Consider the following 72,089-nt stretch of genomic DNA (forward strand, 5'->3'; position numbering starts at 1 on the left):
TTAATATCGTTCGAATAATACCCCGTTTTGTGTATAAATACGTATACTTTGTGCATAGATGTATCTTCATATAGTTTTATACTTTTTGATAGTTTTCTATTCATTTTGTAGGTATTGAGGCGTATTTGGAGCATGAGCAATAATGTGGCAAAGACACGGCTTCAAACGCGCGATTTTGAGCGGCGGAATCAATTCATTCGGCGAATAAAGCTCAAAACCAAATAATAATAAATCACCAATTTGGTTGATATGTTGTCATTGTTAGATAAAGCATGAAATAAGCTTTCCAACGCTTCGAACCGGGCGCAAATCGGAGTTACGGTTCTCAAGATATGGCCAAAACAAGATTTCAATTTTCTGTTGAGCGGGCTAAGCGGGCTTGACCGCGCTAAGCGCGATCTGGGCGGTTTGGAAAGTCATTAAATAGGGAAAAATCACATTTTTTAGGGTTATGCTTTGGGGTATTGTTCCCAAAGTCATCACAACCATTTTTGAGTAGGGAGAGCTTGAAAACAACAATGGAGCTTGCAATCGGATGATCCGGAGTCGAAGCTTCTTTGCTCGTGATTGACACCGCGAAAGATTTGGTTTTCTTCTCCTTCTCTTCTCTTTGTATTTCTCTTTTGTTGAGTTTGTATGTAAATACTCTAAACCCATGGATGTTTGTTACTCTTTTTACTAGTTGTATAAAGTTTGCTTTACAAATCTTAATCGGTGTTTCCTTGATCTTTTTGCTTAAATGTTTTGGATTTGTGTTGTTGTAGAAATAGACATCACAAATCTTGATTAGGGGGGTATCTATTAGCTTTTGATTCTAGACATAGGATTGGGGTTACCATCCACATAATATCTGAGTTTAATGTCTCTGTGTTGTTCGATCGGTTGAGACATCGTCGAAAGAGCAATATAGTTGAATTCCCGTCGGTGTTGCAGACATGGACATTGATGTGAGGGATATGTGGTGATTCTGATGAGTATTGTAGATTGAGTACAGCGGAGTGATAAATCTAAGTTTGTGAGGAGTAATTTAGATTCAAACCAGATAAGCTATACTCTATCAAGAATGAATTTATTTTATGTTCATATGTTATGTTTTCCTTGTTTACTTAAAACCCATTTTAACCCGAACTCAAGAACTAAGAATCCGTCGAACGGCAGTTCAGTAGCACTAATCTCTGTGGACACGATAAATTCCCGGATAAATATTTCCAAATCTTTTGTTGCTTGCCGCTTTACCGCTTCAACAAAATGGCGCCGTTGCCGGGGATTGGTGTTTTTATTGAATTCGCATTGCGATAGTTTCTTTGTTTTTGAGTTTTGTAAATATCGTATATTTTGTGCATATTCTCATACTTGTATATTTTCTTATATTGATACATGTTTATATTTTCATACTTATACATGTTTTTGTGTTTGATTTTGTTCCTCTTTACTTTTGCTATTTAGCAAGGTGAAGTTGGCTAAACAAATTGAACTCGGATAGTTCGTAAATTATAAATCTTCACTTTTCAATTTGTTTAGCCAAATAAGGATTTTGTAGATATTGTGTTTTATGTATATTATGTTTTTACACATACTTGTATATACTTTTGCTTTTGATTCGTTTGTTAAGTGTTTGGGCAGGACGTTTCCTTTAGGTTGCGTTTGAGGCGAAAGCATTGGCGTACCGCGAGGAAGTTTCTTACCATTCGCGAAACAATAAAAGGCGTCGAGCTAACGACGTAAAACGAGCGCTTGTTGGGAGGCACCCTAACGGTTTTATTTTTCTGTTTTTCTGTAAATGAGATGTAAATGTGTTAAGTGGAGGCACACTGGAATTTCTGTTTTGTTGCACTGGTTTTTGTCTTTCTGGTGTAGCGCGCTTAGCGCGGTCTGTAGCTTTTGGCTAATGAATTCTTTTTAATGATTCATTTGACTCGCCTTTTTCCCACTTACACCAAGGCTTTATAGTTTTGTATTTTATAGTTATAATTTTAATTCTTTTGTTGTTGTTTAGACTCAAATTTTGGCTCGATTACTTGAAGTCGCATTTGGTAATTCTTCAATTTTGATTGATTCAACATGCCAATTGTGCGGTAATGATTGTTCGAATTTGTACTTAGCAAGGTACTCGTTTATCGCTTTCTATAGCATAACATGTTTAAGAGACTTTTCATTTGTACAATTTTTATATCATTCATTCTTTTTGCATAACTTGCTCATGACTTGAATCACATTAGTTTCCCCTTTTTACCATAAATGTGAGGTGGCTTTCCATTGTGTATATATGCGAGTGACCGACATTTCTTGTTTTAACTGGATATTATTATGTTTAATCTTTCGTTTGTATTGAATTTGTGAATGCGCGAAAGTGATCAAGGCACTTGTTTGATTTTGAGCACAACTACCATAGCCAAATATCAATTCACCTTGTGAGTGTGTGAGCATTAGTAACCCCCTTTGAGCCTTTTTGTCAATATCCATATTGTTTTTTCTTAATGCTTGTCTATGAGCGTTTGGTTTTCAATTGTGTATGGATGTTGATTCTTTGTTTTCTTGAACCCTCAACTATGATTTATAGTTTGAATTTTTACCTTGCCTTAGAAAGTAGGGAGTATTCTTATTATGATGATAGTTGTATTCAATTTGGGGAGAGGATGTTTGCTTACTTATATTGTGGTTGGTGTGAGGTTGTGAAAAGAAAAAAGAAAAAAAAATTGTGAAAAAGAAAGAAAAGAAAAAGAAAGAAAAAAGGGAAAAAAATTGGAAAAAGAAAAGAACAAAAAGAGTTTGGAATAAGATTTGTGTTAATAAGTATTGTGTTTGGTGTGAAACATGTGAGGAAGAAGAAGTTTGATTGAAATTATATTGTTTGAAACTTTGTGGAAGTAATTACTCCCTTAGGTTTAGGCAAGTTTTTGTTTCGATTAGCTTTAGGACTTATCACTTGTTTGTTAACCAAGTCACATTACAACCTTTAAAGCCCTTGTGATTCGTGCCGTTGCGTTTTCGATACTATTTTTGGATGAATGCATAATTTTGTCTATTGTTTGCAAGTTTGTCGGGTGTGTGTCAAAGTCCTCACCTTTCGGTGTTTTTCATCTACCGATGAATTTTTGCTAGGCATGATTTTTAATTGAGCTTGTTTTGTTTTAGAATGTTTTGTATGATTTTTGTACTTAGGATCCGTTTCATTTTCATGTTGTCGTTGTAGGATTGTGGTAAGTATTTACTTTGTTGGTACGTTTTTGTTTGAACCGTGCAATTGTTTCGTTTTTCTAAATCGTGTTGATTCTTGATTCTTTGGATTTTAACTTTTGCGATTTGAGTGTTTGGCCTTGTTTGAGGATAAACAAATTCAAGTTGGGGAGAGTTGTTAAGTGTCAAAATGTAGTTATTTTGTGTTTGTAAATAGTGGCACTTATCGATACTTTTTGTTAATATCGTTCGAATAATACCCCGTTTTGTGTATAAATACGTATACTTTGTGCATAGATGTATCTTCATATACTTTTATACTTTTTGATAGTTTTCTATTCATTTTGTAGGTATTGAGGCGTATTTGGAGCATGAGCAATAATGTGGCAAAGACACGGCTTCAAACGCGCGATTTTGAGCGGCGGAATCAATTCATTCGGCGAATAAAGCTCAAAACCAAATAATAATAAATCACCAATTTGGTTGATATGTTGTCATTGTTAGATAGAGCATGAAATAAGCTTTCCAACGCTTCGAACCGGTCGCAAATCGGAGTTACGGTTCTCAAGATATGGCCAAAACAAGATTTCAATTTTCTGTTGAGCGGGCTTGACCGCGCTAAGCGCGATCTGGGCGGTTTGGAAAGTCATTAAATAGGGAAAAATCACATTTTTTAGGGTTATGCTTTGGGGTATTTGTTCCCAAAGTCATCACAACCATTTTTGAGTAGGGAGAGCTTGAAAACAACAATGGAGCTTGCAATCGGATGATCCGGAGTCGAAGCTTCTTTGCTCGTGATTGACACCGCGAAAGATTTGGTTTTCTTCTCCTTCTCTTCTCTTTGTATTTCTCTTTTGTTGAGTTTGTATGTAAATACTCTAAACCCATGGATGTTTGTTACTCTTTTTACTAGTTGTATAAAGTTTGCTTTACAAATCTTAATCGGTGTTTCCTTGATCTTTTTGCTTAAATGTTTTGGATTTGTGTTGTTGTAGAAATAGACATCACAAATCTTGATTAGGGGGATATCTATTAGCTTTTGATTCTAGACATAGGATTGGGGTCAACATCCACATAATATCTGAGTTTAATGTCTCTGTGTTGTTCGATCGGTTGAGACATCGTCGAAAGAGCAATATAGTTGAATTCCCGTCGGTGTTGCAGACATGGACATTGATGTGAGGGATATGTGGTGATTCTGATGAGTATTGTAGATTGAGTACGGCGGAGTGATAAATCTAAGTTTGTGAGGAGTAGTTTAGATTCAAACCAGATAAGCTATACTCTATCAAGAATGAATTTATTTTATGTTCATATGTTATGTTTTCCTTGTTTACTTAAAACCCATTTTAACCCGAACTCAAGAACTAAGAATCCGTCGAACGGCAGTTCAGTAGCACTAATCTCTGTGGACACGATAAATTCCCGGATAAATATTTCCAAATCTTTTGTTGCTTGCCGCTTTACCGCTTCAACAGCCTCAAATACAAACAAAGCCATAAAGGCCCAAATAGTATAAAGGCCAATATACATAATTAAAGTAGTGACGCAAATAGGAAGGTAGTTATTCTGTTAATACCCCCCCCATAAGTTGGAAGGTATACTAAGTGAAGGCCAAGCTTAGAAATGTTGGAGAGAAATTGTTGAAGATCCAAAGGTTTGGTAAAGATGTCGACTAGCTGTTGTGTTGAAAAGACTAGGAAAAGATGAAACAGGCCAAGGCGAAGCTTTTCACGGACAAGGTGACAGTCGAGGCTGTAGATGCTTTTAAATGGGCTGCATTTTATGGTAAAACATTCATGTGTGTGTTGTCTTGACTAATGTCATGACACACTATGTGTGGATTTGTGCAGGATTGTATGGTTAAGCTAATACAAGTTTTTGTTGGATGTCATGCTCGATGTCATGACATCAGTATCTGACAGCAGTAGCTGTTACTTTATATGGTTGAGCTACTATTTAGGAAACTTTATATTTTGTGCTGTATGATTTGCGCTAAAATAGGTTAACTTTATCTTATACTACAACACATGTGAACACCCTGATGATGTGGAAATTAGTTTAACTTGGTTAACCATAATTTATGTTTGGAAAGCCCAAGTGTTGTTGCCTATAAGAATATTGCAAATCCTACTTTCAGAAGAAGAGATTATTGTCTTTATTGTGTAGTCACGCGTGTCTTAGTGTTTTCTTGTCATCCAAGCAATTATCACGCAATATCTTAATCTATGTATTGTGTATTCTATGTATTCACGCGTGTCTTAGTGTTTTCTTGTGATCCAAGCAATTATCACGCTGATGATTGCATTGGAGTAGGGTGTTTTTGAGTTGTAATTATTTTGTCACTTTAAGCTTTTAAGCATGAGTGTTGTGTCACTTGGTTGAAGCTTGTAACCAAGCTCAAGATTTGTTCAAAGTGTGTCTTCATCTCTTTTTTATTTGTCATTGTTGTTATCACTATTATGATTAAGTGGGTGAGTAGGAACTCAGGTCTAGCACTAAATTGAAATTGCATTGGGTAGGTCATAAGTGAAGAGTTGTAAACGGGGGATTTTAACTTTGAATTAATAATGCTTATAGTGGATTTTCTCCCTGGCTTGGAAGCCCTCAGAGTAGGTATTGTTATACACCGAAATGGGTAAACAATCATTTGTGTTATTTACTGTTTTTGTTTACTTTCTGCATAAATTTTATATCATGTCTGAAGTGGATGTCATAACATCTGACACGACATCGATCGTGTGGTGCTAGAATTTTCAGAGGTCAATATGTTTGGTTCGTTCGTGGAAAGATAAATTCCTGGCAATGTCGTGCGAAGCGTTGCCGCAATAGAATAGAGCCGGTTTTGTTGTGGTGATGGGAAGTTGATTCAGGATGTTTGTAAGCCACTGAAGTTCACATACTGTGGAACTACGAGAGACGGTGGGTTGCTTCTTCGATTTCCATGAAATTAAGGAATCTCCAAGATAGATGCAGTAGCCCGTGACAGATTTGCATGTTTCTGGGCATGTCGCCCAATCTCAATCTGAGAATGTTTTGAGTTGTAGGGGAATTATTCACAAAGTATACGTATTTATACACAAAACGGGGAATTATTCAAACGGTATTAACAAAAGTATCGATAAGTGACACTATTTACCTACACAAAATAAGTATATTTTGGCACTTATCAGTATGCCCGATGATTCAGGCCCATTTTACCATCCTTACTAGTAATGAGTATGGGTGGCAATGAAAAGAGTTTGAGTAGGGTACTATAGTATCACTCGCCATACCCGTAATTTAAAAAAAAGTCGTCGTACCTGAGCTCATACCTCTGTGGGCAAAATCATTTGCACCCGTACCTATATCATATGGGTAGCTAAATACTCGTACTCATACTGATTTACTCCATTTTTAATACAAATTATTGATAATTATAATTTATCATTCTATTTTAAGATTTTCATAACATTATGCTTTTTTTTCAAAGAAGTCATTGGTGAGATAAAAAATAAACACACATTTTTTTGAAAATGCGTCTAAATTTAATAGTGATATATTTAATAAAATTGATAAAATAGATATGTATATATAATAATAATAATAAAATACATAAATATGTATAGTATCGATATGTACTATGTAGCAAGGAACCATTATTTTTTCTCTCGTAAGTGTAATTGGATAGTAATTTTTCTTTTTGTCGAGATTTTCTATTTCTTTGTGTAATTGCGTTGGAGAACCCTTAGTTCTCTTTTATATATAATTTCTTAATTTAAAAAAAAATTACAATGTGGCAAAGTAGGTATTAAGGTAAGAGATGTGCTATCCCTACACATATGTAGATAATTATCTGTACTTATATTGTATTTATATTAAAGATTTTTCTCTCACCTAAAATTTTGAAACCAATATACATTTAGATCTCAAATTTTCAAAGACATGAAGTTTGAACCTCACACTTGTTTAATTCAATAATTTAATCGACTTTTAAAATCCAGCAGTCACACCATGTTTCCCTATCTCATAATTAGTATATAATACAAACATGTGCCTCTCCTGCATTAAACCCCACATATCTAACTAATTGATGAGATAATATCTAATAGGGCTGGCTTTGTTTGATCTTGTTTGGACCTTTAAAGATGAAATACTTAATTTGAAGAATAATAATTAATGGACAAAGAAAACCAAAAACATTGACATAAAATGACAATGACACTATTGTTGCTAGCTGTTTTGGCTTCATTCTTCCAATTGATTTGGATGAGTGGTAATGCATTAATTGATTCTTGTTTTGATTACATCCTTCCACAAAGTAGGGAGACTCAATCGCAGTAGCTTTTAAGTCACTATATGAATTTTGTCATTTTCGTTTCTTTTAAGAGGGAACAAAAATGTTCAATATAGAAACTCATTTGCCATAAATATTTATACAAAATAATATATTAAGATAAACAAAAATTTATGAATTTGTTATCATATATATACGTTCAAAATGTGTCTTGGGCTTTTAGGTCAGTGATTAAATTGGCCCCCATGATAGGTATTTATTAGGTATTTATTTTGGCGTTACTAATTACACCTCTCCATCTCTCTCACACACTCTGCCGAAATCTCAAAATTATATTCATAATTTATTTCAAAATTACACTCAGAATTCAAATGTATAACAAACACAACCCTGAAACAAATCAAAAGTAAAATAATGTGGATTTTAAAATTTGGATGCACCTCAAACCATCTCAGAACCAAGAAAAAAACAAAATTTTAAAAATAGTTGGGAATTCAAAATCCAACCTTACAAAGATTGAAATTCGGATGCATTATTTGTGCTCTGTCTTTCACTCTTCTTTTCCATCATTTTATCAAATACAAACCAGTTGAAACAAAGCTTACTTCCAAGACTTTTCAATCTTTTTCACAACTTCTACTCTAGTACATTAAAAAACTTAGCACATCTCTGAACTTCTACTCCACTACTGTCAAATCAAAATCAAACATCTTTCACATTTGGTAAGTTTTTCATTTGTGATGCATGCATTTTCTAGAATCGTTATAGTGATGGTACATTTAGGTTAGATGCAATGGAGTTGTTATATTTGTTTTGTCCTAATAAAGTTTGATAGGAATTTTGAACATTTTAGGCATAAGGTTCGTAATGCTCTATTTCTATTTTTGTTTTCTAGTTTTGTGTAGTCCGAATTTCAAAACCCAGAACCTTAGTTGTGATAACAAAATCTGGATTTCTCTATTTTATATATTATTTTAATTTTTGGGTTTCTAAGACTTTGTTTCTGCTTCGTTGCTTATGATATGTATTTTTTTGTTTGATTATAGGGAAAATGGTTGACAATCAAGACAGATTAAGACATGGTAGAGTGGCTCAGCATGCCTTAGTGTGCATGAAGAAAGCTAAGCCCTCAGGACCTAGGGTTGAAGAACCTTCCTTTATTGCTGAAGGGTCGTATTCTTGGCGTTATGTATCTTCTCCTCATTACAGAGCCCTTGTTACTCCAATACATGCTAATGTACCCAATGTTGGACATGATGTTGTCGTGTCAAATATTTCCTGGGAGTCCCCTCTGACCATTCATTACTATTTATATATCCTCATTATAGTTCTCTTGGCACACGTGGGAGGGAGAAATAACATATAATTGAATTGTTTGTGTTAAACATATATGTTATAACAATTTAATTATTTGATGATAATTATTTATTTTTGAAGTAACCAGGGACTTTGAAATGTATCAACCACAGGAGGAAGGTATCAGAGCTTCAGAAGCATAATGAACCATGGTTTCAAGTTGTCTTGAAGGTATATGGGCTGAATGATTCCTATAGTAATGAATATGGTTATGTTAACTATGATTTATTGTCTGCATTTGCTAATAGATGGCACATAGAGATATCATCATTTTATCTTCCAACCGGTGAGATGACCAACACACTTAATGATTTATCATGTGTCCTACATCTTTCGATCACATGAATATTATCATAGCATTCTAATATCAATAGGACTAAGACACTAAACCTGACAATACCCATTTAGGGGTTGATCTAGGTAAATCCCAAAAGGAGATAAATGATACCATAGGATATCATGCTAGATTTTCTTTCATGAAAAATTATGTGGACCTTATGAATGTAGTTGTAGATGGTGCGGATTATAACGCACGGGTTACATATCATAAAGTATGTGCATTGAGGTCATATTTCATGATCTTAGTTGGCACGACCATTTTTATGGACAAAAGTGTGACGTATGTTGACATTGTTTACATTAAATACTTAATTGACTTAGAGAGGATTCACGAGTACAAATGGGGGAAATTTTTTTTGGTGTACCTATACTCCAAGTTATGTGAAGGTAGTTAGTGGAAGACGAGACAATTGAAGGGAAATAATTGTCTATTTACGGTAAAAAATCACCTTAACTGATATTATTTTCATAATGCATTTGCTAGACAGTTACTAATATTTCATCTAAACCATTTTGAAGCATGGATCTGCCAGCATTTTACATGTCTCTATGATTGGGAAAATGTTGAATACTACTATGAGGAGTTGCCATTTGCTTGCCCCATTTTTTCACCCAGGCAGAATCACGTGACCGATCTGTTCTAAACTGCACTTGGCAACATCATATCAAATGACATCTATTTAACGTTGTACCCCCCATCAGACACGACCTTTGGAGACGATATCATGGTTCACTGGATGGCTGGATTGTGAGTCTTTACTTCTCTACCCACATCTACCTGAGCGAGTACTTTCGAGTATTTGAAGAGTATACCCAGGGATCCTATAGTTGATTCTCCTGCCACTATCCTTCGCAGATATGTTGATATGATATTTGCATACTACCATGAGAATATAGTGCCTGAGCATGCATGCAATGTGCTAACTCCTCGCCCATAGAATGTGGTATACAGTTACATCTAATGATTTTATAGAATATCACATGCTTACATGTTGCAGATGTATTGTCAATATGTCAATGTATAAATGCTATTGGAGAGGAGACCATAGCTAGGGGTGAGCTTCAGGAAGATACTCCTGAGAGGTTTACTCTATAGGAAATATTAGGATAAGCACAAGATGCGTTACATTATAGGATATAGAGGAAGAACATGGTTGTCACATATACCCAGTAGTAGGGGTGTGAGCGGATCCGAAAAACCAATTAAACCGACAGTCCAAACTAAACGAAATCTAAAAAACCGATTGCTTTTGGTCCAGCTCCAAAACCGAACTGAACCAATGAAACCGATGTGGTTTGGTTCAGTTCTTGATTTTAGTTTTTAGAAACCACTAAATCGATGAACCGAATCAATGGCTATAATCATGTTCTAAATCTTTTATTCCATACATTATTAAGCCTAAATTTTGTATCATTCAGAGAATTTTTCATCTTTGTTTACATTTCCATCCTTTCTGCAAAACACACGTCTAGATTCAAACTCTAAAACATAGAAAGTTGAAACTATAAGTCACAAAAACTTATTTTAACTAAACAACTACTCTCGTTTCCTGCCACCATTTTGCTCTCTTTGTCGTCGCTCTGATATGTTATAATTGCCTTCTTTATGTTCACGATCTCTTCGTTAGTTTTCATATACATTTTAAACTTTTTTCGATTCTTCTTCTCCAACAAAATTCCTTATAGTCTTGTTACAAAATAGTTTTGATGTGTGTTTGAGGTGTGAAACTTGTTAATTTATGTGTATTGAAAACTTTTTGTTGTTACTGTTGTGTTTTTTTTGTTAAGCTTTTAAATCTCTTCCTAACTTTCGGATGCTAAGTGCCAACTTTTACATTTGATAGTGAACTTACTTTATTATGCAGTGGAAATCATGTAATTATTTTGTATGGATTATAAACAACTTGTAATTTATTTGAAAATCTAGAGCATGAAATCAATTATATGAAACGTGTTATTTTAAAAAATAATAGCATAAAATACACAGAAAAACACGATAGTAGAGAATACACTGCTAAATATAATATTTGAAAAAACATTGTGAGTCGATCAACTGAACCAAACCAAACCGATGTAGATGTCATCGGTTTGGACATTTTTTTATACTAAAAACCGGTCTAAATCAAATTGATTACACCTCTATTGTACACTTATTAACTTTGTAGTTAATTTGCTTTGTAGTTATCTATTGTTAGCACTAATATATACATCATATTGAGGCTCTATTGTACACTTATTTGATAATTGTTGAGTTATTTCTTTGTTCTATATGACATGTGATTTTTCATTCCCACATTAAGGATTTCTCAGGTTAAAATATATGTGTTCTCTTATACTCTTATCTCTTCTATTTGTTGATATATATATATATATATATATATATATATATATATATATATATATATATATATATATATATATATATATATATATATATATATATATATATATATATATATATATATATATATATATATATATATATATATATATTATTGATTCTTATAAATTTAAAGAATTTTATTTCCACTCCATATTAATTTGTTATTTATTTGTGTTAGAATTTCTTATAAGAAATTGTCATCACTACAACAAAAACCTTATTACGTGATCATCAATAAATTATCATTAATATTAATTGTTAGTTGGTCTAGTGGTGATTGACATTGAATTTAGTAAACAAGACCACAATTCAATTTTCAAAATTGCGATTGGAAGCAAACTGAAACCACTTGAGATCAAAACTGATCTTTGAACTAGATTATATCAAAAACAAACAAATTATCATTCATTCTTAATACAAATTATTATTATCCAACCAAATTCATATGTTCAAAAGAATTTATCAAAAACAGCCATTTTTTTAGCACAATTCATCATGATTTATTCTAATTTGACAGATACTAAAAAATATTATTTTCTTAAAACAAAGAGATTAGAGATATCTCAAATAATTTATTGAGTGACCTTTTGGGATCTTCAACCTTCTAAATCATGAAAACGTGTAGCAATAATATATCTGATATATTTTACTAACCGACTAAAATCAATGAATCAGCCGCGAAACTGCCAAACAGTACATTACTATTATAACTTTAGTTCAAAAAAGATTTTTAATTACTTTTGCAGATTTGCTTCTAAAAGTCTAAATGTCAAATTATTAATTTCAAATGTTTAACTTTTTTTTTTTTTAAATAAGGTTATAAATATATATAAAAAAGAAAGGATACAGCAAAAGAGAGCTGGGGGACTAAGCCAAAAACCCACTCAATGCGACGAAAATCTAAAGAAAGACAAACCTAGTCTATTCTTAACAAAATCTGCTCTTAAGCACGAGGGCGGAGAATCAAAATAAATTAAATCAGTGGAATGCCTATGTTAACAAGGGAGTCTGCACATGTATTCCCTTCTCTGAAAATGTGAGAAACGACGAAAGACATTCTAGAAGTAATATTGACACAGTTAATCCATCTATTGCGAATCATCCAAGGAACTTTGAATGGTGGCTTGAAGGCTCTAACCACCGCAATCGAATCTGATTCTAACCAAAAAGAAAACACCTAAATGCTGAGAAAAAGCTCCAAGAAAACACCCGTTGTGGTCTCTAAAAATCCCACCGCAAGCCGAAGTGCCAGGGTTGTTTACCGAAAGCTCCATCACAATTAGCTTTAATCCATCCCCATGGTGGCGGTTTCCAAATGACTTCAACAATTTTGGGAGCATTAGGGGGCTGAATAGAGATCTTGAGACTTTTCAAAATTCTAAAATCGTGTATGCCAATACGAGAAGCCAACTTGTTGTTATTACTAGCAGTAGAGGCAGCCGCAAGAATACCATTTATGGAGGCAGAATAAGAGATGACCTTATCCTTGAATCTGGCGCTATTTCTTGCCTGCCAAACAGAATTGAGAATGAGAATTAGGACAACATGAACCACCGAAGCACATTGGACCGATCGAGACGTAAGAAAGCAATCCCAAACATCCGACCAGCACCGAATTCGACTGCGACTATGAAGGATATTGGAGAGCCAACTCCAAATATTTGAGACAAAAGGACAGTCGAAGAAAAGATGCTGGGAAGTTTCTTCCTCCAAGAAGCAAAGAGTGCAGACAGAGGGAAAGGAGAGACCCCTCCTCTTCAAAGACTCATCAGTAGGAACCTTGTTTAAAATAAGCCGCCAAACTAAAAAAGATTTCGAAGGTTCCAAATAAGACGCCCAAACAAAGTGACTCCATCGAAAAGCCGAACTCTTCACACGTTTGAAATCATAAGCTTGTTTTAAAGAGAGATCACCGGAGGAAGAGGGGATCCACCTAAGCTCATCCGGACGCAAGTCAAAAGGAACATGAATGTTGCAGATACGCTGGCTGACAGTATCAGGCAGAGGGGAGATTCCAACAAGATTCCAATTTCTACCAAGAAGAATATTGCTAACAGTAAGTTTCATGTCAAAAGAAAAGCTTCCCATAGCACTCTCCAAAGGAGGCCCACACCAAGAGTCTGACCAAAGATTAATAGATCTGCCGTTCCCGAGCAACCAAGAGGAATTGCATGTGATAACCGAAATTTCAGCCTTGACACTAGTCCAGATAGATGAAAAAATGTGGTGGTTGATAGGCTTGTGAGACCGAAAGGCACGACTTCTGAGACGAACTGCCCAAGATTCGTTAGAGTTAAAAAGATTCCAGCATAGCAACATATTCGAGGCCTCATTGAGGCTAACTAAGGAGCGGAGACCGAAACCACCTTCCTCCAAAGGCTTGCAACAATTTTTCCAAGCAACGGTGACCAACTTTCTCCTTGAAATCTGACCACTCCAAATGAAGTTACGAATGGCACGCTCCAAACCTCTTAACAGCTCCAAAGGCCATGAATAAATGGACATGGAGTGAGTAAGCTTACCTTGCAAAGCCGATCTAACCAGTTCAACCCTACCCGCAAGGGACAGCAGCGAACCTTTCCAAGAAGCAAGTTTACAAAGGAATTGATCCGCAATAGGTTGATGATCATTTATACTTCAGGTAGCAAAACGAGTTCGGTCTGTCCAACATACCTGTTAAATCAACAGTATTTTTTAAATAGACTAATGTTTTTAACCTTCGCCCTTTAATGTGTTCATTTTGATTTTTTATAAGTTTTTACGCGAGAAAATATTAATATAAAATTTTGTATATTTAGATTAAAAGATACAATATCCGTAAACATGCTTAGCTTTGTCTCACTTTTTTGCGGGACAGAAAAAATTTTAAATCCGCATCCTTAATTATGTTTGTCTATCCCATTTTTTTTATAGATTTTTATAAAATAGACCTAAACGGATTAAACATGTCTGTTTGCCACCCTATCAGAGACGGATCCACTCATAAATCATTGGGGGCTTAAGCCCCCATAAAAAGTTAAAATTTTGTTTTAATATAATTTAATATTTTTTCCAGCCCCATTAAATTTATAACTTAACACATATTCATTCACAATAAATACATATTAACTATCAAATCAATTCAAATTTTTCGTTTCTAGTTTTTCATTATTCCAATTTATCTTTTTAGATTATTTTAGTAATCTATTATCCAATTAGGTTGTCATAAACTATAATTTATCTCCTTTTCAATAAATTGTCATAAACTATAGTTTATCTCCTTTTCATTCTCTCTTTAATTCTTCTACATTCTCTAATTCTATTGTAATAACATAAATTATTTTTATCTCGTTCTTTTGCAACAATTCATGTTTAAGGGGTTAAAATTTAAAATTTGTATTTCAAATATCATTTCACTTTATTATTGACCCATTAACTTAACTGATATATAAAATAATATCTTTTATTTAAATAATTTATTTTTTTATTTCTCTTCAACAAGTGCAAGTTTATGAAATGATTTTATTGATTTATTTAATTTTTTTTATAAAAAAAATGTGATTCATAACAATTGTAATTGCAAAACTTTTTTGATTAAATAATTTAATTATTGAAATTTTAATAGGTGAACAATTTTTTATTTACATATATAAAAAGACACATTTTGATTGTGTTGCTAATAAAAAAATAATTTAACAATTTTAAAAAAAATATTTAAAACAAATAATTATAAATTATATAGTCTTTAATATATTTAAAGTTTATTATTTTATAATAGTATTTTTATCTATCCAAACTATGTGCAATATATTTGTGCCCCCTCAACCAATTTTTCTGATCCACTGCACCCTATTTACATTTATGTTATATATAAGTCATTTTGTGAACATTGACCCATTAGAAAAATAATAATAAAATATCTAGAGTTGTAAATTCAATTATATGTTTATATGAGTGATGACAAAATATGCATAATTTGATGCAGAGAAGATAACGTTGATTTCATGCTACGATATCATTTCTATTTAAATTCATTGCTACTTTAATTATTAAAGAACTATGATAGGGGATCAATAAAAATATACAAAAATAGAAATGAGAAAAACTCAAATCGAGGCATCGATTAAAAAAATTTGTAGAATGCTTAAAGTTCATGTATGAAAAAGAGCAACAATATTAGCTTGTGATATTTTATAATTTTATATGGTTGCTTTGGTCAATAATGGCTCTTAAAACTAGGCAAAAGACAACCATTACATTAACATGTAAGAAAATCACAATTTGATCATAGTATAGTAGTACCCAATGCATATACTAGTAAATCACAAGGATGGTAAGAAACGCAATAATATTAAATTTGTTAAAAAATATTTTTATTTTACATTTTAATTATAATAATATCACATGATTAATAAAAAATAATATATTAAAATTACCTTAATAAAAATAATTAATGCAGATAAAAATTTGTAATAATTTAAATATTAAAAAGAAAAAATCTCCACCTCACCCATAAAATCATGAATATCCTTTCAAATTTTTTTCTCTTATACTATCTCCAATTTTACTATTAAAAAATATTACTAAAACTACTAAAATTAGTTGTTGACTTGTTTGTATTTGAAAGTTTTATCAAACATATCTTTATAATAATTGCAAGACATTAAATTTACTTACAAATATTAAATGACAAATATTTTAAGGAAGAACAGAAATAGTCTCTTAAAGCAATAAAAGCAATGTTACATTTTCTTATAGACAATATAAATTTTCTTATAGACAATATAAGGTTCTACCAATCGTTAGTTGGTCTATTGGTGATTGGCGCTAGACTCGGTAGAGAGAACCACGATTCGATTCCCCGCAACAGTGATCGGGAGAGGGTTGGAACCACTTGATGCCAGAACTTTTTTAGAATAAATGCATAATATTTTTCTTTTTCAACTTAAAAAATAATTTACGATTGTCTTTGTGCCATTTGATAAGCTTATATTTGAATTATTTAGTTGATTTGAGTGAGGCAAATGTCATTCTCTCAAATCTTGAACGAATCAAAATCCACTTTTGGTAGTGGATATTTTTTTTTGACAAAAGCAAACTTAACTTCTTTCATTATTTAAATAAGAGGAAGTACAAGGAGGAATCTCATCAAATAACATGCGCCGAGTCCAAGAATTGGCCGCCTTAGCTAAAGTATGAGCAACCATATTCGCTTGACGCTTTAGAAACTTTACCTCAAAGTGGGGAAAATTTAGTAACAACAACTTAATAGAAGAAATAATACAATTAATTAAACTCTGAGTTGCCACATGCGTTTGATCTTAAACCATGAACAACCATCTGAGAATCACTTTCAAACAAAACATGGCCAAGGTGAAGGGTGCTAACACCATGGATAGCTTCCTTGAGGGCTAAGGCCTCCGCTTCTAGAATAGATAATGTACCACAATCCCATGTAGCTACAGCAACAACAAAGTCACCATGATCATCACGAAGGCACCACCCACGGTTTGTTGTACCTAACTGATGGTTAAAACCCGCATCCACATTACACTTAAAGGAACCATTCAGCGGCAGATTCCACTATAATAAATTCTCCTCAATACCTTCGGAGTGCCTAATTTGTTGAGTAGAAGACCATTCTTGCCACTTGTGCAAGGCTAGCCATAGTAGCCAACCAAGTTTAGTATGATCCAAATATTTAATCGATGATTGTTTTCGTATGATCCAAATATTTAATTGATGATTGTTTAAACTTTTCATTTATTTATTTAATGCACATCTTATATTAGAATAGTTTTTGAAAATATCTTTTTAATTTAAATAAATTCACTAAACTTTTTTCTCTAATTTTTTATATTGAAAAAAATCTAGATTCACATAAGAGAAAAAAAATAGAATAAAAGTCTTATGTAAAATGAGAATACAAACTAAAATTGAAGGAGATTTTTTGGCAGTGAATATTTTGGGTATGATGGAATGAGGTAGATTTGTATGGTTAATACATACTCTCTCTGTTTTTTTTTTGGTTTATCACCACCGGTTTAGTCCGGTTCGGGGGTCAGTTCTAGCATCAAGTGGTTCCAGCCCCCTCCTGATCGCAGTTGCGGGGGATCGAACCGTGGTTCTCCCTACCAAATCCAGCGCCAATCACCACTGAACCAACTAACGATTGGTTACTCTCTCTGTTTTAAAATGAATGTCGTTTAAAGTTTAAGTTGGAAGTAGTGTATTGAGTAATAATTGAAGGACATAATCGTAACAATTACAGACATTACTACATTGAAAAGTGAGAATAACATTCATTTTAAAACAAAATTTATTTCCCAAAACAACACTCATTTTAAAATGGAGGAACTAGTGTCCAAGTCAATGAAGTATTTAAAAATGATTTGTGGTGAAAGTGAAAGAGATAACTATTCATTAGGAGAGAATTTCAGGATAAGTCTCTCCGACCTTCCATCAAAGGTCGTACCTTCCCCATTTACTAACAGTCATCAACTCTACGTCAATTCTTTTCTTAATTATTCATTTAGACATATTCTTTAATTTGGGAAGACATATTGTGATGGATGTGATGTATTGATATTTTACCCGTTGGTTTTCCCTTCCTCCATCGTTGTTATATTTCTTTCCTTTGATTTTGTTTATCGTCTCAATGGTATTCTTGGGGGATTCTTATTCTTTGCGATGGGATCGTGTTATCCTTGGCAATCTATCACGTCTTTTATACTTTTTCTTTCACCCGTGGTCATCTTTTCGGTTGTCCTCCACGGTGTATTGGGTGAGTCTTTCTTTCTAGATTAATTCTTTGATTGTGTTCTTCAAGTGTATGCATTCGTCAGTGTTATGACCATGATTCTTGTGGAAACGACAACACGTTGTCATGTCTATCATAGCTGATTCCTTCACCGGATAAGATTTCTTATTTGAGTTTTCTTGAAGTCGGTATTCCTACATTGTTATTTTGTCATTATCTCTCAATGTGTCCAAGGGAGTGTAAAAGAGAACCTAACCAGAGGCACTCTGTCTCGGAGACTAATCGAGTAGATTTCGATGTTGCCATAACTTTTATGAGATCAATTGATTAATTGTTCAAACAGAAAGAAAATTAATTGATGTCGAATTGCGATAGAGAGATAGTGGTTTTTCGTGTAGATTCGTGAGAATTAGATGTTGAGTTCTACGTCAAATACCATTGTTCCGTAGTGGAATTAGAATATGAACGAGATATAAAGGAGATATTTTGATATGATCATGAATTCTTTTAATGGAGCGAAGTAGACGTGCAAGGTTAATAATCCATCATAATCATATATTTAAAAATGATTTAGAGTGAGATCGAAAGTGGTAACTAAAACTAATAGGTGTGAAACTTATATAGAGTGAAGAGTTAAAACCACAATTTTCGATCAACTTGACGATAGTGAAGATCACTGTTTGATTAGATTAGACAATATTGGTAGAAAGATTGAAGGCTCAACTTGCAAACTCGGGTTTGATTGAGATCCCACATGCCCTTTACTTGTCGTCTGCACCTTTCATATTAGATCTCGTAATTGGACCTTTGTCTCTTGGCCTTCCATGTTGGGGCATATAGTATTGTAGAAATTCAAGTCGGCAAAAACTTTCTATTTAAGGACATGGCTGTAGTAATAATTTGTTTCAATAGATGGCCCGGTAATGCACGTGGATGAAATGCAATTGAAAATTTTAGACCACACACTTTAGAAAATCTTTGGGTGTGGAGTGAATAACATTTGCCACACTCCAAGTAAAGCTGTCAAATTGCTTAAAAAAATAAAAAGTAAAAGTGTCAAATAGAATTGTTTTGAAAGTTTCATAGTATGGCATTTGAAAATGTAAGGAATTTATTGAAATGGTTTTTGGAATAGTTTATGTAAGAGAATCATTAGATAGTATATATACTTTTTCAATTTGAGCAAATTAGAAGATAGATGGAAAAATTCTTAATAGTTTTTAGCCTTTATTTTATATACAAAATAGATTTTTAATCACTTTATATTTAAATTTGAGTTTTTTTTTTTTGAAAATAATGAACTTTATTAATCAAAAACAGTTAATACATAAGCGATCACATGGATCCAGCAGCAAGATAGACAAGCTAACCAGGAGAAAACCTAACTAATCATAAGGCTAGCGATATGGGATTTTAATGTCTTACAGTTCCAACCCCTATACACAATCCTGTCAATAATTTCCTTTATAGTATGAATAGTATCGTTAGGAGTACCAAATGTCATTCTGTTTCTATGAATCCAAATGTCATACACTCCTTCAGCAACTGCCAGCTTAAGTAATTTGGCTCTCCATCCTTTGCCTTTTGTCCTGTTCAAGAGCCACACTAACTCTTCATCCCAATGCTTGGGACTATGGTCAAGTTGAAGCCATTGGAGAATACCAATCCATATCTTGTGAAACTCAACACATTCAAAGAATATGTGACTATCCGTTTCAATCATATCACAGTAGCTACAAATAGGGGAGTTGATGAATCCAAGATGACATAGTCTGCTTTTAGTGGCAAGTCTCCGATGACATAGAAGCCATAGGATTACTATAGCACACGGTCTCGCTGGATTTTGCAGACAAAGAATACTCCAAGGCACAATAGGACTCGTATTGAAACCACGATAAATTTCACCACAGCAGAATTTCCCCTTCTAATTCATCCCTTCCCATTGTGTTTGACAGGATTGGAGAAAAACTCTAGCATTCATAACTTCTTTAATGATCCATGTGCTAGCAGAAGTAGGATTAAATTCCAAAACAGTGTGCTTCTTCAGATAATAGGAGTGGACCCATTTAACCCATAAGCTATCCGGTTTATTACAAATGTTCCATAATAACTTCAACATCGTGCATTTGTTCCATGTGTGGATGTCGATCACTCCAAGACCACCTTTTGTCATAGGCTGACTCACAGTCTTCCATGCAACTAGACTCTTGTGACTAATATGGTCTTTACCTGTCCAGAGGAAGGAACGACATTTTGCATCAATTTTAGCAAGAACTGCTTTGGGCAAAGGAAAGCAAAGCATCCAATAATTGGCAAGGGCAAATGATATGCTTTTGATTAATTGCAATCTACCAGCATAGGTAAGCAATTTAGAAGTCCAGATACGCGTTCTGCTAACAATTTTATCAATTAGCCCCATATAGTGATGAATGGAGAGTTTCTTGCTTGTAATAGGCACTCCTAAGTACTTGAAAGGCATCACACCTTCTTGGAAACCAGAGAGATTAAGAAGGATATTCTTCATCTCTTGAGTAACAGAACCACAGAAAAGCTTACTTTTACCTTTATTAATCTGCATACCTGTGGAGTTAAGGAACTTATAGAAGGCAGTCAATAAAAGGTCAACAGAATTGCTATCCCCTCTAGCAAACAACAGAACATCATCTGCAAACATTAGATTAGTAAGCTGCAATTTTTTACACTTGGCATGATGTTTGAAGCTAGGATTCAATTGCATCTGATGTAAACTTCTCTGCAAATATTCCATTAGCATAGCAAAAAGGTAAGGGGAGATGGGATCCCCTTGCCTTATTCCTCTTCTAACAATAAGCATTTTAGAATGGACACCATTAATATTAAATCTATATGACACACTGGTCATACTCTGCATTATCCAATTGAGGAATTTAGGAGGGATACCTAGTTCAGCCATAATACATTCCAATGCTTGCCAATTTATCATGTCGTAAGATTTTTGGAGATCTACCTGAAACATGCATTTTGGAGGACCTTGTTTCCAATCATAGCCCTTAAGCAGTTCAAAAGCCAAAAGAATATGACTGTGGATCTATTGACCAGGTATAAATGCTGCTTGATTATTGCTCACAACACTGCCAATGACTTTACTAAGTCTTTTAGTCAAAATCCTGGATATGATTTTATAGAATATGGAGCAAACAGAAATAGGCCTAAATTCTCTAATAGACTTAGCAGAAGCACTTTTGGGAACAAGAGAAACCAAGGAACAGTTAAATGCTTTATACATTTTACCTTTATCAAAGTATTCATGTATGGCAGCAATCACCTCACCTTTGATTGTATTCCAGCAAGCTTTAAATTTTTTTGCAGTGTAGCCATCTAAACCCGGAGCTGAGTTATCATCTATCCCTTTGAGAGCAGTAAAAATCTCATCCTCATTGATAGCTCTGTCCAGTAAAAGTTTCTGATCTCTATATTAAATTTGAGTTTTTGATATTCCTATTTAATATAGTTTTGAATTTCTACCCTAGAGACTTTTAATTTATCTCAAAAACTTTATCATTTGTATATTTTTTTATAAATATATTACCTATTTATTTCTGTATAATTTTTATTATATAAATTTATTATATTAAGATTTTTTTTTTAATAAGCAATGAAATTATAGGGAGCAAAAGGGATGCTCCAGCCCAAAAACAAAGAGATTACAAGGCAAAACTCAAAAGAGGTTGAATATTCCAACCATAGTAATTACACAACGGCGCCTTCTTATAAAAAGAACCTATCCAATTCCACGAGATGAAAACTATCTCCGACATGCAGTCTATAAAACTGAAGGATTCACCTTTAAAGATCATAGCGTTACGCTTAATCCACAATATCCAAATCGCAGCAAGCCAAACGACCGACAAGATAACTCTCTTAGAAGGACAATTAATCTTTGCACAATTATAGAAGAATTCTATAAAGTCCTCTAAAGACAAAAAATCCCCCACTCCAAGCCACATATAAACACGACGCCAAACTCTAAGCGTCACTTCACAATCCGAAAAAATATGCACACGAGATTCTTCCTCCGCCGAACAAAGGACGCATTTAGAATCACTTCCTTCAATCAAAATACCCCGACTCACCAAATGATCTCTAGTAGCAAGACGATTGTGAATAAATCTCCAACAAAAGAAAAGGATTTTGGAGGGAACCTTGACTTTCCAAAGATTAGAGAGAGCCCGAACCTTATCTGCATTCAACGACGGACCCGACAGTTTAGCTTTGAAGAAATCATAACAAGACTTTACCGAGAATATCCCGTCCGAAGCCAATCTCCAAGAAAAAGAATCAGGTTCTTCCTTAAGCAAAGCGTGAAGGTCCAACAGCTCCCTGAAATCCGAAAAAACCTGCTGCATATCAGCACTGCCGGTAGAAGCCATTGAAACAGCCGCAGCAGGCGCCGCAACACTACTTCCCTGCACTGTCATCCTCCCCGACCCAGGCCTAGCTTCACCGGAAGCAGCTCCTGCCCCCCGTACGCATTCTCAGCCACCAAAAAAGCTGCACTGCTAGCCATAAATAAATTATGCAGAGACCAATTTCAATAACAATTCTCAAAAAAATCTGCAGAGTTAATATTTTGAATATGGATATGAGCCATAACAAACAGAGAAGGGTATCGTTCCATATAAGAACGCTGCCCAGTCCAATTCGCATACCACAAAGGAGTTGAAACCCCATTGCCCACACTAACAAGAACAACACTAGAAAAATTGTCCAAGAGGAGATTATCGTAATTGTCCGAAGTAATTAAATCCTCCACCAAATAGAATCTTTTTTATGCACCACCGATAAGTCTCCAACCAAAACCTTAAGCTTAATGTTACCATACCGCACTTCCAAAAGATCTCGCCAAACCGCATCTTTATCCGTTAGGATACGTCATTTCCATTTACTAAGCAAGGCCACATTCATGATCTCCATATTTTTAACACCCAAACCACCTTCTTCCCGAGACTTACAAACCGTATCCCAACTCACCCAATTAATAGAACGTTTAAGATCTCCACCCCCCAAAGGAATTTGCGTTGAATCGAACACACCTCATTCAAAACCTTCTTTGGGGCCTTATAAAAAGAAGCGCATAGATCGGTAAAGCATTGATAAGCGAATTAATAAGAACAACCCTCCCCGCCATGCTAAGATTAGTTCCTTTCCACACCGATAATTTCTTCTTGAATAACAAAATAAAATCACTCCACGTTGAAAGTTTCCTCGGATTGTCTCCCACCCTCACACCGAGAAATTTGAAAGGTAACATCCCTACCTTGCAAGAGAGGAAACTAGCCGCGACTTCCATGAACCAATCTCCGAAATTAACCCCATACAAATTACTGTTATGGAAGTTAATCCGCATTCCCGACATCATCTCAAAACCTCTAAAAATTGCTTTTAAGCTCCACAATTTAGCCAAATCACACTCGGCAAAAATCAAAGTATCGTCCGCAAATTGAAGCAAGTCCACGACGGCAAAAAGGTAACGACGGCAAAATTCTTAACCTCTAAAAACATAATAATAAAATATTTAGAGTTGTAAATTCACTTATATACATATATGAGTAACAAAATATGCATAATTTGAGGCAGATAAGATAATCTTGATTTCATGCTACGATAACATTACTATTTAAATCCATTGCTACTATAATTATTAAAGAATTATCTTAGGGTAACAATTCAAAAATAAATAAATAGACCTAAGAAACAACTCAAATCGAGACATTGAATAAAAAAATTGTGGAATGCTTCAACTTCAAGTATGAAAAAGAGCAACAAAATTGGCTTGTGACCTTTATAATTTTATATGGTATTTTTGGTCAACTTTGGCTCTTAAAACTAGACAAAAGACAAACATTATATTAACATGTAAGAAAATCACAATTTGTACTAAATGATCTGTACTGCTAATCATAGTACTCATTGCATAAACCACGAGAATAGTAAGAAAAGTAACAATATTAAATTTGTTATACTTTATTGCTTATGTTGAAAAGTACTAGTATGGGTGAGTTTAAGAAAGAGATAAATTAAATAAGAAATGATTTAATTGTTTTGTATTGATTAAAAAAATATATAGTTATTATAATGAAATATGTCACTATTAGAAATATTAGAAATATTCTGTTTTTTTGGAGAAATCTTTTATAGAACTAAATTTGCAGGTATTACTGTAGAACACGAATCCGCAGCAAATTTCATAGAAATACCTACTAATCTTGTACCACAAAAAATTACATTATAAGATAATTTTGCAGGAAAGTTTTCTACAAATTTATTTTGGTATACCTTTTAATTAATACTCATTGTATTTTTTTTAATTTAATATATTTGATTTTTCATTTATGACCGTTTTAAATCCATCAATATTTTATAAAGATATTTTTCTAAAAGTATTTTCATTTTTCATTCATTTATATAAATTTCTTACTCCGTTCGTCTCAAATTATAAGACGTTTAGGACATTTCTCACCAATTAAAAAAACACAATTAATATTATTTGAGAAAGAAAAATTATATTTAACTTTATAATATTGTCTTTCATTAAAAATTAAAAGAATCGAAAGAAAAAAAAGTAATAAATAATAAATAATATATTAGAAAAATGTCATTTATACTATATTGAGATTCTAAAGTGATTTATAATTTACAACAAATATTTTACAAAGTAATTTATAATTTGGATCATAGAAAATAATGTTTATGAAAATTTGAATTAATCATGCAATATAATAGGACAGAAGGAGAATATTGGCGAGGCAATAAAGTGTTTTTGAAAATTTGAATTAATCATGCAATGTTTATGAAAATTTGAATTTATATCATAAAGTGTTGTAGAAACTCAAGTCGGCAAGTTTCTATTTATGGGCATACATAGTAATAATTTGTATCAACTGGTGGACCACAGTGCTAAACAGGTCATGCACGTTGTTGAAATGTATTCGAGACCACACACTTAAAAAAAAATAATGGGGTGTGAAGTGAATAGTAGTATATAGCACAACCCAAGCAAAGGTGTCAAATTGCTTCAAAAGATAAAAAGTTAAAGTGTCAAATAGATTTGCTTTGAAAGTTTCTATATATGGCTTGAAAATGTGAGGAATTTGTCGGAATAATTTTTAGATAATATATGTCAAATTATATTTTTAAAAGAATTATTTGGACCATTCTATTTTTAGAATTTGAATTTTTGATCTTCTAATTTAATATATTTTAGAATATCTACTATGTCCATGTCCAATTTATCTCGAAAACTTCATCATTTCCATACTATTTTATAGAAGTATTTACAAGTCACTACGCCAAATTTGGCTTTTAGCAGCACCCCTACGAAAGCGCTTTTAGGAAAAGCGCTGGCATAGGCTTCGCTAAAGACAAAATTAAAAAACACGCTAAAAAAGCGCTCTAATAGTGGGGGGGTATGAAAGCGCTTTTAAGAAGCGCTCTGGTAGGGGGGGGTTATGAGAGCGCTTTTCAAAAGCGCTCTGGTAGGGGGGGGGTACGAAAGCGCTTTACAAAAGCGCTCTGGTAGGTGGGGGGAACGTGGGGGGAACGAAAGCGCTTTTCAAAAGCGCTCTGGTAGGGGTGTTTAATGAGAGCGCTTTTTGTCAAAAGCGCTGGTATAGCCCAGGCTATGAGAGCGCTTTCCAGAAGCGCTTTAGTAGCCTTATTACTAAAATTAAAACCAAAAACACGCTTCTACTGTTTCTCACTTTCTCTCTTTCTTTTTCTCTCTGCACGCGAACCAGAAACCCCACCCCTCACCGTCGTCGGTCCTCCGTCAACCTTATCGGTCCTCCGTCAACCTTATCGGTCCTCCGTCCACCACCATCGCGCGAACTTCTTCTCCTCCGTCCACCACCATCGTTTCGTCTCCGTCTCTTCTCCTCTGGTAGCAACTTGCTTTGCGCCACCCAGGTATCACACTTCTCATAGCTTTTAACAAAACCCTAGATGTATCAATGTATCCTTGTGATTCTGAATTTGATGGAATGCTCTTTTCTTAAGGCCTTTGATATATATATATATACATAATATTTCTGTTAGCAATTGCCTAGTTCCAGAAACGTGTGATTTTAGGTGATAGGGTTTGTTCCAGAAACTTCTAAGTGATAGGGTTTTGAGTTCTGTTGAACTGTGAAATGGTGGCTGTTGGATTGTTTGGGGTCTGCTTGTATGGTTTTCACAAAATATAAATTTAACCTCTTCTTATCTTTTGAGTTCTGTTCCATAGAGAGGCTCTTATTCTTAATTTGTGGTCTCCATTTATGTCCTTAGCCTCTTCTTATCTTAGTACAATTGAAATTGTGAGTCTCTTGTTATCTTAGTAGAATTGAAATTGTGAGTAAAGTTTCTTGACTGTTGTATAAGATAGTGGAGGAGGTGCAATATTTCTCTACCAATGATATATGATATATGTAGTGGATTTTGAGGCATGTCGGTATATACATACGTGTAAAGGTATATAACTAGCTAGTGGCATAACCGATGCCCATCATATATTTGGGCATAAACTATATAATATATAATATATATTATATATTATATACTTTTATTTATATATAATAACAACAACAATAACCCTAGCTAGTACATACATAGCTATATAGATTTTGGAATTTGATAAAATATATATTATATACTTTTATTTATATATAATAACTCTATGATATATATGTTGTGTGTGTATGAGATTGAGAGTGATGGTATATATTGTACAATAAATTGGCTTGTTCAAGGATGCCAAGTACTGTAAAGTATGAGAATGACAGCACATAGAGAAATTAAATAATAAATAATATATAATAATAGTAATAATATATACCTTATGAGAGTTGAATTAATGAGGAAGAGAGAAGGTAAAGAATGAAACAAGAGTGAGTTAATGTATATAGACAAGGATGATTCATAAGGTTTGCTTTTGAGCAAAAAGTTTTATAGCTTCGTGTTAGTAGTGGTGTATTTAATTAACTGCATCGTGTGTCTTGTGTTAGTAGTGTTAGTAGTGGTGTATTTAATTAACTGCATCATGAGCTATTCACCCATTCTTATTATAATCATACATTGAATTGAATTTCTTGTATAGGTCTGACTGGATTGATAACTTTGGATCTCTTTGGAGCTCGTATCATTGACTCTGGTACTACATATTTAGGAGTATGTACACACATCAAACTATTGTTGATTTCCTTTGTTCAATCGATTTTGTCTTGGTGGTTACTAACTTTGTGAATTTGCTATAGGGGTAACTTGTGTATAGTGAAAGTTTGATCGTTTCCCAGCCTAGTTCGACGTTTGGCGTTTTCTTGAGTTCGGTAACATCCGAGGTAAATTTCTTTCTCAAATTACTGGTATTATGATGAATTTGTCTGAAATTGTGTGATTATATATGTTACGTTTTATTTCTTCGGATTCATTCCGTTTATACTTTGCGTTTTGACAGAAACACATTAGTTTTATGTGTTTAGAGAGTTAATATAGGAGGTACTTACTAACTTTGTGAATTGAATTCGCCATAGGGGTTACTTGTGAAGAGTGGAAGTTTGACCGTTGTTGTTTAGCTTAATTAAGACATGGATAAGACATGGATGAATTCAAACCGATTGTCGAAAGAGTACGAGAAAGGGGTATGGGAATTTGTTGAGTTTGCGGTTGCGAACTCCAAAGACCCGCTTCGAATGCCGTGTCCTTGCTTGGGTTGCTGTTATGCCGGGGGTAAGGTTGACGGGAATCAGTTGGGATCTCATTTACTACGGTTTGGAATTGATAGAAGTTATACATGTTGGACAATGCATGGTGAGAAAAGTACCGGGAATGCTGGGTCGAGGTGTAATAGGAAGTATGCTTCAAACGACGATTGCACAGACACATACGATTGTGATCGAGTCGAAGAGATTGCAGAAGCGCTGGAAGAAGATCTAGCGGATTGTCCCAAAATGTTTGAGAGGTTGGTAAGCGATGCAGAGAAACCGTTGTATGATGGTTGTTCAAAATTCACAAGATTGTCTGCGGTGTTAAAGTTGTACAACTTAAAGGCGGACAATGGATGGTCGGATAAAAGTTTCACAGAGTTATTAGCCCTTATGAAAGATATGCTACCAGAGGATAATTTTCTTCCCAATCGAACGTATGAAGCCAAAAAGATGTTGTCTTCTATTGGAATGAGCTATGATAAGATACACGCATGTCCAAACGATTGCGTTTTGTTTCGAAACGAGTATGCAGCGTTGAATGAGTGTCCTAAATGTGGTGCCCCTCGATATAAGAAAAAGTTGTCTCCTGCTAAAGTCTTATGGTATTTTCCTATAATTCCGAGATTTAGACGCATGTATCGTAGTGAGACCGATTCAAGACACTTGACTTGGCATGCAGATGAAAGAATTATTGATGGAAAGTTGCGACATCCGGCAGACTCACCACAATGGAGTAAAGTTGATACTGAATATCCTGAATTTGGAAAAGAAGCAAGAAACCTTCGGTTGTCATTGTCTACTGATGGAATGAACCCGCATGGTATTCAAAGTATCTCGCATAGCACATGGCCTGTGATTCTTATGATTTATAACTTACCTCCGTGGCTATGTATGAAGCGTAAGTACATGATGTTATCTATGCTAATTTCTGGGCCTAAACAACCAGGGAATGACATAGACGTATACTTGGCACCCTTAATCGAAGATTTAAAGTTTTTGTGGGAGAGAGGTGTGGAGGTTTACGATGGGTATAGGAAAGAAAGTTTCAACTTGAGGGCGATGTTGTTTGGAACAATTAATGATTTTCCAGCATACGGAAATCTATCCGGGTACAGCAACAAGGGTCAAAAGGCGTGTCCTGTTTGTGAAGATGAAACCGATACGACACGATTGGCGCTTTGTCAGAAGAATGTCTTTCTCGGCCATCGTAGATTCTTAAATTCTAATCATCACTACCGTGGGTGGAGAAAAGCATTCAATGGAGAGGCCGAACATCGTACAGCCCCGCCTTTTTTGTCAGGTGATCAAATTTTTGAAAAGGTGAAAGATGTGAGCACTCAGTTTGGCAAGCCTTTTGCACATTCAATTGTCAAGGGTGGGTGGAAGAAGAAGTCAATTTTCTTTGAACTTCCATATTGGAAGTCGTTGTACGTAAGACATTTCCTGGATGTTATGCATATTGAAAAAAATGTATTTGACAGCGTTATAGGTACGCTACTCAATATACAAGGAAAGTCTAAGGATGGCGTTAACATAAGGAATGACATGGTAAACATGGGGATGAGAACTGAATTGGGGCCCGTGACGAAAGGAAGACGAACATATCTGCCACCTGCTGTTTACACTCTATCTAGAAAGGAGAAGAAAACATTGTGTAAGTTCCTCAGTGAAGTAAAAGTTCCAGAAGGCTACTCTTCAGATATTAGAAGACTTGTGTCCATGAAAGACCTCAAGTTAAAGAGTTTGAAGACGCATGATTGCCATGTTATAATGGAACATTTTTTACCAATAGGTATACGTTCTATTCTGCCAGAAAAAGTAAGAAGCGCAATAACTAAGCTGTGTTTCTTCTTCAGGTCTATTTGCAGTAAGGTGGTCGATCCCGCGATCTTACCAACATTGCAAAATGAGATAGTTGTTACTTTATGTGATCTTGAAATGTATTTTCCTCCCTCGTTTTTTGACATAATGGTTCATCTAGTCGTTCATCTTGTGAAAGAGACACAACTGTGCGGACCAGCTTATATGAGATGGATGTACCCTGCTGAACGTTATATGAAAATATTAAAAGGGTACGTGAAAAACAGAAGTCGACCGGAGGGTTGTATTGCCGAGCGATACGTTGCTGAAGAAGCGGTTGAGTTTTGTACTGAATATCTGTCAAATGTTCAATCAATTGGACTCCCCAAATCTCATATTGTCGAAAAAAAAGAAGGAAAAAGGCTAATTGGAAATAAAGTTGTGACAGTATCAATGGTCGAACGGGATCAAGTGCACTTGTATGTTCTGCACAATGAGATTGAGGTTGAGCCGTTTGTTGAAATGCACAAAGTTGTTCTCCGAGATTTAAATCCAAATAGAAATGAGAACTGGATAGTACGAGAGCACAATCGAAGTTTCATACCGTGGTTTAGAGATCATATTTATTCAAAGTATCGTTCAGATCCTGCTTCAGTAACAGAAAGGTTGAGATGTTTAGCCTATGGTCCATCTGTAATTGTACTTTCTTATAGCGCATACGCAATTAATGGATACACATTTTATACCAAAGAACAGGATGATAAAAGTACTATGCAAAATAGTGGTGTTACCTTGGTAGCTGAAGCTATGCACATATCAAGTGCGAATGACTTAAATCCGAAATTTGCAAATTTGTCATATTTTGGGGTTATCGAGCGCATTTTGGTGTTTGATTACGCGAAGTTTCAGATTCCTGTATTTGGTTGCAAGTGGGTTGAAAATAATAGTGGCGTACGAATGGATAAGTCAGGATTTTTGCAAGTGGATCTCAATAGGGTAGGGTACAAAGATGAGCCTTTCATTCTAGCCTCTCAAGCTAAACAAGTGTTCTATGTCAATGATCCGACAAGTACGAAATGGTCTATAGTGCTTTTATCTAACAAAATAGTTGATGAAAAAATTGAAGATCAAGGTGATATTGGTGTTGGCATTGAATCTTGTACAAGAAACGATCAAAATGAGAATGAATCTTGTATTAGAAATGATCATAATGAGGGTATTTGGATCAATCCAACCGTCCGCATTGTTAAGAGACGCGTAGTACACAAACCTACCAAGAAAAGAAAGAGACGTTAGTGATAAAGGTAATAGTATACATAGTCCGACTAATTTGTTTTATTCAATTTGGTGCATATTCTCGTTTTGTACATAACTTTTGAACCATGTATCCGCTTGTTGACTTCTTTACATGTAACTATACTATTTTGACGATTCCGGAGCTGCTCATGCACTTATCTTTACATTTCGGGACTATTTTTTTATCGGTTTTGCTTCTGCCCGTAATCAAAAGTCGGGCTTAGGGTCTGAATTTCGGAAAACCGACTTTGTTTTTGAGTCCGTGGCGACGTTTTACCATAGCCATGTAAATTTCGTTCAATTCCGATAACTTTCTTTTTTTACGCTTATTTTGATTTGTACCGATTTCGTTTCCGATTTACTTGTACATGCATGGTTTGACTTCCATTTGACTTGTATAGATTGTTAGCTTATTAATAGTGTACTAATGTGCTTTAGTTTGTTTGATACAGGTTCAATGGCTTCAGATAGAGATGCTCCACCTGAAAACCCACCTGAAAACTTACAAGAAAACTCACAAGAAAGAGTTGCTTCGGATACAAATGCTCCACCTGATACTGAAGCAAAAGAGGTTGCACGAGGCATCACTATTATGAGGGGAATCATACGACATAGAGACCAAGGATTAGTATACCGATTGGAATGGAATTCTGATAAACAACCAATTGGTCCTAATTCTGCAAAGTTGACAAGTTATATTGGTACACTTGTCCGTATGCATATTCCGGTCTCCATAGCTACCTGGAAATCGAAAACGAAAAATTTAGAATTGGAGGAGAAAAAACAAGCGATTTGGGAAGAGCTTCAGGTATATATCATATATGGTTAATTGTTGTTATTATCTTGACGATAAATTGTTTAAATTATTTATACTAACACACTATGCGTACGTTTTTTTGCAGAGGACTTTTGAGATACCAGATGAACGTAAAAGCTACATACTTAGTTTGGCCGGCAAGAGATATAGAGGGTGGAAAAGTTTTTTGACAAACACCTATCTTAAGGATAAAGATGGAAAATTTCTTGAAGATGCACCGGGACGGCCAACAAAGTATGCGACCTTCATTGATGAAGCAGATTGGGCTGAGTTTGTAAAGCAAAGAGATGAAGCTTTTCAGAAAAAGAGTGCCACGAATAGGGAGAGAGCATCCAAACCCGCGTATCCATACAAAAAAGGGCGTTTGGGATATGCACGCTTAGAGGATAAAATTGTAAGTAAATAGAAATTCGATTTAATTAATTGTCTACATGTGCATGTTTTAATTGACGATTTTATCGTTTGTGTCAATGCATAGTTGGAGGAGACTAAAAGTGAGGAAGCTTCACTTCCTGTACATGTGTTGTGGAAGGAAGCTCGTGTGGGCAAGAATCACGCTGTCGATCCCGATGTTCAGAGAGTTTATACTGAATGTGTAAGTATAATACTGTGTCTTTAATTAAATCAAATGTTTTTTAATATATAAATGACTTTTTATCTCCACTAATAATTATTTAAATGTAAATGAATTACAGGAGACCTTGTCGCAATCGGCATCCACCGGTGAGGAGAGCGTACTTAGTAGAGTACTAGATGCTCCCGAGTATCCCGGTCGGGTGAGGGGTAAGGGTCATGGTGTGACTCCAACCTCTTTTTATAAGAGTTCTAGGAGAAGATCAAATCTTACCAATGAAGAAGTGTTGCAAAAGTTGCAGGAATTGCAAGCACAGGTCTCTGAATTGCAAAGAGATAAAGATATGTATATGAGAGAAAAGTGCAACACTTCATCGGTGAGAGAAACTAGTGATAAGGCTAGTATCAACTATCAAAAGAAATTTCCCGAGGTAATTATAAGTTTTTTTCCTTACAAACTGTTCTATTTTATTAATGATAATGACTTTATATTTACTTTTGGTTTAGGGCATTTCATCTTGCCAACTATACTTATCGGAACCGAATTATCGACTAGTTGGCAAGGGAAAAGTGCACAACACTTCGGGAGATTTACTTCACCACAGACCGCTCCCGGATGGACACCTGAAAGTATCGGTGGATGTTGTATTAGATCGTGATGCGATTCTACCGGTACCTGACATGGTCTCAGAGACGACATTGCTGCGAGATGCAATAGGATCGTTTGTTGCATGGCCCTCGGAGCTCATTACCATTAGTGATGCGGTAAATTGAAAACGATTATGAATCATTTAGTTTTCGAATGTCAATTCTAAACCGTTTATTAATTATGTTTTACATTTTATTTTTAGACTGCTCCTATAAAACCCGCAATTAAGGGTAAAGGGATTTTACAGGAGGAGGAGTCTGTTGCATCGCTAAAAGAGGTACATTTAAAGTGTTAATATATAATCTGAATCAAAATATGCATGATTTTATATTTTACCTAACTTATATGATTTTTAGGCATCCGCTCGGGAGTCACAACAAGTGACGCAGCAGGTTCGTAGCGTACCACCCAGTGGTCCTCCGAAGCAAGCGGCAAGAAAAGGCGGTGCTTTTGTGCCTCGATACCGGGCGACACTCGCAACAATGGTTGATATGTCCGATATGAAGGATGGTGCTTTACGGGAAATCGATATGGATGAAAGTGTCTTCGGTATTGAGTTCAAGTCACATATTACAATTGAAGACTTGCAAGAGATTTTTAACCATGATCAACTAGGCGTCAGTAATATGCAATCATACATCCGGTAATATTCACTCATCCGATATATTATTTAATTAGTCCCACAATATAATTTATTTACACTTTTCAATGAAAAGAATCTAATGTTTATTATGTTTTTATTTAAGGTTGTTGTATGACAGAGTGTTGCGCGGGACTGCATTGTCTAACAGATTCCGGTTCGTGTCTTCCGCCCATTGCAGCGGAATGGAAATTGTTTCGGATCCGGAATCTGTTAGACAGCGCTTAGTCGATAGATTCATGTCCACCGGCAATACAGAATGTCTGCATCTTTGGGCGTATAATACCCGACCAGTAGGGTTAGTTTCTCATTCTTTATTCATCTAATCTCTGTTTCTTTAGTGTATAGCAATATTTTCATATAACCTATTGTTTTAATTTATAGAGCACACTGGTTGCTGCTTGCTATCAACCCGATAAGGGAAGTCGTGTATTATCTGAATTCGGTAAAGGGTGAATGGACCAATTATCCGGCCATGAAGGAAATCGTTGATTTGTAAGTGGGATCGTTCTAAATATATATTCGTGTATATTTATATATTTACTTATTTGTGGGATTGATCTAAACATATGCTTTTATATATTTGTTAATTAGATCAATACAAGTATTCCGTAGTCAACGGGACGCACAGGTATCCCGGACTAAATCAAACAACATCACCTGGATCGAAGTGCAGGTACATTACTTTTCACAAATTTGCTTATAATATTTATGCTACTTGGTAAAACAAGACAACTTATATAGAATCTTATTTGTTTTTCTATGTAGTGTCCGCTACAGCGTAACAGTTCAGACTGCGGATACTTTGTATTGAGGTTTATGAAAGAAATCATTCAGGCGAATCAATTAGAGATTCCTCCCACGGTATAAAGTTATAACTTAAGATAATTTCATATAATTTATTACATTTACCTAAATATATTATTCATATTATGTTTTTGTTTTATAGTACCTTGACGAATTCCGTGCTGCTGGGTACTCGAAGCTAAAGTTAGAAGAAATCAAAGAGGAATTGTGTCAATTTTATATTAAGCTATTTTTCATGCAGATTTGAACTATAATATTGTTGATTTTGTAATGATGTATATATATAATTTTGTAATGATGTATATATATAATTTTGGATATTATAATGGTATATATTAGTATATATATTGTCTTACTGATGGCTGAAATAATATAGTCGAAAATATATTACAGGTCGAAAATATATTACAGGTCGAAAATATTACAGGTCGAAAACATTACAGGTCGACTGGGAGGATTAAATTATAGGCTGCACATAAAAATACCTCATTTAGCAACTACAGCGCTTCTAAAAAGCGCTCTTAAAGGTCCACATACTAGAGCGCTTCTTAGTAAAAGCGCTGGCAAAGACCAGTAAAAAAGCAAAAAAAATTAAAAAATTACGCAGCATACAAAAGCGCTTTTGGAAAAGCGCTCTGGTAGGCCCCCCTATGAGAGCGCTTTTTATGGAAAAAGCGCTCTCATAGGGGGGCCTACCAGAGCGCTTTTCCAAAAGCGCTTTTGTATGCTGCGTAATTTTTTAATTTTTTTTGCTTTTTTACTGGTCTTTGCCAGCGCTTTTACTAAGAAGCGCTCTTAAAGGGGGGTCTACCAGAGCGCTTTTTCCAGGAAAGCGCTCTTATAGGGGGTCCTACCAGAGCGCTTTTTCCAGGAAAGCGCTCTTAAAGGGGGGGTCTACCAGAGCGCTTTTAAAAGCGCTTTCGTAGCCTACGCCAGCGCTGGCTTTGGCAGCGCTTTAAAGCGCTGTTAAAGGCCAAAAAAAGCGCTGTGAAAGCCCTTGTACGGCGTAGTGAGTTTACTTTATAAAAAGAGTATTAATTAAATTTTGTAATTATTTAATTATATTAACATATAAATATAAATAAATATACTGTCTCTAATGATATATTTAACTCTAAATCAATAATCTATGTTTGTTTATCTCAACTAATATATATTAGTTGAATTATTCCAACTACCACATTTACAAATTTAGATGAATTTTTAAATCTTTTTAAGTTGTTAACCTTACCTTTTGAATTTGAAATGTTCATTTCAACCAATAAAAATGAGGTTAAAATAATATGACAAGAGATATTTGTAGAAAAAATTAATTGAAGAAAATCAATAAAAAAAATTTTAAAATAGAAAAAAATAAATATTTAATATTCTGAAAAAAAGATTAAAAATAATAACCATTTATAAATATTATTTTCTATGTGAAGAACATTAATAAAAATTTATCAATCACAAATAATAATAACATAAAATGTCTTTATTTATATCAATCAAATTTATATTAAAAAAATAGTAATGTAATAGTAATATAACAAGTGAGAATTAAATCGAAAGTTTGGTAGAACAAGAGGACCACCTTTGCTTGTATTTCAATTTAAAAATCAAACAAACAAAATCTGTCAGATTCTGCAATAAAATCTGTCAGGATCTTCCTTTCCAAACTGTCAGATTTTCTTAGAGGATTTTGTATCTCCTCGAATATGATGTCCACCCTTTTTAAATCTGACATCCTCATTCACATCTTTTTCATCATCCCTCTTTCTTTATTTCCTCAAACATTCTTAACTTCATTCTTGTCTTCTACTTTCAATTTTTCACTATTCATATTATGGCACAGTTTCATGTTTTGGCTGTTGATGATAGTGTTATTGATAGAATGCTGATTGAAAGACTCCTCAAAACCTCTTCATTTCATGGTAATTATTTACATATTACTATCTGTTTCAAACCGTAGTGTAAGATCTGACACTGCAACATATGTCGCATGTTAATAGATCTGTCACCGCAGTTTCAAATATATTTTTATTATTATTATAAATTTTTTACATTAGTATTTGTGACATAAGATGTTTGCGACAAATAACCAAATTATTATATAGTTTGTATATTATGTCGCATGTTGATGAATCTGACACTGCTCTTTTAAACATATTTTTATCATTAATATATTTTACATTAGCATTTGTTTAGAACCATAGTGTAAGATGTTCGCGACAGATGTTTCAAGTTATTATATAATTTGGAACATATGTCGCGTATTGATGTTTCGAACATGTTTTTATTTTTAATCTTGATGCAAAATTTAATTTGTTATGTTTTGTGATTATAGTTACTGTGGTTGATTCTGGAAGTAAGGCTTTGAAGTTTCTTGGTTTGGTTGAAGATGAGATGAGGAATGAAAAGGTTTCATCTATGGCTACGGAAACAGATCAGGTACAATTCCGTTGCTAAATGATTAGATTAATTGTATAATACATATGGTTTAATTTAAACATTTTTAATGAATAAGTTTTGAATGATTATGATGTTAATCCTTAATCATTTTGCTTAATTGTTCTTGCAGGTTGTGGAAGTGAATCTGATTATAACTGATTATTGTATGCCAGGAATGACAGGCTATGATCTGCTGAGAAAAATCAAGGTAAATATATTCATAGGTTATTTGAAAAGTGCTATTGCTGATATTTATGTAAAATTAATTTAGTTTTGTATTTCATGAAAAAATTTCTATTATTGTTTTCAAATTTTGAATGCATCATAGAATTTGAAATGGTGGGATGTGATTATAGTTTTGTATTTTATAAAAAGAATTCTATTAATGTCTTCAAAATTTTAAATTTTGAATACAAATAGAATTTGAAATGGTGGGATCTGATTTCAGAATTAAATGTCATATATTTTCAAAATTTCAAATACTTACTGTATAATAATAATTTATGACCAAGATTTTAAATTGTGGTTCCCTCGCGATCTTTAATATTGCATAGAATCGAGATTAAATGCGGCCGTTATAACTGCAGAGCTGTTAAAATATTTATTTTTCCGCCAAAATCGAGGTTATAAATACTTTTTAAATCTTAATTATGACATCCTAATCCGGATACTTTTTAAAATGTTCAATATGACGGATCAAATTTGAAATCAATTACTATAAGTAGTGAGTTCAATTTCAGATATCGATACATAAATAACTCTATAAATAGAGAGGTCTATTTTGATCGGGTGAATTCTAGAGTCCAACTCGCCTAAAATATTTGTAATAAAAAATTTATAAGTAATCGGTGCGCATTATATATTTTATAAATTTCGAGGTCTTTTTTTGTTACGGATAAAAAAAATCAATTTTTATGATGCTACTCTTTACATAAAATAACTTGTACATTCTCTTATTTGATGCTAGAAAATTAATAAAAGTATACTAATTTGCAGGAATCTAATTCTCTTAAAGACATACCAGTTGTGATTATGTCATCTGAAAATGTTCCATCAAGAATCAACAGGTAAGAGAAATAAATAATTTTTCGCGAAATTTCAAATTCGGAAATTCGACAAGCCCTAACTTTCTCTTATTTTTTTTTAATTAAATCAGATGTTTAGAAGAAGGAGCTGAGGAATTTTTTCTGAAACCAGTTCAACAATCTGATGTAAACAAGCTGAAACCACATTTGTTGAAGACAAAAGTTAAGAATGTTGATGACCAAACCAACAACATAGGAAGGATAGAGAACAATAATAGATGTTACATTCAAAATTAGTGATAGTTACTTAGATAGTACTTGACATTTAAATCTTCTCTTTCTCACCAACATAAATTAGTGAGAAGAGTATGCTGATGAATAGGTCATTAGTAACTTAACTGAAGAGAGAATTTTTATTGAATTTTTGGTCTGACAAATTTTAATTTTTTTTCTCGCTAATGTTTATCTTTATTTTAGTGCCATATGATTGAAAACTTAATAATTTTTTTTTTTAATAAATCTTGATATCTGATATTTTGACCGACTAAAAGGTAACCAATTTCAACGTCCACTTGCGAAAGTTTTGTTTAAAGTCAGAGTTTCTGGTTTAAATCAAAAATTTCTAAAATAAAATTCTGTATGAACATATGCAAGCACAAAAATTATTTACACCTAAAAGAAATTGAACCTGAGATTTAATAAAAAACATATTGTCAGAACTCAAAATTTTAAGACTGAGGAAAATAAGAGTTAAGATAAAACAACTATTAATATTCTTGTAAGATTATGAGTAACATGGTTAGGTTGTCTCCTAATCAAACTAGTCAAATAATGTTGATTTAAAATTATTAAAGTGATAATTTTTTATACAATCCACCACTAGCATATCATTCAATAATACGATAGTTCAAAGAATAGTCGTTTCCTGCATCCAAGTAAAGACTTGAAGTGGGCTCATGACAGCCTTGTTGTGGGTATGGGTGGAGGGAGAAGAGAGATTTCCTAATAAAAAAATTTGTCTTGCAGATACAAATTCTCCATTTTCATTTTACATTCACACATACTTATTCAAGTGCGGTGTGTCATTAATAGTATGGAGAGATATTTTTGTGTGGTTGGATTTACAAAATATGTTGGAGTTGGAAGGTATTAATCATTTGGAGCAATTCATGTTAGTTCTTAAAGGGAAGATTAAAAAGAAGAATGTGTGTCTTATTTAGTTGGCAATGATATAGACGGTGTGAAATACGAAAAACAAAATAATATTCAACGATGAGTTGTGTGTCTTAGACGATATTATTTCAAGTATCAAAGTAGTGTTGTGGATTTGGCAAGCTATTGGCACGAGAGGGGGAAGATGTTTTTCATTCTATAATTGGCTCCAGACTCCCTTAGATTTTATCAATTTTAGTGTAAGTTTTGTTGATCGTATTCTATGTATCGGGTTTTATGTATCGGGTTGAGTACCCTTTATACACAATATTAATGATAATCTAAATTTGCTTAAAAAAAAAACTTATTGTTGTTGAAACTTTGGGGTTTTGGATTGTCTCGTTAGAACCCTACCTCCATTATTCCATCATTCATTTTTGTAAATTTTAGAATTGTTTGAGTATGGCAAACCTAAGGAATACAAATTAATATATCCCCATTCTAAATCTTAGTGATTTATAGATTAGCTGATTGTTGGGAAAGTTGGTAGAATAATTCAAATTATTTCAGAAGAATTATTCAAAATTTCAAACTCACTAAACTTTTTTGATGCGTGGAGGCGAAGAACAATGATAACCAAATAATGGTATAAAGCAACAAAATAAGCTGTCAAAAGTGAAAGAAAAATTATAACAAGGCAAAAGAAGATAAAAGACCAAAAATATAATAATTTGTTTATCAAGTTCGATCAAATAATCTACTCCGAAGGAGAGAGCATTTATTTGATTCATTATACTTCTAAAATTAGTTTCAAAGCATTACAATTGAGTTATAAAAAATAGTCACCCAAATTTATAAGAGCAAACCCTATTTTCTAGCTAAATATTTTTGAATCTTCAACTCTCTATATGAATCCCACAAGTGTAGGTGAAACTCATAGAGATAAAAATGCAAATTTGTCTTCTCTTTTTTAGTGTGTCTATTTCTAACACATTTAATATTTCTCTTCTTCTCTAGAACAACTTTTTGAGTGTTAATCCATCTGAGATTCACTTATTTTTGTTGCACTTTGATCTTGTGTAATTTGTTCTTGTTTGAATAAATTAGAGAGAGTTGGTAGATTAATATTGTAGTGTTTTTCATAATTAATCAAGCTCATGATATCAATCAAGAACCAATACTCATTCATCTAGAAGTTAGTGAGAACCTTGTGCGTGTATGCGTGTGTGTTTCTCTCACATACATCTAGTCTCTTGACTAACACCTTGTGATTTTGAGTGTTTGTGAGATTCTCTGATACTATTCATCATCTTCATACTTAGTCATTTTTCATTATTGTGGACCTTCATCTCTAAAGATTGAGTGTTGAGGGAGACTAATGGTATATTAGGGTATCTAATTTTTTTTGTGTGAAGTTTGTTGTTTGTAACAAGTGTAGGTATTATTTCTTGAATGCAATTTGATCTTTATTGTTATCTATCAAGAAGAGAGTTTTAGTACACTCCATGGAAGACTTTGGCAAAACATAGTACAAATTGTTCGCAAGGAGGAGTTCTAAATGTCCAACTTTGGTGAGATTGTAGAAAGGATTGTAGCAGATAAAGTTAGGAGTTGTCCAATTAATGCTTAGCTAATGACAATCGCTCAGACAAAAAAATGATGGATCAGCTGGATTGTCACACATGAATACTTGGAGCGGGTTATTGTGGACATATAGGTTAATGGATCAAGATCTTTGGAGATCTTGTTTTTTGTTAGCAGTTTGAGTGTCTGCATCAACCGAGGGAATTATCGTGTGATAGTTAGTTGTCATTAAAATGCTTGTATCAAACTTATCAAAATAGTCGAAGATCGTGATTATTTTCCAAAGATTTTTAATACTATTGAAGAGTGGAGTAGGCAAAGCAATAATGAATGTCAAACCATTATATATATTTGTGTATCTTTTCCTTCTTCGCTTATCTCCTTTAATTTTCTAGCATTCATTAATATCGTTTTTGTGTTAGGGCATTATTGTATTGTTTGTATGTCATATAGGTTAGACTCTGCTTATAAGGACTTAATGTGTGAGCTTAGGTCTGAGATGCATAAATTTATTGGATTATCACAGAGCCAATTATTTTGTGAATGAATATCTTATGTAAAATTTTTTTTGGATAAATATAGGTTACCCCCTGCCATATAAGCGAGATTCGAGTTATCCCCTTTATTTTTATTTTTTTTGGATTGCGAAACCAGCTCACTAAATTAATTGCAATGTTGCATACTTATTTCGAAAGTTCCTCTACAAGTGATAAGAAGCGGCCCAATAGAATTAAAAAGAAGGCTGTTTGGCTAAAGGACTTCGTATAAACTAGGGAGGGAGGTCCATTTAGTATTTTTTATCAAGTTGTTTATTTATGTTTTATCTATTTCAGCCCATGGCCCATGTAGTAGAACAAACCCTACTACTATTTAAACTTTGTATGCTGCCATATTATGTCAAGAAGAAAAGTTGATTTTATCTTATTGTCTTTTAATGCTTTCTAGATCTAGGGTTATTGAACACATATCTATCATTGGTGCTTTCCTTTACCTTTCTCAAGCCCTCTCATGGCTCCCCCAAAACCCCCAAACCCCTCTTCTAAAGAGATTTTAGAAGAAGCTTTACAAATGTCCTCATTACAATTAAACAATGCTATGGCTGAGACACAAGAGCAAATGGATGTAAGATTTGCTCAAGTTCATGAAGATATCTCCAAACAAGTGGGTCAGCTGCATACAAGGTTAGAGAATGACAAAATTGAGGAAGAGTCAAAATACCAAGCTCTTATGGCAGCTCTGCAGAAAATTTCCATACAAAAAGAACTACAAGCTGCTACACCTACCCATTCTGCACATTCTGGTGGCAGCACATCAGGTATACAACCCTCTTCCTTATCTTTTGGGTCACCTACTTTAACCCATGTGATCACACCCACCCACTCACCCATTACCCACACCGCTAACCCGACCCATTCTGTTTTCAGACCACCCGTAACCCACACTTTTTCCCCCACTCAGCCCACCATATCTATACCCCCAAATTTTCACGCTATACCCCCACCTCCACCTTTTATTCCATACCCCCCATACACACCCCAATCTGCATTTGTCCCAATCACACAACCAGACCCATACCATCAGCTAGCCCACATACCCCCATTACCCCCTTTTCGTTCACCAAAACTTGAATTGCCTTTATTTGATGGGTCCAATCCATTGGAATGGTTATTTCAAGCGGATCAGTTTTTTAGTTTTTATAAACTTCCACCAGAAAATCGTTTATCTCTTATTTCATTTTATATGAAGGGTGATGCTTTAGGTTGGTTTAAGTGGATGCACCAAAATCGTTTGTTAACTGATTGGGTATCTTTCACAAGAGCTTTAGAATTACGTTTTGGTCCTTCTACTTTTGAAAATCATCAAGCTGAATTATTTAAATTAAAGCAAACTGGTTCTGTTATGGAATATCAAACGAAATTCGAGCAACTTGGAAACCAAGTGGTGGGACTACCTGCAGTAGCAATTCTAAATTGTTTTATCTCTGGCCTAGATATGGATATTCAAAATGAATTGGCTATCCATAAACCCACATCTATTTCCCAAGCAATTGGGCTGGCCAAATTAATTGAGTCTAAACTCAAAGAGTCCAAACAAAAGTTCACTAAACCTTTCTCAACTTTCCAAAAACCAATTCCCACACCCCCAACCACCCAGAATTTCAAACCACAACCTTTTTCGGCCCAGCCCAATCCTACTACTCAAAAAAGCCCCAACCCACAACAACATAAATTTCCCATCCGCAAGCTTACCCAAGCCCAACTACAAGAGAGACGAGCCCAAGGCCTTTGTTTCAATTGTGATGAGAAATTCATCACGGGACATAGATGTTCCACAAACAGATTTTTCATACTCTTGGCTGATGAGGAGGGAGTGAGTGTTGAACCAGAAAATTTAAATTTGGAAGAACCTCCTATGGAGGCAGACTTTAGTGATACTTACTTCCAATTATCCCCTCAAGCCCTAACAGGTCATTACCACCCACAAACATTAAAATTCAAAGGAAAAATCCATGGGTTAACCGTTATGGTTTTGGTAGACACGGGTAGTACTCACAACATTATGCAGCCCCGAATTGCTCAGCACCTCAACCTCCCCACTACCCCAATCAACCAATTTTCTGTCATGGTTGGCAATGGATCCCACCTTCAATGTGAGGGAATTTGCAACAATGTTCAAATCCTGCTTCAAAATAAACCTTTCACCCTGCCATTTTATTTACTACCGATTGAAGGTGCTGATATTGTTCTAGGAATGGCTTGGCTTAGAACACTTGGACCCATTCAAGCAGATTTTTCAATCCCCTCTCTCACTTTTCAACATCAAAACACTCCCCTAACTCTCACCGGTGATCCCAACTCAACCCCCATAAATACCTCATTCCACCAATTACGCCAACTCATCCACACCGATGCCATTGCCTCTTTTCACTTATTAATAATGGAACCTATTCAGAACACTCCTCCCACAACTAAACTACCAGCTTCGGCCCCACCTAACCAAACCTTATTACCCACCCCCCTTACAAGACTTTTGACCAATTTTCAATCAATTTTTCAACAGCCAAAAGGCCTTCCCCCACCTAGACCGCATGACCACCATATAAACCTTCTGCCCAATACACCACCCATCAATGTGAAACCCTACCGCTACCCTCATTCAAAAAAAGAAACCATGACAAAAATGATACAAGAGATGCTTCAAGAAGGCATAATCACACCTAGCACTAGCCCTTTTTCATCACCGGTTTTATTAGTCAAAAAGAAAGACGGAACTTGGAGATTTTGTGTTGATTATAGAGCATTGAATGCGGTAACAGTAAAGGACAGATTTCCCATACCCACTATTGATGAACTATTAGACGAACTCAGTTCAGCTACCATTTTTTCCAAGATAGACTTGTGTTCAGGATACCATCAGATCAGATTAGCATCAAAAGACACGTATAAAACAGCTTTTCGGACTTTCGATGGGCATTACGAATTCCTTGTAATGCCTTTCGGCCTCACAAATGGGCCATCTACTTTTCAATCAGCTATGAACGACTTACTTCGCCCTTTCCTACGAAAATTTGTTCTTGTTTTCTTTGATGATATTTTAATTTACAGTGCTAATTTTGAGGAGCATCTAACACATTTGCAGGTTGTTTTCGAGTTGTTACAAAAGCAGGCATTTTTTGTGAAGTTAGCTAAATGTGTTTTTGCAGCAAGACAGATTGAATATTTAGGACACATTATTTCAAAAGGAGGAGTCGCACCTGATACTGATAAAGTGAAGGCCATTTTGGATTGGCCAGCACCACGTTCACTCTCGACGCTCCGAGGTTTCTTAGGCCTTACCGGGTTTTATCGCAGATTTGTTAAAGGTTACGCCACTCTCGCCGCTCCCCTCACCGATTTATTGCGTTCCACTAATTTCAACTGGAGTACAGAGGCTACCAAGGCCTTTACAGAACTGAAACAGAAAATGACCGACATGCCGGTCTTGGCTTTACCAGATTTTACAAAAGAATTTTCAATTGAAACGGATGCTTCTGGTGTAGCCATCGGTGTTGTTCTGTCCCAAGACGGTCATCCCATTGCTTTCTTCAGCAAGATGTGTCCACGTATGCAAGCTTCTTCGGTGTATGTTCGAGAAATGTTCGCCATCACAGAATCTGTAAAGAAGTGGCGTCAGTATCTCATTGGTCAACGATTTCATATATATACAGATCAAAAGAGCTTAAGAAGTCTGCTACTACAACGCATTCAAACACCAGAACAGGAAAGGTGGACAGCAAAGCTACAAGGATTTGATTTTGATATTTCATACAAACCTGGAAAGTCGAATCTTGTCGCGGATGCTTTAAGCAGAAAGTTTGAACCAGAACCAGCAATCCTATTAGCTCTTTCATCTCCTCTTCCAGACTTGCTGCACACCTTGAAACATTTTTACAAAAATGATACAGTTGGTCAAAACTTATTGCAGTTAGCAACTCAGAAGTCTCCAAACAACAATTACAGTGTGTGCCATGGTCTACTATATTACAAACAAAGACTATTCATACCTGATATTGCTGATTTGTGACAACAGGTACTACTTGAATATCACCAGACACCAACAGCTGGCCATTCCGGCGTCAAGGCCACTTTAGCAAGATTGCGAGCTTCCTTTTGTTGGCCGGGGGTGTACCTCGAAGTTAAAAACATGATTAAACAATGTTCCATATGCCAGCACAATAAATATGATACACAGAAAAAAAAGGCTTGCTGCAACCATTGCCAATTCCGAAACAAGTTTGGGAAGAAATAACAATGGATTTTATTACACACTTACCAAGTTCTTGCGGTCATACGACTATTTGGGTAATTTGTGATCGACTGTCGAAATTTGTGCACTTCATTCCTCTGCCCAACCATTTTTCCGCAAAAGACTTGGCAAACCGGTTCACAGTAGAGATCTTTCGTCTTCACGGAGCACCTAAAACAATAGTTTCTGACCGGGATCCCTTGTTTCTGAGCAAGTTTTGGAAGGAGTTCTTTAAGAATCAGGGGACGAGCCTGCAATACAGTACATCTTATCACCCTGAAACCGACGGCCAGACAGAAGTAGTAAATCGATCAGTAGAAACTTACTTACGCTGTTTTGCTGGGGATCATCCGCGTACTTGGCATAAATTTCTCCATTTAGCAGAATATTGGTATAACACATCTTTTCACTCAGCAATCCAGATGGCCCCTTTCAAAGCTCTCTATGGCCGTGATCCTCCAAGTATCTTAGACTATGTCAGCAACTCGGTTTCAGATGTAACTCTTGAAGATTCTCTGCAACAACAACAACAGATTTTGAACAACTTAAAAATACACTTGAAGAAAAGCAGAATCGCAATGGAAAAGCAAGCGAATATGAAACGAAGGCATGTTACCTTTGTGGAAGGAGACTGGGTCCTTTTGAAGTTACAACCATATCGTCAGAACACGGTGCACCGTCGAGAATCTCAAAAGCTTGCCCAAAGATACTTTGGCCCTTTTCGCATCATAAAACGTACAGGAACAGTTAACTACCTCTTGGATCTACCTTCTTCATCCCGCATCCATCCCATTGTTCATGTATCTCTGTTGAAAGCGTACCATGGAACACTTCCATCGAAGGATTTCCAACCACTTCCTTTGCCGGACATCGTCGATTTTGAAGTGAACTCGGATGAATTCTGTCACAAACAAAAACAATCAGATTCTAACACACAGACATCACAGAAGGCAGATACTAAGAATAACGAGACTTTACCATGTTCGGTTTCGTCGGAAACAGCACATGCAAGAGGAGAGGATACTGGTTTGCACAGTGCAAACAGTCAGCCACAGGATCTAGCACCGCAAGGAGATTTTGTTTTGAATGGTGAAGAGGAAAGGGTACCGAAAGTGAAACAAGTGAACAAGGTAGAGAGGCAAAGAAAGAAAGGGGATCTGAAAAATGTTTACAGAGAGAGAGAGTTGTTGGATTCGCAAAGTACACTACTTGGTGATATGGAGAAAGTCTCGGTGATAACGTCTTCTAATAACCAAAAGACAATTAATGGTACTTTAATTGGGAAAGATTCGCACGCTTCTCAGAGAACAGCTGGTTTCACTGCCCAAGGTGATAAGTTTCAATATTCCAACCAATCAGAGGCCAGGAATCAGATTCTTCCTTATCCTCCAACGGCTAGCAAATCCCACAAGCACGTGGGTCTGTCTCCCCACGAGGACAGCTACTCTCCACCGAAATCTCACTTGCAAGGAGGAATGGGTGGGTTTCCAATTTCTCACGGCCCAAATACCATTCTGGATCCATCGGAGTCTTTTCCAATGAACCTTGAGGGCAAGGTTCTTTTTGGGCCCGGGAGTAATGATAAGAAGCGGCCCAATAGAATTAAAAAGAAGGTTGTTTGGCTAAAGGACTTCGTATAAACTAGGGAGGGAGGTCCATTTAGTATTTTTTATCAAGTTGTTTATTTATGTTTTATCTATTTCAGCCCATGGCCCATGTAGTAGAACAAACCCTACTACTATTTAAACTTTGTATGCTGCCATATTATGTCAAGAAGAAAAGTTGATTTTATCTTATTGTCTTTTAATGCTTTCTAGATCTAGGGTTATTGAACACATATCTATCAACACTAGTAAGAGACCCGTGCTGTCGCACGGGTATTTGTCTATTTGATGTAGTATATTTTGAATAATATGAAAGTCAATATTAAATGCCGCTATGAACAATTTTATTAATTATTATATAAATTAATAAGACATGAAAAAATATAAATTTTGATAGAATGAGGAACGTTAATTTAAGATTCATTAAACATAATATAGATGAAATGTATATGTATATAGTAGCTATGTAAAAAAAACATGAAAATGCAATAGTGATTCATATCTTAGGTCATTCGATAAGGTTAGGTTGTTGGTGATTTACAAATATGACTAACTACTATAAGTATTTACAAATATCACTGATACTTATAAATATGTACAAATATTTTGTTGATTAAAATAAAAAAGTATCGTGGTGAAAGTGACCCGTGAAAATAGTGAGTTTAAGTGATAAAATTCTCAGGAGTTAGTAAAAATTACATCAAGTCCATTATCTAAGAGTTTTCTACAAACATGTAATTAGTTTTAAAAACAGAATTGATAAAAACTTAAAACTCTAGTATCTTTTATTGAGTTAAAGGTTAAAATGATATGGTAGTGATAATGACTCGTGCGTCAGCCCGGGTGCATTATTTGTGGTGTACTATTTTTTGAACGATAGGAAAATGTGAAGTAAAGAAGTTTGACCAAATTGCATATATAAAATGAAAATTAACCATCAAAAAAAGTTTTACTAATAAGATATCAGTAATATGAAAATTAGATTCTAAGTTAAAATAATGATCCACAAAAAAAGTTTAAGATAGATCAACACGGGTAAATTCATTTATATCTTTGATCATTTGATAAGGTTTGGTTGTTTGTGATATATAATTGTTATAATAAAATCACTAATAATTGAAAATATTTAAAAATAAATATTTAAAAAATTAACAACATGATAAATCCAATATATTTAATAACATTAACTATTTACAAATATTTTATTGATTAAATAAAAAAGGTATTTTGATAATAATGACTCGTGATAATAACAAAGGCACTTATAAAGTGAGTCATTAAAATATAATAACAATAATTTTTTTTAATGTATCATATATTTGACCCGTAGAAATGAAGCCGAAGGTATATAAATCCATTTGAAATAGAACCAAGTTTTTGAGAAAATTTTAAAATTACTGACTGGATTGGTGATGAAATTATCTTTAGCAGTATATATTATAAAAGTGATGTATTTTTAGAACTATTAAAAAGGTTGAAGCATTTTGCACTTGCGGTATTTTTTGTACTAACAGGATTAGAAAATTAAAAGAAAAAATAGTAATACAAAGGTTCGTTTTCATATCTATTTTTTAAAACTTAAATATTATAATATAAACTTAGATATAAACTTAGATATATTTACATTAAAAAACAAATTCACAGCTATAATATTATGCTCTACAATATCAAGATTCTTAATCATTGCAACTTCATACTATCAATGGAACTAATTTTCTTATGATATCAAAAAATAAAGAAAAATATTGTATATGTTTTCTTACACGGGAAAGAAAGGAAGGAAAAAGATGTACAATCAATGACATAAAATATAATGAATGCCATAGACAAAAGGCATCAATGTCATAAAATATAATGAATGTCATAAAATATAATGAACACACTCTTACTATTTGATAACCAAAAACAATTATCTACATTGATAATAATAAGATAAAATTTACATCTACAATACACTGTAATTAATGTCATAAAATATAATAGCAGTATATGTTTACCTGCAACAGATGAGTATTTTAATTTGTGAAGAATTAAAATAGTTAGTAGACAAAGATAGTGCAAACAAATATCATATAGCTAGTATTGATGACATCTATTGAATTTTGTGAACCAACATTATGCAGAAACTTAAGAGGCAAATCAAATGATATACTAAAAAAAGATATAAACAAAGGGACTACTAAAAATCAACATAAAGGTTCCTCCTTTTAATTTGTTAACAACCCATTTGGTTCCTCCTTCAATGCTGCTTGACAGTGACTACTAAAAATCAACATAAAGGTGTTAATATAAACATCAATCAACAGAAGTGCAATTGAAAATGATAGCAAACATTAAAGTATATGAGCAGAGATATGCAATAACAAAAATCAGCAACATATATTCGTAGTTTTCAGTGACAGTTTCAGCAACATATAAATCGAAATGGCTAGAACTCGGACAATGTCAACAAATCCGACAAAGGCGTAAGCTGCTGTGAAATCAGTAAAAAAACAATATAAACCATTATAAAACTTAACAAAATTGACAGATTCAACACCAAACAAAAATTATAAAACAAAACAAAAATAACACCAAACAAAAATTAGATCAACTATTTAGATCTAAAATTTTAAATAATAAAACTGAACAACAAAAGAGAAAAAATGAATAACCAGTGTTAGGACTGTCAGCAGCTTTTTTTCCCAAAGTTTTCTTCCCGTTTGAGCGTCTTTGCATTTCAATCTACAAAACAAAACAAAAAGAACACGAAATAAAAATTAAATCCAACTATTCAGATCTAAAATTTTAAATCGATAAAACTAAATAGCAGAGAGGAAAAATGAATAACCAATGAACCTATTCATAAAAACATAAACTTTATTCATAGAATCATAAACCTATTCCTAAAGACATAAGCATACATGGTGAAGTAAAAACGACCTAGTTTATAAAACTAACCTATAAAAAATGGTTTACGAAAATGGATTTGAGATGAGGATTACGAAATGGGTTCGATGAAGCATTCTCTGAAACCTGCAATCACAAACACACACACAAAAATTGACCAAACCGAATTTTAGAATCTATATGCAATGGAAAAAAAAAAGAGAAAATGTGTGACGGCGGGAAGGTGATTCCGTGCGATCTGGGTGTGCAACAGCGGGATGGGTGTCTGTGGCATTTTTTTCTTCATATTTTTAGGGTTTGAGGAGAGAGAAGAGAGAAGGAGAGAAAGAGAGAGAGAGAGAAAAAAGAGTTGTGTTCTTGAAAATGAAGAGTGAGAAAGAGTGATTCTATTTCGTTGCAAAGGATTTTGTTTGGTTGGAGAGAAAAGGTTTATGCAAGTCTAAAAAAATTGACCAATGAGAACACAACATTTGGCATGTTCTATTTTTTATTTTGTTAATTACATGATTAACCTTTTGTATGGGTAAAGAAATTATAAGGGAAGGGCAAAATGGACAGTTTGGACAATTTCTTAGTATTGGGTAGATAGTAGAAGTCATTGAAATAACGTGTCAGTTGTGGAAATTTCTTGCTTTTTTCGGTATTACTGTTTTCTCCCTGTTCAGCCTGAGTTGACTTCACTTTATCTCTCTGCTCACGCTACTCAAGTTTTCACTTGTTCTTTCTGTTACTTCATTCCGCTTTCCAAACCAGGTAATTTTCTTTATTCAGTGCTCTTTTTGGATTAATTATCATAAAATGATTCTTCAGCATCCCAATTTTGATGCATTTTATTTGGTTTCTGTGTCTAGTTTATACTCTTAGACACAGTATTTGTATTCTGATGTTCTAATAATCAGTTATAGAGTAAATCTCCAATTTATTTGCTCAAGTGTTTATATATAGTGCATGTTTGGTTCTAAGGTGAATTTAGTTGATTTGGAAACAATTGTTTTACTTGAAAGTGAATCTATAGTGATTTTATGTTTGATTACATTTTCTTGAAAGTAAGCTAGAATAATAAATTTCAGTTTAAAAATCATCAATTTTAGACTCAAATGATATAAATTTTATCTTCAATTTAGATCAATTTGGAAGATAAAATCAATATAATTCAAAATTAATTTTACACTTTCAGAATCAATTTTAGCTACTTTAAACGTGGAACCAAACATAGACTTAATTCTAGAGTAAATACCTAAGTTTCTCCAACAATATGTGTACTTACACAACTTAATTCAAGAAAATACGGGCTTCAAATCTTGACTAACAAGCGAGAAAGTTGACATTGAGAAAGCTTGTTCTTCTTTCAACAAGAGGATGAATGACTGATCCTCCAAGTCAAGCGCACTAGCGCACTTTGCCATGGCTTTCTCTAATAGGAACTCGAACACCGTTGCTTGTTTAGGTTGAGCGGCTTGAAGTACAATTCGTGGTCTTAGGTTGAGCGATTTGAAAGTATACGATATCAAATCTCTGAGATTTTAGTAGAATTTAACCAAGCTAAATTTTACATATTTGAGACTACTTACTATTGTCATTACTTTGCCAATATATTAGTTTTACTCATGCTATTGTTAAACTCAATTTGCCAAAGGATGGAAGCCCTTGCTGTTACAGTCTTGCAAAAGTTGGGCTCTTCAGCTTACAAAGAGCTTTGGATCGTTTGGAATCTAAAAAAGGACATTGAAAAAATGAAGAACACAGTATCTATGATAAAATCCGTGCTCCTCGATGCAGAGATCAAGGCCAATAATCATCAAGTTCGTAATTGGTTGGAGGAGCTGAAAGATGTACTTTATGATGCAGATGATTTACTTGATGATTTTTCCATTGAAGCTTTGAGAAGAAAAACGATGTCTGGAAACAAAAAAGTACGAATTTTCTTCTCTAAATCAAACAGTATTGCCTATGGTCTTAAATTGGGCCATCGAATGAAAGCAATTCAGAAGAGGCTAGATGACATTGCTAAAAATAAGCATGCACTGCAACTAACTGACCGCCCTATGGAGAATCGAATTGTATATAGGGAGCAGAGACAAACTTACTCTTTTGTGAGTAAAAATGAAGTTATTGGAAGAGAAGATGAAAAGAAACGTATTAAGCGTTATCTACTAGATATCTATGCAACCGATAATGTTTCTGTAATTCCCATAGTCGGGATTGGAGGATTAGGTAAGACCGCTCTTGCTCAACTGGTCTACAATGATAATGATGTTCATAAGCATTTTGAGCTAAAAATGTGGGCGTATGTTTCTGATGAATTCGATATAAAGAAAATAGCTCAGGAGATCATTGGAGAGGAAAAGAATAGTCTGATGGAGCAAGTGCAACAACAACTTAGAGACAAAATTCGAGGGAAGAAGTTTTTGCTTGTGTTAGATGACATGTGGAACGAGGATCGTGAACTGTGGCTTAAATTGAAGAGCTTGTTCACGGAAGGAGGAAAAGGGAGTATGGTAATTGTTACAACGCGTAGTCAGACTGTGGCAAAAATAGCGGGCACACATCCGCCTCTTTTCTTAGAAGGTCTGGATTCCCAGAAATCTATGGAGCTGTTCTCTCGAGTGGCATTCGGCGAGTTAAAAGAACAAAATGATTTGGAATTGTTAGGTATAGGGAGGGACATTGTTAAAAAATGTGCTGGCATCCCTCTTGCTATCAGGACTATTGGAAGCCTTTTGTTTTCTCGAAATTTGGGAAGGAGTGATTGGCTATATTTCAAGGACGTTGAGTTTTCGAAGATAGATCAACACAGCGACAAAATATTTTCAATCCTTAAACTGAGTTATGACCATCTTCCCTCGTTTCTAAAAAAATGCTTTGCTTATTGTTCGTTGTTTCCAAAAGGTTTTGTGTTCGGAAAGAAGACTCTCATTCAGTTATGGGTAGCTGAGGGGTTCATTCAACAATCGAATGATGTTAGATTTGTAGAAGATGTTGGTCATGAGTACTTCATGAGTTTGCTGTCAATGTCCTTCTTTCAAGATGTCATTATAGACGAATGTGGCGGCATAAGTACTTGTAAAATGCATGACCTTATGCATGATCTTGCACGGTTAATAGCTGGGAATGAATATGTAGTGCTTGAAGGAGAAGAAGCAAATATTGTAAACCGAACGCGTTATTTGTCGTCTCCTACTTCATTACCGGTTGCACAGACATCATCATCTTCTTACAAGTTAAGAACATTTCTTTTGCATCCACAAATGAATGCAAGCAATTATATGCGTCAGTCATATTTTGTTTCCTTCTTAGGCCTAAAGTTGTTGCGTGTGTTAACACTTTGTGGATTGAATATTGCCGCAATCCCAAATAGTATTGAAGAGATGAAGCATTTAAGATATATTGATCTGTCACAGAATAATGTACTTCAAAATCTTCCGTCGGGCATTACCAACCTGCAGAACTTGCAAACTCTAAAACTTTCTCAATGTTCTGAGCTCAAATTATTACCAAAAAATTTCAATAAAAGTCTCAGGCATCTTGAGTTGAATGGTTGTGTGAAATTGAGATGTATGCCACAAGGGATAGGACAGTTGAATAATCTTCAAACACTAACACTTTTTGTTCTGCACAAAACAAGTACAAATGTAAATGAGCTCGGCGAGCTAAATAACCTTCGAGGGAGATTAGAAATAAAATGCTTGGATTTCCTGAGAAAGAGCGCTGCAGAGATTGAATCGGCTAAGGTACTTCTTGAGAAGCGACACCTTCAACAATTGGAATTGCGGTGGAGGTATGATTATGATTTTAATATATCTTCACCACAGACGATTAGGGACGAATCATGGTTGGAAGATGAGATGATTCTAGAAGCCCTGCAGCCACACTGCTCACTTCAAAAACTAGTTATAGACGGATTTTGTGGCAAAAGGTTACCAGACTGGATATGGTCTCTCTCGTCGCTCATGGTTCTTGAGTTCCACAACTGCAATGGTTTGACATCACTACCCGAAGAAATGTGTAATCTTGTTTCTTTACAGAAACTTTGCATGTATAACTGCTTACCGTTGGAGGAAAGATGTGCAAGACCCTATGGCGAAGACTGGGAAAAAATATCTGGCATCCGTGAAGTTGTGATCCGTCCTGTGATACCATCGCTACTCAAGTATTTTACATGAGTCAAAGTCTTTCCGCAATCATGTAGTTGGTTCTGAATCTACTCTTTCATTTCAATCAACATTTTGACATTGGGATGATGGCGCAAATTTTCATGATTGCGGTAACTTTCTCTAGGCCTTCATGCCTAACTTTTAAATCTGATTGTAGCTGAAATCTTCCTCCACTGAAGCTGTGGCTATGCTCGATCGATTGTGATCTCTTCTTTCACCTAGAGGTTTTGGTTTTTTTACTGATTACTCATTCTATGTTATAGTTTGCTTCATCATGATGAATATAATTTGTTGAATATGAAAATCACAAATGTTAGGCTTCTTGCAAATGCTTGCTAATGATTTCAGTATTTCACTTTATGTGTTGTGCTTCTTTTAATACATTAGAAAACATTACAAATCTAGTTAGGGTGTTCAATGGATCAATCAATGTGAACACAATTACTTAAATAATGAACCAATATATTAATCATTTACCAACACAATCAAATTTTTTTTAATTGAAAATTTTCTTAAACACTTATACCAAACACAATATTGTGTCCGGATAAAACTAGAATATTACAAATCACTGCACTAGCAGGAAGCACCTTTAAACAAAAAGCAAAACATACATGATACAAAAGGGAAAAAACACAACTTAACCATACATAAGGAAAAAAACAACTTGGCCACACATGTTACAAAAGGTACATATAAAATAAAACATTGATATTAGAATTGAGAGTGCTTGAAATACTATAAGGAAAGTGTTCCGTACACGATTCTAGCCTCGATTCCATTCGGTTTAAATTATTGTTCTCACAATCTTATAGTATTTTCAAATAATGGCTATTAAGGCTTCCGTTTCAAACATCATAAGATAAATTATTGTATCGTCGACACATTCTAAATGCAGGAAGAATCTAGCTTACGAATTCGAGTAAGTTTTTATTATTTTTCATTTAATATTGAAACATTATTGAATAGAAAATGAAGGTCTTGAAATGATATATTGGGTTCTATCATGAATATAGCGTTGTATATGTTTGGTTATATTGATTTTTTTTTTTTAACTACTGCTCACATTATTTATTACATGGTATTAACTACTTTAAAGAGTATTTTGAAACATTTAATACTCGTTAGTAAAAGGATTATTTATGATTTTAATATTATTTATCAATTTGTTTATCCTTTTGATATTCTCACAGTGGCTGTAGTTTCAACTTTGCTATGTCATGTAGAATTCTTTTTGAATCAATATATTAGAGTAGTTATTCTTTCTAAAGATGATTGGAGTTAAAAAAAACTATTGAAATGGTGCTAATTGTATATTTTTTGTGTTTTCTTCTTCTTTGAAATAATTGTGTCTAAATGGAATATATCTTCAATGGTTGTTTCTCAACAGAATATAATTTTTCTCAATCTATTATGTTCTAAAAATTGCAATGTCTATAAAAAAAAAGAAAATTCAGTTTGAGAGATACCATCTGTTCTCTAAACAATGCGCTGCATCATCAACAACCCTTAAAATATATATATATATATATATATATATATATATATATATATATATATATATATATATATATATATATATATATATATATATATATATATATATATATATATATTATATGCTGTAGGAAATTGAAATAATATGGATATATACGTTGCGTAACGAAACGGTGTCCCCAAGCAGTGTAGTGTAACGAAACAGTACATATATATATATATACATACTAACTTTGCATAAACCTGTTAGTTTATTTATCCTTCTTAAAAGATGTTTTAGTATATGTATATATATGCATAAAATATATATTGTTCTAGTCTTAATAATTATATCTCTCAAATTATAGTTTTTTATTTGAGTATAAAGATATAGTAACAGTACATAATGTTAGAATTGTTTAAAATGATAAATTAAATTTTTTGAAACATTTATATGGAAGAGACATGAGCATATTAACTTATTAATTTGAAATTATCATCAAAATAGAAATGGTTAATTCATTACTGTGTATGATTTTAAATCTTGTAAATGAATTTTGATTTGGATGCTACGTGAATAATATTTTGTGAAACTTATTATTATAAGACATATAAAGATCATTCAAATATGATTCATAACGAGATGTAGAATTTTGAGAACCTTATCGTGGAGGATAAGGAATTTGAGATTCCTACATTTGAAGAACCTCGTGAGAAAGGTTATCCACAATTATTAAAACACAAACCGAAAGTTCGTCGATGATGGTTGAAAAACAACTCGAACTTAGGTTAAGAAAGAGAGTTCAAAAGACTCAGGATCTAAGACCGAACAAAATAAATTCTCGACTTATTTCTTCAAGTAGAAGGAAATAATGAGAATTTTGTTCTTAAGATTCCAATTATTCTTCAAGTAGGAAGATGATTCTAAGATTCATAATGAAGTAGTAACTTCAATGGAACCCTCCTTTTGGAAGGATGGTATCCAAGATGAAATAAATTCAATAATGTCAAACTATACTTGGAACCTGTCGATCTACTTAAAAGATCAAGATCCATTGGATGCAAATGAATGTTTAGAAGAAAGTATCATAAAGATGGTACACTAAACACCTACAAGTCTAGATTAATAGCCAAGTGTTTAGACAAAAGGAATGTGTTAATTATTTAAACACATATGCACTAGTAGCAAGGACGGCAACAATTAGAGTATTGTTTGCATTAGTTTTGCATGAACTTATAGTTCATCAAAAGGGTGTCAAAATGACATTCCTAAAATGGAGATCTCGATGAGGAGATTTACATGGAGAAATCAGAAGGTTATATACTTCCTGTTAATGAACAAATAGTGTACAAGCTTGTTAAATCCTTGTATGGATTAAAACAAGCACCGAAACAATGACAATAAAAGTTTGACTTTGTCATTGAAAGATTCTCCGATTAAGGAGGAGTTAGAGGGAGAATTTTTAATCTTATCAAAACAAGAATTCAAAGAGTTTGTCATCATCAAAAAGGGGGAGATTGTGAAGAATATATCTTATATATAGTTTTGATAAAGACAAAGGTTATCAAAGAAGAAAAAGGATCAAAAGTTTCATGCACGTCAATGATGAAGTTGATCAAGAAGGTTGAACATAGAAATTCAAGTGAATATTTGAGACAAGAGAATATAACTAAGGTACTCATTGCAATTCATAATATTTATTTTAAATTGCTCATAATTTTATCTCTCACTTCATCTAAAAACCTTCTTGCATCATCATGCATGATTATCTAAAAAGCTTCTTCATCCAATTCTTGTGATAAGTGTTTGTACACGAAGTTGTGTAAGAATATTGTGATATTCCTTTGTCTCTATGTTGATTACATGTTGATCATTAGCAACGAGATGAATGAAATCTTAGAAACAAAGAGGTTTCTAGCTTCCACATTCAAGATGAAAAATCTTGAAATAGTGGACACTATTTTCGATCAAAGTAAAGCGAAAGAGTGGGGGTTGAGAAAACCACATTCAAGATGAAAGATCTTGAACTAGTTGACACTCTTTTGGAGATCAAAGTAATGCAAAAATAGTGGGGGTTATGAACTTAGTCAAAGACACTTTGAGAAAGTTCTTGATAAGTTCAAACTATCACGTTTCAAGAAAGTGAATATTCAATTTGATCTTAGTGTCAAAATGATGATGGAAGAGATGTGGCTTTATTAGAATACGCAAGTGAAATTCGTGTTCTAATGTAATGTACTAGACCTGACATAGCATTTGCACTTAGTAAATGAGTAGATTTACTAGAAATCCAAATGGTGAGCATTGGAAGGCCATCACAAGGATTTTGATCATCTTTTAAAAGCCAAAATCTTGACCTCCGTTATGGTAAGTTTCCTGCATATAAGAAGGATATACCAATATGAGTTGGATATCGAGTGTTGGAGATCATATATTTACACTAGTTGGGGATGAGATTTCTTGGAAGATCAAGAAACAAATATGCAACACACTCTTGACCATGGATCCATAGTATGTGGATCTCGCTTCCACTGGTCAAGAAGTTGAATGGTTGAAGGACCTTCTGTTGGAAGTTCCATTGGCTAAAGACAATTTTTCAAAGGTGTTAACACAATGTGATAGTCAAACCAATTTATCAAGAGAATTCAGATATGTGTAAAATGAAAAGTCTGGGCACTGAGGCCTTAGACATTCTTTCGTGAGAAAATTGATTAGAGATGTAATCATCTCATTCACATATATACGATCGATCTATAATTTTGAATAAATCATTTACTAAACTACTGGCCAGGGATTTAGTAAAGATAACCTCAAGAGGTGTGAGGTTGAAACTCCTTGAATAAGTGTTCCAACAATGATAGCAACCCAATCTGAAGTTAATACATCTTAACCTAAGATTCAATGGGTAACAACAAGTCGTTGATTTGGAAGATGGTGCAACATTTTGTGACAATGTTGACTATTACATAATTGAGGGTTGAGTTTTTTTAGAAACTCTTAATGAAGTTCTATATCGAGGAGGATATGTATCTCAAGAAATAGAGACAAACTGAACTTCACCTATATGAATTTCAAGATGGTGCCGTCTTAAAGTGAGAGTTGGAGTTTCTCTCATAAAAAATTCATGAAAACAGGAAAAACACATGGCCATAAATAGTGCTAGGCGAGATATGTAGGCGAAGAACCTTTAAAGAGTGTGTGTATAGTAACGCCGGTCTGATCACATGGGATAACGGTTCAAAGCATAGCTACCTAACATTCCAATTAGGCTTTGCGTTGTCTTTACTAAGGTTTAGTTCAAATCGAAAGATACCTAACTGTATTAACACTCTTTTGTTTTTTATATTCTGGAATTGGACTTGTCACTATTAGAACAAGTGGGGGATTGTTGTAAATTATTAATAATAATTAATAATATGAGAGTGTTCCAAAATGACAAGGAAAATATGTTAGTTTTGAATTCGAAAGTTGACAACACTTCATGAAGTGTTGCAGAATGAAAACATACAACTCTTGGCCAAACTTTGTAACTTTTGGTAAGAGAGATTGTTTCACCAATGGTCGCTACCTTGTGAAACAATACCAATGTGGCCTATAAATAATTCATTCCGAATTCAGAAAATAACAATCACAAAAATACAAATCCTCTAGAATAATTCCAGAGCACTCTTCGCTACATTCGAGTTTTCGCCGGTCTTGCGCAAACTCGAGAAGGCTGAATTATCCTGGGTATTCCTGCGTAGAAACTCCAAGACAAATTGGGAGTGCTTGAAATACTATAAGGAAAGTGTTCCGTACACGATTCTAGCCTCGATTCCATTTGACTTGAATTAATTTTCTAACATTTGTCACATACAAATGTGACTTCTTGTGTGGCGGCTTATGCCTCGGTGGCTCTTTTCGTGGCGATTTTTGCACCGATGGCTCCTTCTGCGGTGGTTTATGCACCGGGGTCTCTTTCTGTGGTGGCTTATTCACCGGTGGCCCGTTCACCGGTGGTTAATAAACTTGATTAAGGTGATATTGAGAAAGTCCTTGAGGAACAAGGATAAGAGTAGCAAGAAAGAAAACTAGTGAGGACATGAAAATGGAAGCCATTACAAGTAGTGAATTTGGTTAGTGTGCATAAGGTATAGAGAATAACAAGGTTTTATAGGGGCCTCAATGAAAGTGGAAGGTATCAATTGAAGTTTAAAAAAGTTTATATGGATCATGTTTCAATTCTAGTGGTTTAATTTTGTACCATTTAGATGAATAAATTTTTTATTTAAAAGAATGAGATTGTTTGTTTCATAATAACGATGATTTATATTAAAATATGTGTAAATAATTTATGTAACTAATTTAACTACTATTACAAAATCAATGAACTCTAATAATTTATTTAATAGCAAAGTAAAAAGTATTTATTAAAATAAAATTGAAAAAAACAAAGACTTATAAGGAAGATACTAAAGTTGTTAATAGTACTAGAAGGGGTTTGGATCCTCTCCTTCAACATTTTCTCTACAATCCTCTCCTTCACATTATGTCTCTATCTCTCTCTAACATTTTCTCCTTCTTATTTTATTTATCATTTTTTTTAATTCTTTCTATACAATTGCATGTGTTTTTGTTGAAGGAGAGGGATGGATGGAAGGAGAGGATCCATTGTGGTACTAGAAGTGTGCATGAATTATAACTCTTCGCAATTTTTTCAATAATTTATTGTAAGTGCTTTTCTTCACCTAAAAAATTGTTTTTCCATTTTTTTTACTCTTTTGTTTCTAATTTGTTCATCTTAACATTCAATGACAGCATGTCATCACCTGCTTAGTTCCTTTTTATTTTGACAATAAATTCAAGAGTTCATACAATCACTAATCCACAATAGTGCTAAGAAAAATAAACTCCTATTTGGATCTTGACTTCTATACATCGTAATATCAAACTCTTCTGTGTAACCTTTACCATTCACACTTCTTGAATGTTCAAGCTTGACCAATTTGGTTACAATAGTTGTGTGTGACAATCACCCCATGACTCTACTGATTTCTTGAGTGATAAACTGTATGAATATTTGAGAAAAACTTTGCCTTGTCCGTAGCCTTCCACACAGTCATTACATAGGACAGTTGGAGAGAAAAACCTTCTTCTTGTCACTAGAATTTGTCAGAACCAATGACAACAACCTAAATTCTGTAAGCTTCCTAAAAATCTCAATCAAATCTTCTAGAACGATTAGTTTCTAGATGGCGTTTTCCTCAATCAATTACAAATCTCTCATGATCAAGATCTGAAATCAAAATTAGATTTTGAAGAAGAAAGAATTTTATTTGCAAGAGTTTTTTAACTTTCAAAAGTGAGAGGGGGTTGGTTTTACAAATTCACAATCTAGATTATAACTTAGTTTAAAAGTTGTGTATTGGTAATGAGATGATAAAATCATTTTATATGTGCTTGAGATTAAACACAAAAATGGATGAAAAAAGTTAGTTAGATTCGAGTCAATAGCATTTCATGATAAAGTCAAATGATGAGTGGCTCGAGTCACAAACAAGAAACTCCAATTTTCAAGTTTTTAAAAATAGTTTGAGATTTCACTTCACTCATTACTTGAATTGATATCACCTATGGTTCTTATTTTATTAACTCAAGCAATTGACTTTAACCATCATGATCAAATCTCAAATATAACAATTGATTTATGCATGTTTAAAACAAATCGATTCATACTTGATAAACAGATGTGCAATCATGAAAGAGACTTAATAGTCAATAATGTAAGACCCATCTAAACCCCTAGAAATTTTTGCGAGTAAATAATAAAAATTCAATCACAAATCACCAACAAACAAGGGTGTCACATCATTATACAAAACATCATAATAAAACATCCTGCACCGCAACACGGTTTTTCAAAATTATTTATGACAAATACCACATTAATAACAACAATAACACTTTAACTACTCGCAATAGAATTCATAGTCTCAAAAATCACTTCATTTACTTCATTAACATCAAAATATTTTTGGTCAATATCAAAAGAAATCATCGAATGTATTCAACATAGTAAGACTCATAAAATAGGTTTATCAGAACAATTGAACTTTAACTCAAGCGTTTCACACCCGATGTTATGATACCAGAGCAAGACCTCTAACAATAACAGAAATAAATGAATAACTCCAAGCTATCCTCAAACTTCTACGAGCTATTCTTAATTACCTGCAAGTTACCCACATATAGAGGTAACATTTCCAAGCAGTAAGAGTGAGTAATCACAAATCATTACAAAAGGTATAAGGAATAAATATAGTAATTACACAAAAATTATCAAAGATTCCACATATCATTACACTTCACATATATACTCACATTTTCACATCATTAATTCATCCACAACATCATCATGTCATCAAATTAACAATCTTCCCCAAGACATCATTAATTCACACATCATCAAAGCATTACATAATCAATCATTATGAAATGTCACAAAGAATGCAATGCAACATCATTCACCTTCTGTTAGCTGGAGATTTCGACAAGGTGGTTATGTTCTTTAAAGTTATATATCTCGAAGAAAGAATGGCTTTAAAGAGCTATTTGTAAAAGGTCTTTTATGTCAGAACTATTTCTTAAGTCGAGATAAGGCATGAATTTATTATCTTCAAAATCGAAGAAATAAAAGACTTAGAATATTCTGATATATTTTGAAAACTTATAAAGATAGGTTTTTCTGCGTTGAAGAGTTTCGAGCGGGATTATTTAAATTTCAAAGTGATTCTTTTGAATCAGAAGGACACGTGGAAACTCCAGGGATTCAAAACGCATGCAATCACACAACGTGGCATCTCATTAGAGTAAGACCGTTAGGGTCAAATTATTATAAATAGGGATCTCAGTGGTAAGATTCAGGTGTGTTTAATTTGTACAAAGTTACTAAAAAACTACTCAAGTACCAAGCGAAAGAGAAATAGTTTTCATTGAGAATGTACGTATGGCAACAACATTGTCTTTAATTTCGTTTCATTTAGCAATAAAAGTTCCTTTAAAGCATTCAATTTCGAATTCATTTACATTTCAGTAACATTACTTAGATTCATTTTCTTGTCATATATTTCTATTTCTTCTAAGATTTTACATTCAAGTCTTCTTACTTTACAATCTGCATTCGAAATCATTATTACTTAGAGTCATAAGTATTTATAAAAATACCCAAGACAATTACCAAACAAAGTTATAGATTCAATCAATAATATGGAAGGCTTTAGACACATGTCCTAGGATCAATTTAGTCGATCTTGTAAGTTACCAAATTATCAAGTTTGGAAGACTAGCGGTTGTTTGTCAGAAATCACTGGTAAACACGTTCATGTTATGGGACTGATCCGACTCGAAGCATGTGGTACCAATAGAGCATAAGCTCTCTCTATAGTGCCAATTTAGGCAGCAACATGGCATAAGCCCTCAATGATTCACCAATCCGGGCCAATAACAGGGCATAAGTCCTCAACAATGTATGCATGCAACTCTAACATACAACGTCATAATTATGCAACTAGAGGGCGTAAGCCCTCAACATTATACCATTCCAGGAAAACAACAACATCATTGTAACGACATCAATTCATCATAAAAATCATACATCATATTACATCAATGCATAATCACATCACTTCATCATACAAAGCATACATCATGTTACATCAATGCATAAGCATATCACTTCATCTTAGCACAATTATTGGAAAAATATATCATTTGGTTCATTTTATTTTACCAAAGTGTAGTATATTGCATTAGCTTTCTAACGCTTCGAACGAAGCATCAAACGGAATTACGGTTCAAACGTTATGTCCAAACAATTTCGCACTACAAAATCCAGGAAGCTGACACGGCCGCCGATGTCAGGTGACACGGTCCGTGTCACTCCGAGCCCAGAATATAATTTTTTTCACTTTTTCGCACCATAATCCAGGGGGATGACACGGCCACCCGTGTCAGGATCCAGAAAACAACTTTTTCTGCGTGATTTTGTGCGACCTCTTTTGTTTTTCAGCCTTACAATAGAATCCAAATCTCAAGTTTTGACCTCCAACAACCCTAAAATATATCATATGGTACTTTAATCAAGGTAAATAAACACTTCACAACCTCAATTTATCATCATTCTCACCACAAATCATCATATTATCATCATCAAACAAAACCCCAAATACAAACCTACAAATACCTAAACCCATATCAATCATAATGATAAGAATTACACCCCTTACCTAAGGTTGTAGCTAGCTTTGATCCTCATTGCATTCTCTCTACGAATCCCTTCGAGTTCTTTGTGCCCTAGCTTTTCCTTTCTCTCTGCCTCTTCTCTAAACTTCGATTGTACATAATGAAACTCTCTTCCCTCTTGTATCTTTTTATCCCTGGGACCCCTAATATGACTTTTCCCTTTTCCCTCACTTAACCTCTTACAATTGACTACTTGTCATCTCTAGCACCAATATTAGCCTATTTTGATAATTAAAATAATTTTAACTAATTATTCTAGTTTTCCAAGTAATATTTAACTAATCCTCTTAACTCGCTCTGACCCACACAATTCATCTCAACACATCATGTTCATCAAGACATCACGTAATCACTAATAAATCACAAATAATCACAACATTCGCAATTAAATAACTAAATAAATTATCTATTTATTTTGAGATGTTACAACTCTTCCCCACTTAAAGAATTTTTGCCCTCGAAATTTACTTGACGAAATTAAAAGCGGACAAGATTCTCTCATTTGATCCTCGCATTCCCAAGTCAAACTTTCACTAGCTGGTCCACCCCACAACATCTTCATTAAGGCGATGTCTTTACATCACAATTGCTATACTTCTCGACCTTCTATCTGCACGGGTGATGCTCCAATTGTCAAGTTATCTCTCAACTGTACATCATCCATTTGGATAACATGCGAGGGATCCAAAATGTATCTCCTCAACTGAGACACATGAAACACATCATGAAGATTCGCAAGAGAAGGGGTTAAAGTAATCCAATATGCCACTTCACCTTTCCTCTCAGAAATCTGGTATGGACCTATAGAATCTAGCATAAGCTTCCTCGACTTCAAAGCTCTATCGGCACCAGTTACCGGAGTAACTTTCAAAAACACAGATCTCCTACTTGGAACTCAAGTTCTTTCCTCCTCATATCATGATAACTCTTCTAAAGATTCTGAGAAGCTTTCATCCTCTCTTAAATCATCTTTATCTTTTAAGTCATCCCTTGCACAATCTCAGGTTCGAGCACAACTCTTTCCTGACTCATACCAACACAATGAAGTCCTACATCTTCTACCATACAACGCCTCATACAGTTCCGTATCAATACTCGCATGAAAACTGTTGTTGTATGTAAACTCAATAAACGGAAAATGGTTACCCCAAGCTCCTCTTTGGTATAACACACAAGCCCTCAACAAATTTTCCAAAGATTGGATAGTTCTCTTTATCTGATCATCTGTTTGCGGATGACAAGCAAAACTCATTCTCAACTTAGCACCCAAAGAATTTTGCAAACCCTTAAAAAACCTCAACATAAACCTCATATCTCAATTCGACACAATACTCAACGACATTCCATGTAGTTTCACCACCTCATAGATATACAATTAGCCAACTTTTGCATGAGATGATTAATCTTCATCGCTCAGAAATCAGTCGACTTAGTTAATCTATCCACTATCACCTAAATAGAATCATTGTCATTATAATTCTTCGGCATTCCGACATAAAATCCATGGAAATACTATCCCATTTCCATTCTGGAATATTCAGCAGTTGCATCAGACCCGAAGGCTTCTGATGTTTAATCTTCAACTTCTAAGAAGTCAAATAAGCATAAACGAACTCAACAACTTCCTTTCTCATACTGGGCCACCAAAAAAACTTCTTTCAGTCTGGATACAAATTCGTAGCACCGGGATGAATATTCGAACCACTTTGATGTCCCTCTTCAAGAATACTCCTCTTAATTTCTAGTACATCTGAAATACACACTTTATTCTCAAACCTCACTACATCGTTCTCATAATTTTGGAACTCACTTCCCTTACCTTAATTAATTAGTAATAATCGGTCAATCAAACTCGGATCATGTTTTTGACCTTCTCTAATTTCTTCAAGGATACCACTAATCAACATTAACATTCCCAATTTCACACTATTAGACGTCTCTTCACATACTAAACTCATGTCTCTGAATTGTTCGATCAATTCAAACTCACACACCATGAGCATCGACATATGCAAAGACTTTATTATCAATGCATCAACCACTACCTTTGCTTTACCTAGATGGTAACTCAAATCAAAATCATAATTTTTCAACAATTCAAGCCACCTTCTCTGTCTCATGTTCAATTATTTCTGATTGAACAAGTACTTCAAACTCTTGTGATCACTAAACACTTCAAACTTAGAGCCAAAAAGATAATGTCTCCAAATATTTAACACAAACACCACAGCTACCAATTCTAAGTCACGCGTAGGATAGTTCTCTCATGAACCTTCAGTTTCCTAGAAGCATATGCAATAACCTGTCCGTTTTGCATTAATTCACCACTAATTCCCATTTTATACGTGTAACGCCCCGATTATTTAATTATATATTTAATTAAATATTCTTATTTTATTTTCAGAATTTATCGGTTGAGAAGTATATTTTAGTGAATAAGTAATTAGGTCGTCAAATGGATTATTATATCAACGGAATATTATTAAAAGTGATGTGTTGATTATTTTGGGTTATTTATCTTATTGGGCCTAAATTGTGCTAAAGACTAAGCCCAATTGGAATGATAAATTAGGGTTTTTGAGAGGAGAAGAGTTGTGTTATGATTTGAAGAGAAATAGGCTAGACTTGGAGAAGAGGAATAAGCTTGAAGATTTCTACCCATGATGTCAAATCGGAAGTGCAATCGGAGATCCATCAAGTTGCTTCAAATTGAATAAGGTAAGGGTGAGATTCTCTTCCTAGAATGGGACTTATGAAACCTTGTATGTTGGGAATTAGGGTGTTACGTTATTGCATTTGCTGTGTTAAATTGTTGTTGGGAATTGGATATCTATGAATCATTGTTTTTTGTTAATTATTATTGTTGTTGTTCAAATTGCTGTCTGAAACAAAACATTATGTATTATGTTGATGCTCTGCGAAAAAAGAAAGTGAGAAAATGAAGTGACAGTCGGCTGTGAGGACGGATGACATTGAAGAAACGCGACGGTCGGCGTTGGCAGCCTTGCCGGTCGGCGTGTGTGTAGTACAAGGGGGTGCCGAGCGGCACACCCCATTTTACTATCCATGTTATTCTGTTATTTTATTTTTCTATGCTAGGTACTGTTCAGTTTCCATGTTTTCATATGAGGAGGGTTATATTTACTCCAAGAGTAAGTGTTCAACACTTACTCCAAATCATAACCACTGATTATCATTAATCCAACGACTTTAATTAAAGTTGTATATAAAAATATATTTCCAAAAATAATTAGATTAAATGATCAATTAAAATCGTTAGATTAATAAAAATCAATGGTTAAGATTTAGAGTAAGTGTTCAACACTTACTCTTAGAGTAAATATATCCCTCCTATATATATATATATATATATATATATATATATATATATATATATATATATATATATATATATATATATATATATATATATATATATATATATATATATATATATATATATATATATATATATATATATATTGGAAATGAACATTATGAAATTAGAATAAAAATGAATTATAGAACCAATGTATTCCAAACATTTCCGTTTGGTCGAAATAGCCGAATTAAGCGGTATAATTAGTTGTCTGGAATTTTATGAAAATTTACGTGGTAGTTAAGTTTAATTAGTAGGTTAATGTGGTGGTGATATTTTGTTGAAATTATACTATTTTACGAACCGACCGAAATTGTATGGATTTGAATATTCTTTATATTAATGATGATTTTGGATTAGAAAATGAAATAGTAAATCGGAACTAATGTAGTGTAATTATTAATTGGTTGATTTAATTAATAGTTGAATTAATTTCAATTAGTCTATTTAATTGGAAAAATACTTGGACTTAGATAAATTATTCGGTTGTCGGTAAATAACGGTATCTTGAGAATTTGACCATAATCATGTTTTGGGATTTAGTAAATAACATAAGGATTATGGTATAGCAGTAAATGTTGGATTTAACCGAACGAATCGAATAACCGGTGAAGAATAGAATTGTATCTGAATTAACCGGTTGAGCCGTGTTTTTAGTGACTTGGGAGTATAACCCGGAAATTCGTAAAGTCGGGAATATTAAGGATTTAACCGGAAATTAGATAACTGGCAGTGACGTTGGATATATCTGATTAATTAGAGAATATTAGGTGAATAATTTTGATTAGTTGATAGTGGATTAGTGAGTTGAATAAGAGACTAACTTATAGAGAATGATGAGACTAATTTGAATTAACTTAATGTGTCTATTTGTTGTGATATACCTGAACATGATGATGTCGTGATAATTTTTGTTAATATGTGAAGTTGTATATTATCAATGATGTGTCGAGACACGATGATATCGTGATGATTTTGTTACTATATGAAGATGAAAGATTATTTGTGGCGTTGAATTACCTCTAGTAATTGGTAATTATCAGTGATATAGGCGTATGCCTCGTGACGATATGTGATTGTGATGAGTATGTTGTGTATGTCTTGTTTGTCGAGTCACATTTCATATGCATACTCGGTGACGACCTGGATTGGCAAATTAGTGACGAAGGTTTATGTCTTGTGCCTCTGAATTGGGCAATTGGTGACGGTGGCTGAAGCTCCGATTGGTACCACATGCATATACATGAGTCATGTCCCATGTGTCTTATGTGACTCGCAGTTGTGACGTTTTGTGACTATATCGTGATTGTATTTCGTGACTTGTTAAATGATGGTAGTATGTGAAGATGTGAATTGATGATTTTGTGAATAGTATGAGGATATCAATACTTGTGAATGCGATTAACTGAATATGTCTTATGTAACTTATATGTGATGTTTGGTGACTAGATGTGCGACTTATATGTGATGCTTTGTGACTAGATGTATGACTTATATATTGTGATGTTTTGGGACTAGAATTATGATTTATACTTGTGATGCATCATGACTTGTGACTGGTGGTGCGATGTAAAGTATGTGAGATTTGTGAGTTAGTGAAAGTATGAAGTGTATGGCAATATTAACACTTGCGATGTGATAACCATATATGTTTGAATCCTAATATACAATTTATCATGCGCTCACTTATATGATTTGATATCTCACCCTTTCCTCTTGTTCGCCGTTGCCTTTATATTGGTAACGTGCAGGTGTTTGAGTATGAAAATTTAGTTGCCGTTAATCGAGTCAGTTGTCGCTCTGATACTTAGCACTCGGAGGGATAATTTGTGATGTTTATGATGATGTTGTTGTTTATTGATTTATCTTAGTGGATAAGATGTTATTGATTCAAAGATTGAGAACTATGATTCCGCCATGTTCTAATAAAATAAGTTACACTGTCTTGAAAAGTATTATATGCTGAGTATTTGTTTAATTGATCAAAGAAAGTGTTATGTATCCGCTAAATACGATTAAGTGATTTATTGTGAAATGAATATGTGACGCCCCATTTATTTGTTGAGAAATTTTAAAACTCTGATTCTTGTATAATTGTCGGGTAGAAATGGGGTGTTACAATACGCATCACAATACACCACAAAGGACTCACTCAGATTAGGCAAAATTAATACCGGAGCGGTCGTCAATTTATTTTTCAATTCCACAAAACTTGCTTCACATGCAGCATCCGACACATAAGCTTGCCCCGTTCGAGTAAACTGAGTTAACGGTAATGCCAAATTGAAAAATCTTTCACTGAATCTTCGATAATAACTTGCTAGACCGGGAAAACTTTGAATTTCAGTCGCAGACTTCGGAGTCCCCCATTGCAATACAACATCAACTTTAGAAGGATCCATAGAAATTCCACCACTAGAAATCACATGGCCAAGGAAACTCACACTTCGATAGCTTTGCATACAACTTCTTCTCTTTCAGCACAAGCAACAAAATTCATAAATGCTCAACATGTTCTTCTTCGGATCTAGAATATATCAAAAAATCATCAATGAAAACCACAACCAACTTATCCATATACAAATGGAAAGTTCGATTGATATACTCCATGAAAACACCTGGGGCATTCGACACACCAAACGACATCACAGTGTATTCATAATGACCATACCTTGTTATGAAATCTATCTTTGGAATATCATCTCGATTAACACGAGACCGATGATAACCCAACCTCAAATCAATCTTACTAAGAACAATTGCACCCACCAATTGATCCATCAAATTATCAATCCTCGGGAGTGGATACTTATTTTTTATAGTCACTTTATTCAATTGTCTATAGTCCACACACAATCTCATACTTCCATCTTTCTTCTTAACCAATAACACAGGAGCACCCCACGCGGAGAAAAACTCGGTCGAACAAGCTTCTTCTCAAGAAATTCTTCCAATTGTTTCTTCAATTCACTCAACTTTAACGTTGACATCCTACAAGGAGCCATCGACACTATACTTGTACCTGGCACCAATTCTATAAAAAACTCCATCTCACACTATGGAGGTAAATCACTTCCAAGTGTCCTTCCTTAGGAAGGTATGCATTTCTTTGTAGAAGGTTGACGAATCCTTTGGATGTGGGAAGCTTTACTCTTTTTATTCCTACCGCAGCATGTGCGTTGGAAATCTACCTTCATGTTTGCTTCGAGTTGCGTTTGGATCAGTCAAGCTCCTACTATAGCTTGAGCATTCTATCGTGGCATAACTTATCGTGAGGATGGGATGGTTTTCAAATTTTCTTTAGAGGTTCCCTCGCCGCGTCACGATAGCATCGATTTACAGATTATTTCGATTTATTTTTTCGATAGGATGAGATCTGTGTTGGGTTTGGTTGAAAATATATATGTTGAAGAAGTCTCACATTGCTTAGTTTTGTGAAGGAAAGGGAGTCCAAGGCTATATATAGGATTCAAGTTTTTCTTTACAAGATTTACTAGTCAAAAGCACTTTAAGCTTGTATTTAACCTTCTTTGTTCTCTTATGCTCTTGTATTAGAGTATTGTGAGATTTAGTTAAATATTTGTTTTAAAGGGTGTAGGTGAACTGGGGTCTGAGTTAGTTGAGGGTATATTATGTGTTGTAACAATTTTCACATAGTGTTATTCTCTGGTTGTCATTTGACAACGGTCGTGGTTTTTTCTCAGTTTTGGAATTTCCACATTAATGTCTTGTGTTGTTATATTTTGTTCCTATTTTTTCTCTATATTTTTTTTTGTTTTTTCTCAACAAATGATATCATAAGTTTTGGTTAAATCTGAGAATAGGAGTTCTTAGTATGCTTTGTGGTTGTAGTTTTGTCTGATCTTCCACATCAAAAAAGAAGGGTGGTGTTGTGAAAGAGCTGTTTAGATAAAGTCACAAGTTCCACTGTGCAGTTTGGGCTAGAGAAAATTGATGGAAGACTTGTTTTTGACTTGTGGAAAGTCCAAGTCAAAGATGCGTTGATACAATCAAGATTACATAAGGTGGAAGATTATGTCGGTGGTTGAAGAGCTTCCTGCCAACAAGGAAGTTATACCATAAGTTTTCAATCTGGTTTTTGACATGTGAAATTCTTAAGGAGGTTTAGCTTCAAGTGAAATTTATTCTTCATGATAAAGTACATGATCGTCGGTGATGACAATGTGAAATTCTTGAAGTCATTTATTTTCAAGTGAAATATATTTTCATGAGAGAGTTTGATAGGTTTGAAAACTATGATTGTCGGTGAAGACAATGTGAAAATTAATGGAGTGTTGTAACTTCAAGTGACTATACTCTTTATGGTGGAGTATGATTGTCGATGAAGACAATGAAAGCTTACGTATTATTTTCAATCAAGGCGGAGATTGTTGAGTTTGGTTGAAAATATATATGTTGAAGAAGTCTCACATTGCTTAGTGTTTTGAAGGAGGAGGGAGTCTAAGGCTATATATAGGATTCAAGTTTTCTTTACAAGATACACCGGTCAAACGCACTTTAAGATTGTATTTGACTTTCTTTGTTATCTTATGTTCTTGTATTAGATTGTTGTGAGATGTAGTTAAATATTTGTTTTGCATGGTGTGGGTGTACTGGGGGCTGGAGTTAGTTGAGTGTATATTATGTGTTGTAACAATTTTCACATAGTGTTGTTATTTTGTTCCTCTTTTTTCTCTATGTTTGTTATTTTCTCAACAATCTGATGGTAGGAGATGACTATTGTTGCAGTGGTTCCTTC

The 72,089-nt window shown here is 34.1% G+C and overlaps 3 protein-coding genes across 3 annotated transcripts; 2 read left to right on the forward strand and 1 right to left on the reverse strand.

The window, feature by feature from the left end:
- Window positions 1–20,194: 20,194 nt before the first annotated feature.
- Window positions 20,195–21,232, reverse strand: LOC131659720 (uncharacterized). Its single transcript, XM_058928873.1, has one exon. It carries the CDS (start codon window positions 21,230–21,232, stop codon window positions 20,195–20,197), a length of 1,038 nt encoding a protein of 345 aa, XP_058784856.1.
- Window positions 21,233–36,164: 14,932 nt separating this feature from the next.
- Window positions 36,165–38,527, forward strand: LOC131657112 (two-component response regulator ARR9-like). The gene is made up of 5 exons (XM_058926605.1): window positions 36,165–36,484; window positions 36,898–37,001; window positions 37,132–37,209; window positions 37,998–38,068; window positions 38,158–38,527. The coding sequence occupies exons 1-5, from the start codon at window positions 36,397–36,399 to the stop codon at window positions 38,321–38,323; spliced, it is 507 nt and encodes a 168-aa protein (XP_058782588.1). The 5' UTR covers window positions 36,165–36,396; the 3' UTR covers window positions 38,324–38,527.
- A 12,116-nt stretch (window positions 38,528–50,643) lies between these two features.
- Window positions 50,644–54,947, forward strand: LOC131593292 (putative disease resistance protein RGA4). Its single transcript, XM_058865736.1, has 2 exons — window positions 50,644–50,793; window positions 51,677–54,947. The coding sequence occupies exon 2, from the start codon at window positions 51,678–51,680 to the stop codon at window positions 54,201–54,203; it is 2,526 nt and encodes an 841-aa protein (XP_058721719.1). The 5' UTR covers window positions 50,644–50,793; window position 51,677; the 3' UTR covers window positions 54,204–54,947.
- Window positions 54,948–72,089: the final 17,142 nt, after the last annotated feature.

Source organism: Vicia villosa, linkage group LG3 (genome assembly GCF_029867415.1).
Source record: "Vicia villosa cultivar HV-30 ecotype Madison, WI linkage group LG3, Vvil1.0, whole genome shotgun sequence".
Lineage (NCBI taxonomy): Eukaryota > Viridiplantae > Streptophyta > Magnoliopsida > Fabales > Fabaceae > Vicia > Vicia villosa.

Excerpts from the sequence above, each read along its gene's own strand:
- LOC131657112 (XM_058926605.1), top strand. The coding sequence starts at position 36,397 with ATGGCACAGTTTCATGTTTTGGCTGTTGATGATAGTGTTATTGATAGA. Across the intron at positions 37,002-37,131 it reads TGGCTACGGAAACAGATCAG|GTTGTGGAAGTGAATCTGAT; the intron begins GTACAATTCCGT and ends TTGTTCTTGCAG. Across the intron at positions 38,069-38,157 it reads GTTCCATCAAGAATCAACAG|ATGTTTAGAAGAAGGAGCTG; the intron begins GTAAGAGAAATA and ends TAATTAAATCAG.
- LOC131659720 (XM_058928873.1), bottom strand. The coding sequence starts at position 21,232 with ATGATAAATTGGCAAGCATTGGAATGTATTATGGCTGAACTAGGTATC.
- LOC131593292 (XM_058865736.1), top strand. The coding sequence starts at position 51,678 with ATGGAAGCCCTTGCTGTTACAGTCTTGCAAAAGTTGGGCTCTTCAGCT.